Source organism: Elaeis guineensis, chromosome 8, assembly GCF_000442705.2.
Source record: "Elaeis guineensis isolate ETL-2024a chromosome 8, EG11, whole genome shotgun sequence".
Lineage (NCBI taxonomy): Eukaryota > Viridiplantae > Streptophyta > Magnoliopsida > Arecales > Arecaceae > Elaeis > Elaeis guineensis.
The window spans coordinates 12,548,852-12,620,940 of NC_026000.2; the positions used below are offsets into that span (position 1 = coordinate 12,548,852).

At 37.0% G+C, this 72,089-nt stretch overlaps 3 protein-coding genes across 5 annotated transcripts in view; 2 read left to right on the top strand and 1 right to left on the bottom strand.

Moving 5' to 3' along the window:
- Positions 1-15,037: 15,037 nt before the first annotated feature.
- On the bottom strand, positions 15,038-25,007 carry LOC105050132 (signal peptidase complex subunit 3B). The gene is made up of 6 exons (XM_010930027.4): positions 24,753-25,007; positions 24,281-24,328; positions 18,305-18,367; positions 18,071-18,124; positions 15,828-15,914; positions 15,038-15,302 (listed from the first exon to the last, which is right to left on the bottom strand). The coding sequence occupies exons 1-6, from the start codon at positions 24,876-24,878 to the stop codon at positions 15,177-15,179; spliced, it is 504 nt and encodes a 167-aa protein (XP_010928329.1). The 5' UTR covers positions 24,879-25,007; the 3' UTR covers positions 15,038-15,176.
- A 3,968-nt stretch (positions 25,008-28,975) lies between these two features.
- LOC105050133 (PX domain-containing protein EREL1) lies at positions 28,976-47,758 on the top strand. Of its 3 annotated transcripts, XM_010930029.4 has the most exons (10): positions 28,976-29,260; positions 31,835-31,960; positions 32,942-33,040; positions 35,836-35,928; positions 39,971-40,079; positions 40,474-41,273; positions 41,602-41,766; positions 41,871-42,113; positions 44,230-44,448; positions 47,123-47,758. In XM_010930029.4, the coding sequence occupies exons 1-10, from the start codon at positions 29,171-29,173 to the stop codon at positions 47,408-47,410; spliced, it is 2,232 nt and encodes a 743-aa protein (XP_010928331.1). In that variant the 5' UTR covers positions 28,976-29,170; the 3' UTR covers positions 47,411-47,758. The 3 variants fall into 3 exon arrangements, with proteins under 3 accessions (XP_010928331.1, XP_010928332.1, XP_073117967.1); XM_010930030.4 differs by lacking the exons at positions 28,976-29,260; positions 31,835-31,960 and having other exon boundaries at positions 33,025-33,040; positions 39,960-40,079; XM_073261866.1 differs by lacking the exons at positions 28,976-29,260; positions 31,835-31,960; positions 32,942-33,040 and having other exon boundaries at positions 35,844-35,928; positions 39,917-40,079.
- A 12,879-nt stretch (positions 47,759-60,637) lies between these two features.
- The window catches only part of LOC105050134 (uncharacterized), a 14,171-nt gene continuing 2,719 nt past the window's right edge, over positions 60,638-72,089 (top strand). Inside the window, exons 1-2 of the mRNA XM_010930031.3 lie at positions 60,638-61,172; positions 63,081-63,237. Of these exons, the coding sequence (XP_010928333.1) occupies positions 60,903-61,172; positions 63,081-63,237 (427 nt within the window). The 5' untranslated portion in view covers positions 60,638-60,902. The remainder of the gene's footprint in view (positions 61,173-63,080; positions 63,238-72,089) is intronic.

Sequence of the window (72,089 nt, forward strand, 5' to 3'; positions counted from 1 at the left end):
ATGCAGCCTGTCACGGGGCCCTTCAAAGGGCCACCAATTTTTATTTTACCATGAGATCACTTCACCCTCGAGTAACTCAAAGATGAGAGAACTTTATCACTTGGGTGTCGTGGTTTCGGTTCATAGAATGGTCAATTAGAAGAATTGTACAGAAAACTTTGGCTAACAAGGAATTAGAGATTGCATCGGAGGAAATAAGTAGTTTAATGATCAAGAGTGAAAGCCCACTTTATATATATATATATATATAGCAGATTTGGATAAGATCGATTGGATTTAGATTCAGATTTCATCAAATCAAAATTGGATAATAAGAGTCTTATATCAATGATCCAAATCGTTGGATGTGATCTATTACCTCAAGATTGCTTGCACATTAAAAATTATATGATTTGAAAATCCTTAACATGTGCATCAAATGATCAAAAAATACGTCTAATTTAATTTTATTTAGGCAGTCCAATTTTTGACTATTTAATTCATAGGCTAGGGATCTCCAAATCATTTGATTTTTTGTGTACAAGTAGTTTTGAGGTAGTAGATCATATTCAATGGCTTGGATCATTGATGTAGGACTCTTATTATAAAGTTTTAATTTGATCGGATCTGAGTTCAAATCCGATCAATCTAATTTTAGCTTGGCTCTATATATATATATATATATAATGAGAGATTTTTGGAAATGACTTGGTTAGAATTACAAGAACTACATGCCAGATTAGAGCTCTAAGATTTTTGAGAAAGATAATATCAAGCATGTTAGGCATGGCTCTCAACACAACATTTTTTGCATCTTCACTTCCTGAAACAGGGCCTTAGATAGAAATGTTTCGAACTTATGGCTATAATAAATGTTGCAACCCAAATTTGACTCATATATTCTCCATGAAATTTGGAAGAAATATGTATGTATGCATGCAAGTATGTATGTATACATAAGATAGGCATGGTATATGACCATGTGGTATATACAGTGTAGGATATAATCTATCCTATACCAAGGAGAAGTGTAGGATTTAACCTTTTTTTCGTTTTGTTGAAGGTGGCACTTTATAATTGTATCTATCAAAAATAAATCAACAAAAGAGAAAGAAATAGTAGTCCATATTTCATACTTGCCTATAATAGCTGGAAAATGAGATTTAGTGTAAGTAATGTGGTCAATCTTCCTTATAGTGTAAGACTTTAAAAAAATTAATAATAATTAAGGCATAAATGAGATCTGAAAAGATAGACCCTGAGCTCTCTAATTTGCCTATTCAGATTGGCTGGCCAGGGAGAATTATGCAATAGGCCATTCAATTTGAAAATTTTATTTTTTCAAGCAATATGATAGTTTATAATTGTCTTTCATGATTGAATTTAGGACCTCTCCTAGGAGAGCCGAGTGCCAATAAATAACTTTAGAACTGTTGATGACAACTTGTATTATTGATTTGTAATTGGAACCATTTAAAATTTATGCAAACAAATTTTCTCGAAAAGGTATGCATATAAACAAGACTCAATCATTACATATGTCATAAAAAAAATCATCACATATTTCTTCCAAATTTCATGGATATATTAGTTAAATTTGGGTTGCAATATTTATTATAGCCGTAAGTTTGAAACGTATTTAAGGCCTTATTTCTAGCAAGTGGAGATGCAAAAAATATTGTGTTGAGAGCTATGCCTAACATACTTAGTATTATCTTTCAGAGAAATCCTATAGCTCTAATCTGGTATATAGTTTTTCTAATCCTGACCAAGTCATTTACAAAAATCTCTCATTAGCTAAAAAGCCCATAGATTTTATTTTCTCAATCCTCCTCATGCATCGTCTGGGGATGCAATCGAGTCGAGTTGAGTCGAGTAGCTGAAAGCTCAAGCTCGATTCGACTCAAAATACTCAGATTCAAAATTCGGCTCAAGTTCGATCGAGCCTTAATATTCCAAACTCGAGTTCGGCTCGATGAAATATAGGCAAAATTTGAGATTAATTCGACTGGACTTGAATATGAACCGAGTGATACTCGAATTTGAGTTCAAACTTAAAATCAAACTTTAACCTACTAATAATATATATATATATATATATATATATATATATATATATATATATATATATATATATATATATATATATATATATATATTATAAATAAAAATAATATTATTAAATATATATAAATATTTGAATAGATTCATGAGCTTTTGAACCGAATATCATGCTACTCGAGTTTGACTCGAAAAACTATTCGAACTCGACTTCATTATCTGAGCTTGATAATAATAAAATTAAATCAAATATAATTTTGAGTCGAATTTGAATAGTTCGTGAGCATGATTTATTTGCACCTTCATCACATCATGCAAAACCACGTATCATATAGTAGAAAAAGGCTTGTAATTGTTGCCAAAGCAAACCCACGTGCCCCGAAAAATTTCTGGGCAGCGATGGTTAGGAAAGCTGATTAGCCCGACGTCAAAACCTTTATTACTGTCCACTCTCTTTCCCTTGGTTTGACAACAAATCCCACTAAAATGTCAGGCGTGGCTCAATAATAAATTAATAAAAGAATGAAAGTAACTCTCCAAAAAAAAACAAACTCATTATGAGGAAACCAAGATGGTGCATGGTTAACGCTGAGGAATAGTAGCTACTTGCATCAGATAGGTTAAGGATTCTCATATATTCCTGGATCTATCCGTCTAAAAGCTTAGATTATTAGATAGAATCTTAATATGGGAATACGAACGAGTGATTCCTATTTCAGCCATTTGGTTGGAAACGAATTCTTTTCCTAAGAAAAAACTGATTTATGATAAGTTTGAGAGAGTCAGCAGGAGGTATCACCCCAATGGTAAATTTATCGGGTATTAAAGTTGAAGCTGGGGTCCAAGGTATAGCTTCATGGCATCATTTTGTATGTGACTTACATGGAAGCACTTGTCTATCAAATGCTGCCAACTTCCCACTTGACTCCGTTAAGTCATTACCATTAATATAATGACATATATAATAACAGCATACCTTATCAAAATAATGAAGACTTAGATTCTAAATTCTAACCAAGTAAATTGTCCATACAAGACGGAAGGTGATTAATTTTCTACAGTTGCATGTAAGCATACGGTGTTAAGACGATGGAAAAAGCTGAGTTTAGTTGGGGCCTACGTGTATTCTTCTTGGGACTTGGTTATCAGTTTCCTTCGAACCCATCAAGCCTCCTCTCATCTATAAATACCCCTTCTCTCCATACCCTCTCAGGTGTCCAACCTCTCTCTCTCTCTCTCTCCCCCCCCCCCCCTCCCCGCTCCCCTGTGTGTGTGTGTGTGTGCATGTGGAGGGAGGAGGGAATGGATTAATGGCCCTCTCTGTATTCTTCCACAGCTTTCTTGAACTGCAACCATCAACCATCGTTCCATGGTGGCCTGTTCACTGCGGTTCAATAAAGCTGTGGGAAATTACAGAGAGAGACCAATGAATCAAAATTATATCATACTGTAAGTCTCTCTCTCTCTCTCTCTCTCTCTCTCTCTCTCTCTCTCTCTATCTATCTCTGTGTGTGTGTGTGTGTGTGTGTGTGTGTGTGTTAATGTTAATATGTGCAGTTTTACACACAAGCTAGAGTACAGGAATTACACTATTATTATCTTTTTCTGTCTCTTGGCGATAAAGTGGTTCCTTTCTATAAAATAGACAAGGCAAGCCTTGTTGTGTTGCTGTGGTTGTTTAGTTTTGTTTGAAGGCCAGGGTGAGAATTATTGAAGTAGGCACCTGCTCCATCAGGGAAGGAAAGCTGCCAACATGATGGGATATCAAATCAGGTCTTTTCCTTCTTCCTCATTTATATCATTCTTCTAGCTCCTCGATATCATTTGACGTATGATGATCTTTATCTGTGCAATTAGCCCTTTTGGGTAAATTTCCTCCTACCAGCACTCTCCATAAGGTTTTAAAAAGGTATCTAAATGTAGTCACAGAAACTCATGACCACTGTGCATCGATATTTTTCTCTTTTCTTCTTCAGAAGTAAAACAAATCCTCTGACGTAGATTCCTTTTTAACTGCATGCCTCAAGCAGGCCTTTACCATAATTTGTTTTGACTCTGGGGCAAGCTGTTCTCTATCACAGACCCCCGGTATCAAAGATGGGCATTTCCAACTAAGTTACATAAGCTTCTCCTCCTCCACTGAATCCCACGAAATTATTTTGCTCACTCAGTCCTTCCAAGATTTCTCTGATCAACGAGATGGTTGAGTCCATAGGTAGTCACCCAGTCAGCTCATGAGAAGAAACCTTACTTGCACCTTTACTTACGAAACCTATCCACATTAATCTATCATGGGCAAGCCCTTTGTACATGATGGCTGAAGTAAAGTTGTTAGGAAGAGAAAATATTAGAATTGAGGAAAGAAAGCTCAGCAAGTTATTTAAATTAACAAATAATTTTTGTTACTAGGAAATAGCAAAGAATTGCTTGTAAGCAAAGATGGACCGTTCAACAAGCAAATTGACTCCAGCATCCTGAAAGGAATGCAGTCTCTTGTCACTGTCACCTGCTGTAACAGTTCAGCTTCAGAAGTAATTAAAATTCTGCTGGTAAAATAGAATGATGTCGTCCATGCCTACTATCTAAGAATTATACCTGAGCACTAGCTACCCCCCGCCAAAAAAAAAAGAGGGGAAAAAAAAAGGAAAAAGAACGTTGATGTCCTTATAAAAAAATTTTAGGAAAATAATAAATAATCTTACGCCAAAAAAAATAGAAATGGCATGATTAAAAACATTCCCCCATGCTGTAATTAACAGTGATCAGTCGTAAATTGTGAGAACAACAAATGAGCAAACATGTGAATTTTGTCTTCTGATTCTGGTCTTTGTTGATCGTCTAAGAAAGGACTAGGCAAAGGATAAAAAACATTGTTTAACATCCACTTCATTACATGAGCTGGATCGATTGTCCCATAGAGAAAGTGAAGTAAGCTTAGATTCACTGGAGATGCTATGGTACATATATAAACATGTAGCCATGAAGAGATTTGTATGCTTCATTGATGAAGTAAGTTTTACTCCATTGATCAGGTTGCATGGGGAGATCACCCAGTCAATTTTTAGTTCTGTTAACTTCATATAGCACGTTCAGAGCCTTCTCCACCGGATTCCACTTTATGTTACTAGTTTGCTGGTATAGACTGCGTAATTTGATTTTTACTGGGGTTAAATCTTCATTGTGCATCCAAATATAAACATTAATCATCAGCCCTTGTCTCAACAATTGCTGGTTGACTTCATGAATCCTTATTTGCCAATTACTAATGGTCCAAAATCAAGATGTAAAAAAGTGGTTGGTTGATGTTAGCTAGGTCAATCCCCGAAGAGAAGGTCAAACTATGAACTGAACCCTAATTTGTTTGTTCATTTAACTGAATAAGATAGGGAGAAGAAGGAATGTGGTGAGACATGGTTTCACTCATGATGTGGGCAAAATGGTTCCTTGAAGTTTCCTTCTACTTCTTCATCGTTGATTTAAAGGGATCTTGACCATTTAGATTGCTAACTGGGCTAGGTTCTTACAGATGAAGCAGCAGTCTGCTGTGGCATTTGAATACCACCAGTTTATCAGTGCATATTTTTTTGTTTTCTTCCATTGATGTTGCTTTAAATATCGAATTGTCAGTGTTATATTTTTACTAGTTGCAAACTGAAACACAGCACTGAAATATCTACCAACTGAAATGCATCATTATGGCAATTGCCAGAGTTGTGTTATTAGTTGCAAACTAAAGTATCTAATTGCTAGTGTTTGTCAGTGTTGTTTTATTAGTTGCAAACTAATACATAATTGCTAGTGCTGTATGTTTATTATTAGGTGCATCCAATTGAAATGTGTCACTATGGCAATAGATCTAGCCGACCAACTTATGTATCTACTATACTGCTGAAGCTCATTTAATTTTGAGGACATCTGATTGTAGGATTTATCGCTGTCAAGCTTGAAAACTTTAATATTTTGACCACACAATAATCACGAAGATGAAGAGCGTGCCAATAAAAAACATATAACCAGAGCCCTTTTTTCTACTATTACAATATCTACACATGATACCCTTAGAATGGAATTCAGGGAGAAAGAGTAACCTGGCATAATTACCTAATCAATAAAAATATACCACACCCCTGATTGTCACCATGGCGAGGGTTATAAAGGATTTGCACTCTCAAATGTATCCTAGATAAACAACAATAACAATATATTCTAGATTAGCACCAATTTTGGTAGTTAATCCATTGAATAGGTCACTATGTCCTTTAAGACGGCAATAGCATACTTTTATGTAAATCCCATGAATTCTTGTAGTAGGCTTTTCACAACTAAAATCCAAGCTAAATTAATTAAAGAGTCTATAAAACTTGAACCTGAGAAAGAATAAACCAGACCCATCCATTGGGTTTGCAAGTTCGGCAAAGGTAAGTCGAAACCAAGGTTAAATAGTAGATGGGAAATGCTAAACAATTGAATGAACAATTGTCAGCAGCAGAACCATTATAGCCATCATCATCTCATTGTCATAATGATTAATTAAGGAGAGTCAAATCATTGCAACAATCATTGTAATCGTTATTATAATGATTATAAAAATTTGTTCAGTTGTGTTAGATGACGTGATGCTTGTAAGATCAACAACAGGTCAAGTCAGATACATTTATAGGATCAAACTTGGAGCTCTTTTCCAAAATAATATTAAAAAAAAAATATTTACAAAAATAATTCAAAATTTAACTTTTTACCAAAGTAATGCAAAAGGAAAAAATGCCATTTTGAATGACGTTTTTTCCCCTTCCACATCACTCCTTTTTTCCACGATGGCATCGTCTCAAAAAAAAAAAAATAAAACGCCATTTAAAATGACGTTTTTAAAAATGCCATTTTGAATGGCGTTTTTACAAACGCCATTTAAAATGACGTTTTCCATTTTTCCCATCAAAAAAAAAAAGAAAAAAATCGGAAAAGATTGGAAAAAAATAATTCTTAAAATTTTAAATTAATAAATAAATTAAAATTTTAATTTTGATTGAAATTTAAAATATAAAGATTTAAATTTATAATTCAAATAAAAAATAATTTTAGATATTTTTTTTAATTTTTTTTTCAAAAATGTCTAAAAAAATCTTAAGAAATTTAAAAATTAAAAATATCATAGAAAATGAAAAAAAAAGAGAAAGAAATATGAAAGAAATAAAAATTTTAAATTTAATTGAAAAACATCATTTCAAATGCTTGTCAAAAAAATTTTTAAAAAAAATTTAAAAAATAAAAAGTACCATTAAGAAATAAAAATTTTTAAAAAATTAAAAAAAAAGAATTATAATTTAAAATTTAAAAAAAATAAAATTTTAAAGATTAATTGAAATAAAAATATTATTTCAAATTACTTTCTCAAATTAAAATTAATTTATTTAAAAAGAATTCGAATAAAATAAAAAAAATAGCCTAAAAAATTTCATAAAAATAGAAAGAAAAATAAAAAAAATAGAAAAATTATATAATTATAAATGTGACTTAAAAAAAAATTAATTTGAATTAAATTTTGATAAAAAAATAAATGCATAAAAAAGTGAAAAAATGTGGAAAAAAATCTGTAAATTGAACTTTAAAAAAATATATTTTTTTAAATTATTGTAAAAAAATTATCTCAAGAAAAGAAAAAAATATTGTAAAAAAATAAAAAAATACCCTAAAAAAAGAAAAAAATAGAATTGAAAAAAAATAGAAATTATAATTCTAATTGAAAAATAAAATTTTTAATTTTTAATTTTAAAAAATAAAAGTTATAATTATAATTGAAATAAAAAATATCATTTTAAATAATTAAATTAATTTAAACATAATTGTTTAAAAAATATTTTAAGTAAAGGAAAAGAATACGTAATAGAATGCTAAAAAGATAAAAATGGAAGAAAACTGAAATTATAATTTCAAATGATAAAAATTTTAAAATAAATATAAAAAAAATATCATAAAAAAATAAATAAATAATAGTAATAAAATAGGAATTATAATTATAAATTAAAAAAGAAATTTAATTTTAATTTAAATAAAAAATTATCATTTAAATTATTATCCTCATTATTTAATTAAATTTATTTATTAAAATATCATAAAAAAATAATTAAAGAAATTAAAAAAAATTAAAAAAATCAAAAAAAAGGAGAAAATACCAAAGAGAATGGCGTTTTCTCCTCCCCAAACCCCTTCTTCTCTCCTTCTCCCTTCTCCCTCTTCTCCTTCTCCCTTCTCCCTTTTCCATCTTCTCCGGTGTCTCTCCGGCGGCACGGCGGCGAGCTCTCGGCGGTGGTGAGCTCTTTCCGCCTCTATCTCCCTCTTCCTCTCTCTCTCTCCCTCTTTCCCTCTCTCTCTTTTCCCATTTCTCTCATGCCGGCGGCGGGCCGCGCATCCCGATGGTGGGTCGCACGCCCCGATGGCGGGCCTCAGCCCCCTCCTTTCCCTCTTCCTCTCTCTCTCTCTCTTCCTCTCTCTCCCTTTTCCTTGGCCGCCGGCCACAGACAATGAAGATCTCCTAATCTGTCGGAACAGTTAATGCAGAGTAAATATATCTTGGCTCCAATTGATGACGATGAAGATGTCGAAGAAATACTGATCTTTCCTTTGAAATATTCAGAATGTCGATTTTTAGAATTATATATTGAAAAAGAAGATATACCAAGCTTTGGATACTATAGTCGGCTTTTAACTCAAGCGGATAATAATGTTGGGCCTTCCTCATCTTTCGTAACTCCTATGATACAAACCGATAGTGTTGAGGCCGATTTTGCAGAACAACATTCCACTACTGCCGGTCCTAGCTGTCCAATTATTCCAAGTGCTATGGTAATTTCTCCTGTGTCTTTTGCTATGGTGACTTCTCCTTTGTTAGAAGTAGTGGTAAGTGCAGGAGACGACACTCATATAGAAAACGATGACTAGGTAGTCGGTGGAATAAATTCTGATAGTCTGGATTTTGAGTCAGATGAAAATGGAAATGAAGACTGTTGGATGGATGAGGACAGTAGCAGTAATGATGATGATGATGAAGATGAGAATGATGATGAAGATGTTCAAGCTAATATTAACGTGGAAGAACCTCAACCTCGCTTGCACGAACCTCCACAATATTTTAATGATATAAATTTAGATGATGGTGGTTGTGTTAGTGCTAGTCGAAGATTGAATTCTGACAATCAGTTTTGGGACTCTTCGATGACTGAATTTTCTAAAGGTCTAATGTTTGAGAGTAAAGATTATGTAAGGAGAGCTGTTGATCTTTATCACATTATGAAGCATCGGACATACAATGTAGTTCAGTCGCATTCGAAATTATGGTCCGTACGATGCGCATTATCAGATAATGTTTAGCATTGTAAATGGAGGCTTCGTGCTGCATTATTGAAAAAATATGGATATTTTCAAATCATAAAATATGAGGGTCCTCACACTTGTTTGTTTACGGGATTGAGTCGAGACTACAAACATGTCAGTGGAAAGATGATTAGCACATTAGTCCGACATATTGTTGAGAAAGATCCTGATGTTAAATTATTTACGATATCTGGGATTTTACGATATCAGTGGAAAGAGGACATCCCACATAGAGTGTTAGATTATTTACGATATCTGAGATTTTATAGAGTATATCGGATTGGTCGTATACAGATGGACGTTGGTCTTATTACTGCTTTGCTTGAGAGATAGCGTCCAAAGACACACATTTCATCTTTCATTTAGTGAGGTGACCATCACTTTACAGGATGTCAACATCCTTACTAGACTACCAGTTGATGGAGATCCAGTGATCGGAGTTGATCCCATGCTTACCATTCCAGAGTGGCAGGCTTTGTGCTTGCGATTGTTAGGGTTTGAGCCTGACGCATATTTTTTTGATCATTCACGACTCAGGATTGAGTGTTTGGATGATCGTTATCGATATTTTCATATTGCGGATGATGCACCAGAGGAGATGGTGCAGCAGTATGTTAGGGGTTAGGTGCTGCGGTTGTTAGATAGTGTCCTGTTATCCGATACTTCATCGAATAAGATGAAGTTGATGTTTTTGCCGTTATTAGAGGATTTAGACTTCGCTCGTCGACTCAGTTGGGGCAGTGCAGTACTAGCTTGCCTATACAGAGCTATGTGTCGGGGTTCTTATGCTGATCAAAGCGAGATTGATAGTTATCTTGTATTATTACAGGCATGTGAATTAAATTTTTTTTTAAATATTTAATTATATTTTATATTGGATATATCATTTATTTAATTTTTAAAATTTTCAGATTTGGGTATGGGAGCGTATGCCGACTATCAGTCCATTACGACGACAGTTGCTTGAGATGCCATCAGAGCAGCAGGATCCTGATGTTCCATTCAGACTAGACGGACCATTAGGATACAGGTATCGAAATATTATTTTTTTATTTCAAATTTACTATTTTAAATTTATTTAATATTAATACATTGTGAAACAGATGGAACGTTGCATTCAACGTTTATCACGTATCGACGAGAGTGGCACGGGTTTATAGGTGCCAGTTGGATACATTAGTTGATACATCTAGATGGATAAATTTTAAATTTTTTACAAATATCATTTTACAGTATTCATAATCTATTAAAATTTTAACTTACTAATTTTTTTATTTTAACTATATCAGTTTTTGTGGGAGCCATATACAGATGGGATATTGGCTATACTGCCGCAGATGTGTACAATTGGACACGACATATGGACTGCTAGGGTGCCACTTATTTGTTTTGATGTGGTAGAGTGGCATCTTCCCGATCGTGTCCTGCGGCAGTTTGGTCAGACTCAGGGCATCCCAGAGCAATTTGATACCAGCCAGGGACTTCATCGTATTGATCGACGATGGAGAGCTCGTATTGACTGGCGTATCAGACATGCACAGTACATCGATATTTGGGATGCACATCGAGATCACATTGTTCATGGTGATCCTATTTTGAGAGACCATTCATATACTGATTACTACATGGCTTGGTTTTTTAGCATTACGATACGAGTCATTGGACAGTCTCAGTATGCAGTTTCTGAATACGAGGGCGAGAGTTCTACTGTGCGTCTTTTGGTAAGATTACGAAAATTACTTTATGTTATTTGTGTTATATTTTTATTTTATATTTTACACTATACTGACTATTTTATACTGACTGTTTTATTTTTATTTTGTAGACTGATTCTATGTTGAATCTCGTGTTGGACGCTCGTCGTGCTTTATCTACGACTGATGAGGACGAACGGATTCGGATACTGCGGGAGATAGAGAGAACAAGTTTCGGAACATTGATGGCAATTGGTGTTGATCCACATACCTGTGCGTCTTGGTATGGAGCAGCTCCGGTGCCAGATATGAGTTATACGCCGTCACCATATGTTTCACATATGCCATCACCGCATATTCTGCAGATGTCATCATTCGATGCTGCACAGATGCCACCGTCTTTTGATCCACAGATGGCAGCGCCTTCTTCTTCCTACATCCTCCAGATGACATCACCGGATACCAGTTGGCCACACGAGTATGATACTTTCTTTTCAGATCCATCCGTGTATCCAGATAAGAGAGTTGAACGGGTCTCTCAGTCCGTAGATGATCCGACAACATCAGTTATTCCTGAGCAGCATGATCAGCAGATCTCCTCCACTGATATAGGGGAGGAGCCATCACAGCAGGAGCAGCCAGCGAGGACCTTCCTGAGAAGGTCCAAGCGACCACGGGCACCGCGACGTCCTTGTGGGACTTAATCTTTGTTATATTTGTATTTAGTATTTTTTACATTTTTATTGTACTATTTTTTTGTACGTTTGACATTTTTATTCTATTTAATAATATTAAATATTGATTTTATTTTATATTATTTAATTTCAAGTGATCGGATATTATGATTTATGCATATGGATACACATATTCGAACGTGTCTCAGAACATTAGGAGATAAAAAGTTATGCTGAAAGGACTATAAAAATTATAACGTAAAATATCGAATGTTGCTCTTTGAATTGATTTTGATGGTTACAAAACATTTGAGGGGATTACTAATGATTTTGACTTGGAAAAAGATTTATTGTATTTCAGAGATAAAATCATAATTTTATCAGATCTGATTCGGAAGTCTCAAGAGTAAGAACAAAAGATGTGTAATCTATTGGAGGCAATTTCAACATTTTTGGAAGCATATTTTGTAAGAAAAATAAGTTTATATTTTTGAGTCGACCCCATGAATCGACTCATGGCTAAAAGGGCTTAACGGCACGCAAAATTTTTGGCTGCCACACTCTGTGAGTCGATCTCTTCGCTTTCTTTCTGATAATTTTTATTTTTTAAATTTATTTTTTTTGGATATTTTTTTTAAAAATTTTAATTTTAAATGAGAAAAGTAAGTTGAAATAATTTTTTTATTTCATTTAAAATTAGATTTTTTTTAAAATTTAAAATTATTTTTTATATTTTTTTACCGACCTTCTGACGTCGGTGGCCAACGAAAAAGAGGGAGAGAGAGAAAGAGGGAGAGAGGAGGTAGCTCACCGTCGTGCCGCCGGAGAGACGCCGGAGAGGGGAGAAGAGGGAGAAGGGAGAAGAGGGAGAAGGAGAGAAGAAGGGGGGAAAGGAGAAAACGTCATTCCCTTCAGCGTTTTCTTTTTTTTTCTTTTTTTTAATTTTTTTAATTTTTTTTCATAATTTGTTTAATTATTTTTTTTGATTTTTTTCTGATTTATTAAATTTTTTAATGAGGATAGTAATTTGAATGATAATTTTTAATTTAAATTAAAGTTAAAATTTTTTTAAATTTATAATTATAATTTTTATTTTATTACCATTTTTTCTCTTTTATTTACTTCTTTTATGATATTTTTTTAAAATTTAATTTATAATTTTTATAATTTAAAATTATAATTTTAGTTTTCTTCCATTTTTATCTTTTTGACATTCTATTACGTATTTTTTTTCTTTATTTAAAATATTTTTTAAAAATTTATATTTAAATTAATTTAGTTATTTAAAATATTATTTTTTATTTCAATTATAATTATAATTTTTATTTCTTAAAATTAAAAATTAAAAATTTTATTTTTCAATTAGAATTATAATTTCTATTTTTTTCAATTCTATTTTTTCCTTTTTTTCTTTTTTAGGGTATTTTTGATTTTTTTACAATATTTTTTTTCTTTTCTTGAGATAATTTTTTTAAAAATATTTTGAATTTTTTTAAAAATTTAATTTATAAATTTCTTTTTTTCACATTTTTTCCTCATTTTTTTAGTTTTTTTTGCATTTATTTTTTTATCAAATTTTACTTCAAATTAAAATTTTAATTTTTTTATTCAGAGTTACAATTATATTATTTTTTTCTTTTTTTCATTTCTTTCTGTTTTTATGAAATTTTTTTAGGCTATTTTTTTATTTATTTCGAATATTTCTTAAATAAATTAATTTTAATTTGAGAAAGTAATTTGAAATGATATTTTTATTTTAATTAATTTTAAAAAAATTATTTCTTTTAAATTTCAAATTATAATTCTTATTTTTGTTGATTTTTTAAAAATTTTAATTTTTAGTGGCACTTTTTATTTTTTAAAAATTTTTTTAGACATTCTTTTAAAAAAAATAATTCAAAAAAAAAATCATCTAAATTTTTTTTTATTTGAATTACAAATTCAAATTTTTATATTTTAAATTTCAATCAAAATTAAAATTTTAATTTATTTATTAATTTAAAATTTTAAAAATTATTTTTTCCATTCTTTCTCGATTTTTTCACTTTCTTTTTGTGGGAAAAATAGAAAACGCCATTTTGAATGGCGTTTTTAAAAACGTCAGTCAAAATGGCGTTTGTAAAAATGTCATTCAAAATGGCGTTTTTAAAAACGCCATTTTAAATGACATTTCATTTTTTTTTTTTTTTTGATACGATGCCATCGTGAAAAAAAGGGGTGACGTGGAGGAAAAAAAATGCCATTCAAAATGATATTTTTCCCTTTTGCATTATTTTAGTAAAAAAGTTAGATTTTAAATTATTTTTGTAAATAATTTTTTCTTTTGTATTATTTTGGAAAAGAGCTGGTCAAACTTGGCATGCATTTGATCAAGATCAATCATATCAGACATAAGTTTATTACTTCAAGAGAAAATCGCTATAGGTTACCAGTCAAATCACCTAAAAAGTTTCTTAATTCACAGCGGCATTCATATGTTGCTTCTTCATTCAGCAAACTCTCCTTTATTGCATCAATTCGCATGAATCACATCAATCACACAACTGCATAAATTTTAGAGGCCCAAAGGTAACATGGCTGTGATTTGGAACCAACCAACCCTTACTCGCATAAAACTAGGTTGACGCTATTGTTCCACGGGAGAAATTATAGATCATGTCTCAGTTCACCATCTCCGTACTGTGCTAGTCTCCGACTGCCATGTCAATATGGTGAACTCTAAATTGGTTTTTACGATATATCCAGCTCCTTGAAACCATGACCGAGTCACTGATTCGAATCCCAGCCTGTTCAACTGATACATAGGCATAGCAATGAATTGAAAATAAATTGGGCAGACCATCACCCCTATCCATCACATACTTGTCTCGAGATATGGCGGGGCAGATTGAATGAAGCATGCTAGGTAACGTTATAATTTTTTTTTGAAAAAAATGGCCTCGTGAAGAGAGAGAGAGAGAGAGATTCAGATTAGGTTCAAAATGATTTTTACCATTATCTATACCCATCTTGGATCAACCCATCCACTCCGGATCGGGTATCCAATGGAATGAAATAATTGCCATCTTTATGCAGAAGTAACAGCCATGCAAGATTTGTCACTAAGTGAACAGTATTTTGACGGCTTTCTGCGCAGAAAAGCCGGGACGATGGCTCGACAAGGAGCATGTGAATTGGAGCCACCAGCTATCGTTCCAATGGTACCTACTTGCGTGTCCACTATGACCGTAAAAGGATGATACAAGAGACTGAAACCAGATCTAGAGTACGAAAAGTTCATTAAATTCCAATCTCTATCCTCCCTGAAACTTCAATAACTAGTCATTTCGATCATAGTCACATATCACTCTGCCTTTCCCTTGAAATTGGGGAAAAAATGGGGAGGAAGTTACACATGCTTCTATCTGTACTCCTCGGGGAGGCGATATCCGGTCATAACTATTTTATCAGCAAACATCTTTCCAGTCTTGGGCATGACATGCCAGTGCAGCGTCAAGTTGAAGTCCTTGCCTCTGAGATTGCTTCCCTACACCAAATAATCGTATAAGTTAAAATGCATTCATTTGACAAAGGTATTGACAGATTGCTACAGAGATCACATGCTTGTTTGGTCTCTCCACAAGTCTACACTAAACAATCACAAAATTTTACTGACGAGCTGGAAAGACACACACACACACAGAGAAGGGGGGGGGGGGGGTAAATGCCAGAGATTTTAAGTAAAAGATTATTCTACAGAAAAAAGCAAAGGATTATGAGTAAAGGGAAAAAAAAAATCAAATATGAACATGATTTTCTCAGAAGATAAAATCTTTCCAGACTTGGTTCGGGTTTTGAATTTTAGAATTTTTGTGAATTATTAGACACGAATCACAGGATAAACTTGCTTGATTATATAATTGTGCATGTATTTATGCAGGAGAATGCATGTGTTAGTAGTGGATGATGTCCAATGAAACTGGAGAAAGGAACCTTCGGTGAGGCAAGAAAATAAGGTGATAAGTGCAGTAGGCAGTAGGCAGGAGTCATACGGAAGGCTCGAGTGGCTTACCTGGTCAATAAAACGGTACTTGTTTGTGGTGTGAATCCAAAACTTAGCATGCTCTTTTGATGGTATTATTCCATCCCAAAGTGAAACCTGCCACATTAACACAAGCTGAAAAAATAGTTTCTAGCAAGAGTAGTCTGCTGATCTATGTGCCGATAACTAATAAAGCATGGACATCAGAAATATTATATAACTACACGCCTGGCATATCTATATTGACGTCCGTGCATTTGCGATAACAAAGACAGATAAACCACAGGCTCTTTCAAGCTGCCAGTGGCAAATCAAGCAGTCTCCTTTTAGAAAGTTCTGGCATCTATTGGCACTAACCAAGCCGGGAAAGCCAATAATGAATTAAATAATCAAAACTCTGGGCACATTGCTTGACCTATGTCCAGACGCAAACTTCAAGCTTGTTCAGATGATAAGCCACCTCAGGTTCCCTACCATCAACTAGTTTAAGATTCTTATGCAGCTCGAACAAAACTCATACCCATCCTGCTTCAGAATCTTAGAATACCCATATCAATATTATCCAAATTGGTTATCATTATTTTCCAATAACCAAAGCCATCCGGAGCTCTCAGTTCATCATGAGGCTTCTACCATTTACCAAAAAGTTGATGAGTTTCAAGCACCGATACTAATCATTCTGTCCCTCCTAGCTAAGAAGGTTCCTTTCTAATGCCAACAAGTCATAAGATCATCTCATCAAGATGGTGCGATTAAACTGTATATAATTTAGGGTGTATTTGGTTAGTCATTAAAAAAATACTTTTTTTGCTTTTTGATTTTTAAAAAGCAAAAATCAAAAAGCAATGTTTGGTAACACTATGAAAAGCAAAAAGCAAAAATCAAAATAATCAAAATAATTGCTTTATCTGCAAAGCAAAAAATTTTTACTTTCCAAAACTTGATTTTCTGCTTTTTTTTTGCTTCCCTACATCTAAAACTCCAAACCAAAAAGTAAAGAGCTCGAACCCTTCTCCCTTGTCGAGCTCTTCACCTCCCCACCCCCTTCTCCCTCCCTTTCCGAACCCTTCTCCCTCGTCGAGCTCTTCACCTGCCATCCCCAAATGTTGCTTTTTGCTTTATAGTAACGTAGTTATCAAACATACTTTTTGCTTTTTTGCTTTTACTCTAGCAAAAATTTAAAAAAAAAAGTACTTTTTGAAAATCAAAAAGTGTAACCAAACGCATCCTTAGGGTACGTTTGGTTAGCCATTAAAAAAAATATTTTTTTGCTTTTTGATTTTTAAAAAGCAAAAATCAAAAAGCAATATTTGATAACGATAACATCATGAAAAGCAAAAATCAAAAATCAAAACAATTACTTTATATGCAAAGCAAAAATTTTTTACTTTCCAAAACTTGCTTTTCTGCTTTTTTTGCTTCCGCACATCTAAAACGCCAAACCAAAAAATAAAGAGCTCGTACCCTTCTCTCTTATCGAACTCTTTACCTCTCCACCCCCTTCTCCCTCCCTTCCTGAACCCTTCTCCCTCGTCGAGCTCTTCACCTGCCATCCCCAAATATTGCTTTTTGCTTCGTAGAAACATACTTACCAAACATATTTTTTACTTTTTTGCTTTTACTCAATAGCAAAAATCAAAAAAAATAAAAAATACTTTTTAAAAATCAAAAATCAAAAAGTATAACCAAACGCACCCTTAATTAATGGCCTATGGGCAGTTTGTAGCATTGAGAACAGTATTTATGCTTTCTCTTTGCATTGACTTCCCTCTGGAATTTAGTTTACAAACTTATCCGTGAAGTCCAACATTAGTTAACACTTCCCAGTATTGCTCCAAAAATTCTCAATATACAAATACCATGCTTTACCCCATATGGAAGTCAGATTTGATAAAGTTTGAATAGAGCCTTTACTATTGTTTCTGTGTCTGTCATATGTCATGCAATATATTCACCAAAATGGTGACCATAATGTCTTCTCTCTCTCTCTCTATATATATATATTTAGAGTTGATGTCACATAAAACGAAAACTCACTTATCCATTTGATAATCTACATAAAATCTACTCAGTGCACCATTAGTAAGAAAAGAAATCATATTGTATAACAGTAACATGTGATGAAAAGCATGTGATTAAATTTGAGTGCAGATGTACAGGCATAGGTCTACTTGTATACATTAAAAAGCAAAAGACACCATATTCTACAAAATTCATAATGAGTGACGATTCTGCATTACTGAAAGTGATAAAGTAATACATGATAAACTTACCTGATTCAAGGCATTTTGTGCGGTCTCATACTCGGCTGCTACAAAAACAAATACCTGCATCATAGAAAAATATTAGACAAAAAATAATGCTTGAATCAGTGTTGAACTCCTGAATACAAAGCATAGATATCATAAGCCACTACAAGAGAGAAAAATTGATGTCTATTAATGATGATATTAAATACTATAACAGTAGATGACTAGATAACAATAAGTATTTTATACAACAAATACCTGTTTAGTGTTCCAGGTGAACATAGATGAAAGATCGGCTGAGATGTTCAACGTCAAGCTGACCTGGGTAAGAGAGAAAAGAAGTAATAAGAATAAAGAACAAAGAATAAAAAGGCAATGGTCTTTCCACCATGCTATAAAGTGTGCTTCAGCACTGTTATAGAATTGCATTTAACAATACAACCACCATATGTATGTACCCTAAGCCTTAACCAGCAAGCCTTATCCTGTTTACATTGGATGAAAAATTTAATCCAGATTGCAATTTAATAATGCAATATTCATATTATCATAAGATATATGAAAGCGTAAAGTTGTCGATAGTGCACAATTAGGTCCAGGTAGAATAAAGACACTTCATTAGAACGTCAAAAGGAAGATGATTCCAAAATCATCAGTGCAGACAAGAACTGATGAGGATGGGATCACGCAGAAGTCTGACAACAAACATGTGATAGAAAACATTCTTTTTCTGATTTAAAAAAAAATAGGACTGCTTTATTATCATTGATATTATTGCATAGAGGGTTCTAAGATGGATAAAACATGCTAGTCATGTCTCGTATTCCTCTGCCAGACCTGAGGGACTGGCCTATCACAATTGTACATATTAGGTCATTGACCCAGTTTAGTAAATCAAACTTGTTCACAACCTTCAACATTTGCTCCTCAAACTCATGACATCAAAGAGCCAAATTCATCTTCCTGGCCTAAGGATATTTCTACAAAATTATTTACATCATGGGTGGGTCATTGCAAAATTAAGGTCCACAATTTGATATTTAGCCTCAATAGCCCTGTCGCAGAGGTACCCCATCACAGCACAAATTGACTAGACTGTCACCGAAATCCAGCAAATTGACTAAGGCAGTCAAAAACTATAGATAAGTATACAGGCAATGGTAGTTTTAATAATCCAACCTCATGGATGCATAGCATGTAAGAACATTATGATGGTTTCTCTAGGCTACCCTGCAAGCAAAGCCAACTATTTGCTTTTTGGTGACAGGCTGTGGTACACCTACTTTACTTGAATGTTATCTATAATGCATCTTCTTTTGATAAAACAGATCTTGTGAAACAAAATTTTATTCACTCCTCGTCTAAACCTATAATTTTTTGCTACCATTAATACTATTCAATAATCTAATATGCCTGAATCTGTTTTTCTGAAATCATTTGTTCTTTGAAACATTAGTAATAAAAATAGCAATAAGTCTTCTAAATTTAATCACAGCAATGAAAATCCCCATAACATCCTCTTCAAGAACGGGTCAAATTTTCTATTAGAACATTAAGAAAATCCATCAAATCCTATCTTCTTCCAATTTTAACATCATTCTTCTTATTTCACCTGAGTTGTTTTTTTCACCAATATCCATCACAGCATTATCTACCTTCTATCCTACTGTTGCATCTCTTAGGCTCTGCATTTGGTTTGGGTTGATGCAGAATAACCCTTCTTGTCCGGCTTATCCTGCCAAACAATCACTTTTGCTCCAGTTTATAGCACTTTAAAGGAGAGGTAAAACAGGGACAACAGCCACCTTCTGCTTTGCCTAACCTATTTAATCCAAACTAACAAGCTAGAGTTACTCTGCCAAAATGGCGGAACAGCTCTAAACTAGTTGACCCCTTGCATTCTTTCCCCAAAAAATACTGGCTAACACATTTAACCTAGCTGTTTCACTAACCCTGAACTGGACATGGCCTAAATATTTAAAAGCCATAATGTTCTTCTTGATTTTCCTTTTCTTCTAAGTTATTCTATCTACTTCAACCTCATCCTTGAAGATAGTTCTCCCATTTGCTGTTACGTGATAAAACAAAATATCTCTTTCCCCATAACAAAATCTGTCATATGATATTAAGCACTAGATCTACCTCTTCGTAGAGCCTTACACAAAACCTTAAGCACTGCTTTCTTGGATCTTCATTCCTGCACCTAATTTTTATTCCAGCATTCCTCAGTTTTTCCATTCATTTTAAGATGAAAAAACCATAGCATCCAAGTCATAAACACCACAAGCCAGAGTCCCTCCCTCTCCATTCAAGTCTAACATAGTAGGGATATTGTGAAAGGATAGGTCCAAAAGCCCCATTTATATGGTTGTCTAACTTTTTTCGCAACTCAATGCTCATTAAACCCCTTTGTGTTGGTCAGCATAGCAACCTCCAAACCAAGAGCACTTGTTTATAAGAAGGTTTACAAGACCGCTTCTGAAAAAGCAAATGCAGAACAAGCATAATCAAGTTCAAATTTACAATCCAAAACTTTCCCAGATAAAAGCAAATCAAATGACATTAAATCCCCAAACCTTCCAAACACCACAAGTTGTTCCACAATGATTTGACCTAACCAACTCTTCCTAAAGATTTGATCTAGCTTTAGATGTCATTATGACCAAGCACAATAGCTAACAGCCATTGAAATGTCAACCCACTTTTCATTTGAACTCTCTTTACTAAATAACTCTCCACTAATCCTTGTCAATGTGTACTCCTATCTCATAAGAAAACCAAAACACCATATTCCTTATCCCCTTTCACTAGATACACCTTAAATTTAGTATCCACAAAAAGATCTCCAAATCAGGTCCATCCATCCACAACCTATGTTTTTAAAATGTAAAACCTACTGGATTTTTCTTCTTTTCTATCCTTCCCTGAACTCAAAGAGTTCTAAAAGGGATCTTTCTTATGAATACATGATGCCCCTCATACTATTAATCTCTTAAATTCCTTGTCCAAATTCATCTATACATGGTGCAATGCTTTTTCCATTATTGTACTGCTTCTCCTTGAAGGTTACATCAATTTTTCAATTTTTTGCCTTCCTTGCAGCTGTTTAGGGAATCTCCTAGCTTTTTCTGACATATCTGTAAAGAAGGATTGCAACCTAATACCAATATTAGGAGCTTATGAGCGTGCATACATACATACAAATATATGTAAATATATGTGTGTATGTGCATTGAAAATTACACACACACACACACACACACACACCCCACATACATATCAGTCATGCAAAGCACTTCTTAAAATGATTGCTTTAACATCCTCTGATGCCTCAGTAGTTGTCATAAACCAATCTAAGAAGACCTCACAGTTTGCATAACCTATCCAATCTTTCATCCTTTGCAAGCACAACACATGTATGATAAAATCATATGATATTTACTGTGGAAATATTACAACTACTCTTGAAACTAAAATCCTTTATTTCTTTGTTATAGCTTCCTTCACTGCTGTTTTAGTTCCCTTCTTCCCTCACCAAGGCTACCTAGATGTCTAAACCAAAGCATCTAAGCCCCTGATCCTCCAAAGGGCCTTCTTATATAAGAGTATCACCTCCCATGATAATGTGCAGCAGATTAAATTTTTAGTCTCAGCAAACTTTTATCCAGGGTCCATGTTAGCTTTAAAATCTCTTAGGAAAATCGTTCTTGCACTCTCTTCCTAGGTGCTTCCTGTTCTGTTCCTTTTTCAGAGTTCCACATCCCCAAACCCACTCCTGCTTCTCATAATTTAAATCATGTGATATCTAATTTGGAATCTATACAGCCTTTAATTCAACATGATCTGCCAAGCCATGTTGCAAGATCTGCCTAGCAGCTACCCATTTATTTGAGAAAATACATCCTCCCACATATAACTGAAATTCAAATCAAAGCACTTGGTGTCGCTCTGAAGCCCTTTAAACAAAAAATGTGATGCTCGATCAATCTCAAAATAGATCAACTCATCGCTACTATGAATTTCCTGCACAGGGCACCAATAGCAGAACTAATCCTTCTTTGGTTCCACAGCATAGCCTTCTTCAGTTCAACAATTGAAGGCAACAATGTGTAAAAAAAATAATAAGTTAATGGACTGACTCAGCTTCCACATCAGGTCAATCTTCCCTAGCCTTCCATCTGTAAGCCTCCTCCACATGTTCTCCAAAAAGGCATGTGCCGTTCCCTCATTGGGGAAATTGAAACAAGGCCATGATTTGAATACCCTCCCACTTCATTCACTCCAACATATGGAATGCTAGAGACCACAACTAGAGACTTCATCTGGAATTAAAAGACCAATAACAAGAACTAAAACACTTCCATGATGCCCTCATCCCCTAAGACATGCTGTATGAAGAGATGGGAATGAAAGCTTCCTATTGAGTAAACAAATATGGCAACTCAAACTTTCTTGAAACATACTGATGAGACCCCTTTGTCCTCATAAATGTGAATCCTTCCACTCTAATGCAATTTCAAATCATTCACTCCATCATAGCCATCTCCAGCATGAGCAAGAATCTAGTCAAAGAATATTGCAATTAGCAAAAGATCAACATGATCAAACTTTTATTGATTATTGCCTTCCTCCAATTAAACACCATAGCGACTAAGGCTCTCTTTTGAAACTCAAATGAGCAAATGTAAGGTATCCTTTAGAATCCACTTTTCTTACCATGACCAAGGATTCAAGTTCCAGTAGAATGTCCCATAGGACATCGGGATGGGGCATCATTCCATGTGTCAGGATAGGGCCTTCCCACCATCATCCCAATGTCCCGATCAACATGTCTTGGGACATCCCCTGTCCAAGTATCGGGTGGGCACGACGACTGCGTATCCCCTTCCATGAAAAATCGGGACAGCTCTGTTCCATGGGATTTAAAACCTTGACTATAATCCAATAGAATTATCCTCTTCTCCTTTTTCTTAGAAATGATCACCCTAACATCATAAGTGATACATAAACCACTAGCTTGACTATGCTTCCAATGTCACCTACAATGCATGCAATTTAACATGTCGACAACACACGTTAGCAATGTCAGTAAACATATGCTAACACTAACAACAAAGCTCTACAACCAAATCACCGATGGCTAAGTTCAATTATCTAGCAGTTTGCAACTAGAATCTGATGATGTGCATCATAGCAATTCATCCTTTGAATGCCTCTAATATGGCAACACTATCATTCTTTAAAAAATCCACATTGCAAATAACTTCAAATGACCCAATAAGGAATTTCATTTTTGCACTCACATTTCAGATGAACATAACTTCACCACAATATTGGTGGATTTGTTAATTGTAATCATTGCCAAGTTTTTTTTTTTTTTTTTGAAAAAAAAAAGTCTTAAGTTTTGATTGTGGATGATCATCATTTTGATAATTAGGCTCAACTTAGTTACCTCAAGTGAAAAAAATTTAAGTACCAGGATGTAGTGGATAGTGTTGCACACTTTGACAGCTATGGGGATTGTTGAATCCCCTGATTCCCTGGAGGAAACACAGATACCATACACAAAGAATCATCTGCCTTGACCAATACCGACATTAACCATGATCTCAGTTTATCTCAACTAAAATGGAAGGTGGGCAAATTTCGGAAAGAATCAAGATTTCCAAGACCTCAACTGATATATAGCAACCATATATCAAAATCTCAAATAATACAGCAAAATTGATACTAGCAAGTATTTTATGAATTAATTATGAGATTTATCAATTTAGTAAACCTACTCAAGGTAGTAAAAAGTAATTAGAAATCCTTGAAAAGTATTCCAAATTCTGATATTGTATCTGTCAATATCTCAGAATATATCAGATTATATCAATTGAAATAGTAAGGGATGAGATTCTACATATATGTAATAGATGACTGCTCAATACCGACAAAATGAAGATCTTGCTGTGATGGAAACTTTGGTCTACCCTATGAAATTAGAGGCACTGATAATAAAACAGGATCATGTTTGCAACACTTGTCAGCAACAATGAGTTAGCACATAACTACGAACAAGTAGAGAGCCAAAGGACCTCAAAATTGATGGCTGTAATGCACTATGACAATTTCATCTCTATCCATGTTTAATGGGGGCAGAGAAAGAAGGGAGATAATATTATGTTATTAAGCAAACCTATTATTGCATCAAAAATGTATTATGATAGTGCTATAAGAATGGAGAATCACCTCGTCATTTCCGTTTGGTTGCTTTTGAAACCAGTTTATGTTCAAGACCTGAAAAATAGATGGTTAATAAAGTAAAAAAAGACCAAACAAAGGGCGTTTAAAGGAAAAAGGCAGATTTACCATCAAATTTTCAGTTTTTTTTTTTTAATGAAAAAACTACCTTTTAAAGAGCTCATCGATGTCTACTTCCAAGTCTTTAAAGATCCGTCATCTTAAATCAGATACCCTTAAACATTTACCAAAGCAAAAGCAAAAGCCATATCTCAAAATAGTGAAGATGATATTTCTACCATCGATATCGGTTTAATCTTTCTTGAAAATATCATCTTCAAATCCACATCAGCGTCCAGACGAATCATGCTTTGAGATAAAAAGAAGACCAAATTTCTAGGGTTTTAGGGGTCTAGGATCTTTTTTTAAAAAAAAGAGATTCCGCTTCTGAGTCCGGGGACGGGGTGGGAGATGTTGATACCTTGACGTCGGCGGTGGGGGTGGGGACGTTGAAGTTGTCGGAGAGGGAGGCGAGAGAGCACATCACCGCCAAGATCGTGACAGCGAACGTCACGAGGGCGTTCGCGCGGTAGCCGAAAGAATGCATCGCTGCCGCCTCCTCTTCTCCTCCCTGTCGTCTTCGTCTCCCTCGCCGCGGCCACCGCTCTCGTGCCCCAGAGATCGAAGTCAGAGGTAACCGTCTTTCGTGGCTCGGCGTGGTCGAAGACGGCTTGTCTGAGCCTATAGATTGGAGGACTACGTGTACGTGGCAGATGCCGATTGGTTGGAATACGTGGGACGGTGGTGTAAAGAAATTATTGCCTGGACCACGCCCAGCTAGACCGGCGCACATCTCGGAGCCGTGCACGGTGGATAACGCGCAATCGGGAATTCGTGACATACAAGGGTTGATGTGGCATGTTATCCACCGTGGGATCTCGATGGTCTACCTAGACCACCCCCAGGCAGTAATTTTTCAGGGGGTGTGAGCCCACAAAAAATACGGCACCCACAATGCCGATTATGACTAGCGAATGCAGATCTTGAACAGTAATTTAAAAAAAAAAAAAAACGTAGAAAAACAGTAGTTGTTTATAGTTGATGGTTAAGTTATCATGATCTGATTATTTTTGGACTGTCGGTATGATGAAAACATGTGGTACTGGAGAAATCAGTAATTAATTAAAAAAAGAAAGAAACAAAAGAAATCTCCTTTAAACCCGCTACAATGCAATGAACGGCAAGTGCCGGGCAAATGCTTGGTATCAGAAGATTTTTAAAAAAAATCTCATTTACAACTTAATCTAATGTCAAATATATAATACATGTGAGTGATTTCACATGAGAAATATTTCGTAAGCGGCAATAATTCCATTATTTGATAATTTGCCCTGGAAACGCATTTAGTGCAAGTTGAGAGAATATTTGCTTAGTGCAAAATGGTGCCAGGCCAATAAAAAATGACGATAGACCAATGGCAAGAGCAGAATTGTGCCGGATCCAGACAAACAATGTTGTAGACCAAAGAAAGAAAATAATAATATGGGTTAATTGGACAATAGCAGAGCAATAATGTCTTGGCTATAGCCACAAATTAATAATAGTGAAGGTAGCAGGATAGTAGCTTGGTGATGCAGTGGTGCCATTACGGCAAAGATAGATGTTGTTAGTGCGCAAAGTAGTGGAGGCGCTATGAAGAGGGGATGGTGGTAAAATATAGATGATGGTGATATTACAAATAAGATAGGAAAGGTAAGTGTTAGGGCATTATCATTGTTTGTCCATTATAAGACTAAGGGTACAGATTGAGGGTATGTAAAATTAGCAAAGTGTGGAATAATATTTTTCTTCTGTCAACTTGAAAGCAATTTCTAGTACAACTTCACATGTTCATTTAATTTAAAGAAGCATTATTTGATGAATGACTGAAATCGCTAATAATAATCCTTAGGATATTATAAGTAGCCGGGGCATGTTTGGATGACCTATGTTTATAGTTATTCTATTGTTTGATCAATGGTGGTTATAGTAGATTCAAACGAAAGGAGGTGGGTGGTTGCAATAATATCCAACATGTGCAGCACACAGGACCGATGCAATTAAGGATTGTTACATTAAGTTATTTGGAAATAGAAATAAATGGTTGAAACGGGCCAGCTAATGATAGTGTCGTGTAATATAAAAAATAGATATAAAACATGATGAACTATAAGTCGTTTAAATACGAGAAATTTTCAAAAAGTATTCAAAAAGATGGGATCATCATGACACCTATGATAATACAAGGAACAATACAAAGGCGCTGCAACAAGTGGAAAGGGAAACACATTTTTGACTCCCCACTCTCTCTCTTTTTTTTTTGATTTTTATCCATTGATAAAATTGACCAAGATTTTCTTTATAAAGAAAGAATAAAATTAAAAATCCATGCCTGATCATAAGTAAATCTGCCATTTATAATTATCAATATTAGACAACCTTCTACTCCAAATATGAAATGTTCCTTGCCACGATGAAAATTCCACTATCATCTCAACACAAAGATATATATTATTTTGCAAAATTTTATCAAAATTTTACAAAAATATTATTTCAAGCCTCATAATAATAAAATTTATTTAGTACTTATTATAGCTTGTAATCAAAATTGGATGCTTTATACATAAGGACAAATTATCTATCTGAACACTATCAAGCTTCATATAAAAATAAATTCAAATGTAAGAAATTATTGCACGATGCACATGTCCATCATAGTTCTCTCTAAACATGACAAATTGACAAAAGAGAAATTAATGCTTGAGTATTTTTTTACTAACATAATTTAAAAGCAAATAATAGATTTACGAGCTTCTATCTTCTTAGCTGCCTTCTTCTCTCCTGCAAGAAAATATTTTAGCAATCGTTAGCTTTTTTAACCGATTCTATCTATATTTGAGGGCTTAACTACCCAGACACTTCAACATCGACAAGATCTTTCTCATCGATAAAACCCATGCCCTTGCATGAATGATGATGCTTTTAACATAACTCTTTAATGCACCAACCTTTTCTATACATAATCAAAGCACGTCTATTTTTCTATACAATATTTTAGAGAAAATTATTTTTGAATTTTTTAAATCTCTCTAAGTTTCACTCTCCTCTCTTCTTGTTTAAAATTTTTAAATTACCTCCTTCAAGTTCATTAAGTGATCTAATATGGTTTCAAGCCTTATCCGCCATAAATATTGTTAAAACATCATCTAAAATGACAAAATTTTCTTACTATTTTTTTGAATTTCTATTTTAGGATAATTTCTAATGTAGCTATCAAACTTCAAGGCCTTCACCATATGGTTCAAAGGAAGTCCCATCCATGTATAGTATGGATGCTTTGAGGGAATTGATTATATTATAGGTGACGATCCATCTCCCATATATTGAAAAAATTCTTCTTGACAATAGCAATATTCACCCTTTAGGTCTCCATCTAACAACAACCTCTTCTTTGACACTGAAATAGTATCGACCATGAAAATAGAAACAAGAAAGTGAGAAGATCAATTAATATTGCCTTAAATAGAGAAAAACAAAAAGAACATAATGCCCCTCCTTTGTTCATCAATCCCTTTCTTCTTCTCCACTCTTCTTTTACTCAAAGAGATTTATCAATATTCCTATGTGGCTTATAGCAATGGTTGCAAAATAAAGTCAATGAATAAAGATTTGCTTTATGAGCCCTTTGATTGTGAGATTATCCTCCAGAGATTAAGATTTACTAGCTGGCTATCACTGACAACCTTCTCATATCAAATGCCAACTCACCCCATCCTATAGGATCCCACATTAGAAATCGGATGATTTCTCTTGCTCGCCCACACCTTTATTGTTTACTTTGAAAAATCTCCACTCTTTAGCTTCCAAAAAAGAAACTAAAAGTGTTGAGAAGGCAAGGAATAAATGGAGATAATTTGAAGGCTATTATAGAACTTGTATGAAGGATTTAAAATAAATTTTCAAAATTAGGACTTCATTTCAATTTTGATATTGATGATTTGACTATCTTAGAGGTGCTTAGGAGGCAGATTTGCAATCGATAAGAGATTTGGAGGTCAGGAAGATTTTTAATAGTACTATTGGAGGTATTAATGGTGAATGGAAATAAGGAGTTTATCATCTGAGTGAAATTTGCAAAATGAAGAATAGCAGAGGTAAGTTGAGTGGTCAAGAAAAATGAGATTTAGTTAGATTTTAAAGATGTTTAGAAAAATCTGAGAATTATCAGATCTAAACTCTCTGCATATATCTTCAACTCTGTTGTGCTTTTCTATTTTAAGCTATTACGTGAGTTCGTATGTCTCCATATTTCTTTTAAAGATTTGTTATGTTTGCTCTCTTGCTTTACAAAAAGTGTAAGAAATTGTTGCTAAATAAAAAAAATTTTAATTATAAAATTATTTTATGGCTATCATATGATATAATTCATTGAACTTAGATAAATAAAAATAGATGACAGGACTATATTGCATTAGACGAAGAACTTAAAGGATTTATTTAAATTTTTAAATAAAAGGAGAAGCAAAATTTGAAAAAACTGGAGAGGTCAAAAGGTAGTTTTTTTTAACACTTAATTTCTAACCGACGAAGTGCCCGTCCATTCCTGGAGTTCTCCTCCCCACTCCTCTGCACGTGCCCGCCTCCAGTAAAATTTGCTAGCATAGGAGAGTTCTTGGAAGACTGTGCGAGGACGGACGGTTAGGTGGGGGCTTTGGAGACTTCCCTCGAAGGGGGACGCCGATCGATTCGCCTCGCTCCCAAGTCACCCTCCCCCCCGGATCGGATCCCAGTCTTCTCTCCCTCTACACTCACAGCTCGATCCTTCTCGCGCTCCGTTATCTCCTTTCTGCGAGGAGGGAGATGCCCAAGAACAGCCCCCCGAAGCACCGCCACGATGGCACTTCGCCGCTGCCCTTGGGCATGGACTGGAGCCGTCCTCCCAAGAAATGGGTAAGCCCTCCTCCTCCGATCTCCATTTCTAAATTCATATCAGATTCTATTTTTCGTGGCAATTCTAGTTTCTTTTTGCTATTGTTCGACTGATCAAAGGAGTCTGATCCGGAATTTAATATTTTATGATGGATTTTGGATTTCTTTTCTTTAGTTTTTTTGCGTAAAATCTCGATCCTGAACATTCGCATGGGTTGCTCTAGGGTTTTCGATTGGGATTATTCGTCATGTGCCATTGATATTCCAGCTTTTTCTGTTTTGGATGGGGTTTACGACAATAATGGAAATATGATTATAATCTTAAGGCTATTGTTTTGTTTGGCTTGAAGTTATAGGATTGCTTGATTTGAATGCGTTAATTAAATTTAATATGCAAGCAATGAAAACAGCAAAATAAATGGCAAATTTATTAATTTTAATATGCGAGCTATTTACCCTTATGAGGATGAAAAAACACCAACTTACAGTTCGGCCCATTGGCTTTCTTCTGATGGACTTCATCATAAATGTTTCCTTTCTCAATTTTGTAATTTACAATTATTATCATGAAATTTACCTTTGGATAAACTGAGTAAAATCTGGCCTCTACTCCATCATCTCAAAGCTGTAACCATCTTAACCATCAACTATTATTCGTTCCAATTGTCCAATGCCTCTTTGTAGTTTTCCATTGAAGAAAGGAAGTATGAGAAAGATGGCAAGAACAGTTTGACGAAGTGATTAGGAATATGGTGGTCATAACTGCTGTAAAGGGAAAAAAGAGGGAAAGAAGGAGAAGATGCAGCAAAAATGAAAACTAGTTCAAATGCTTCGAGCAGAGTAATAAGGAAGAAAGATAAAGATGGTGCCAGGACGAATCACCATCTAGACAATGTGATAAGGAAAACCACAGGTCAAAACTGTGGGTCAAGAAAAGTGAAAAAAAAAAAACCCGAACAACAAGAACAGCGTAACACCCTCCATAATATGAAAACTGTCACGTCCGCCCATGAGTACCAGTTATAGCTGGTATTCATCCACAAACCATGGTCATCACAAGCATTTGCAGAATACATCATTTCTTGATCCCCCCTCCCCCAACATTTTCATGTTATTTGCTCATACGAGCAAAAAACTGCAAGGAAAGTGTCAACTAAATTTGTAACAACATAAATCATTGAGTTAATAACCTAATAGTGTAGTAAGATTACAAAATTGCAATTTGTTAAATTGTTATATATCTGAAAGCTGCATAGTTTACATTGTGATTCGCTTCACTCGGAGGGCATTTACTGTCCATGGTATGTGCTTGATCTCACTGGCTATATATATTGTCTGCATTTAGTCATCTAAGTGGATGACTGCATTTTGCTTCTTCAGTCTGGGCATATATAATGGTGACTAATTCATGATTCATCCAGAGTTGCCATTCAAGGCCTCCTCACCATTTTTCTTGTACTAAATAACTGAGCTAGAAATTATGGACATTTACATTTGAACATGTGACATTTGGCCATTGCATATCATTGACATTCTGTCATTTGAGATGCTCCAGCATGTCCTGAATAGTAGTTTTAGCTTTCAAGAAATGATTGAATTCCATATTTTACTGATTCTTTATTTCAATAAGAAAGACCAACTTAGTGCACTAGGTGATGTGCACCCTCCCCTCCTCCTGAAGTTTGTTTATTTGGGAAAGCAACAAGTAATAACCATGACATAGTTACCTGTTATAATCTCATCATTTGGCTGGGGGTTCCTATTATGGGCCTAATCCTTATTTGAGGCTGTCTCCCTTCTCTTTTAGACCCTTGCATTTATTAAAGCCACATTAAAGAATATCAGTTATGTGGATCTCATATAAAATAGAGCAGACAGTTTTGCATTGAATGTCATATTACCCTTCTAGTTGTTGCCATGTGTGATGCATGCGAGAAGTGGCATGGGTGATTGTGATTTACAATATGATTTTTTTTAAAAAAAAAATTTCATGTACTTTGATTAGTATCTCTCTTTTTTGGAAGGTGCATTTCTCTTGCTTTTCTTCCTGAAAATAAAAAACTAAACCGCACAGGGTTTGTTTATTTGATACATGAGTAATTATTAGCAGAGATGAAGTGGCATGGAGATGGATTACATGGACCCTCATGCATAGAGTGGGAATTTGGGACTAATAATGCAGTAGATTGCTACTCTTTTATTCCTCCTCCTTTCTTGTATTTTTTTTCTGATAATTGTTGCTCTTAAGATACTTCAAATCACATGTGAAGTTGCATTCTTCATTTGCAATGTTTCCTTTTGCAAGAATGTTGTAACATTTGATTAATGAGGAAAACTCTCAACTACCATTTTAATTGGAACTTCTTTTTGGAGTTGCTGTTTCAAATTACATTCAACGAGTTACTATTTTTTTTCTTTTTTTTTTTTGTCCATTATCCCATATGATTGCTTTTGAAAAACATATAAGATATCTTTTAGTTCTTTGTCATCATTATTCAAACTAGAATAATTATATTTTAAAGTGCACAATCATCATATGGTTCTTGCATTCGTATTTTTGCTATTTGCTCATATAGTATACATGTGTGGATGTAGGATGGGAGAAACACGGTATGGCCTCACAATTCTCACACCGGCTGGAGTTACTGTGTCATGATTCCTTCCTGGATAGTTCAAACTGATCCTGGAGCATCCCATGACAGCTTCTTGAATCCTATAGTTGTAATTTTTTCATTTCCCTCATTATAATTCTTGGATACATATAAAGCACTATGTTAACCATTTAATATTCACCATCTGGGACAAGATGAAGTAAGCATATCATGAGTTGATAAGAGACATAAATTCATTCTCTTCATCCAAATGACAAGAATAGGTCAGATTCAACAGTTGGTTGTTGGATTCTTCATCAGATTTTTATTTTTATTTTTTTTGCTTCACTAAATTTGCTCGACTATCGATGTGGTTTTAGCTCTCTATAAAAATATATATATGGTTTTGTTTGCAGTTATGGAAAATAAGTAGTTCATGGTCATTAAAATGTAATGATTTGTTCAACTTTCTTTAATTAAGAGCTTTAAATTTGTGTTTGAGAAGAATTGTGCTAAGGGACTATCCTATGTGTCATCATAATCAGAGTTTCAAAATTTCATATTTGTTGCCATGTTAAATTAGTTTCTAACTGAAGGAAACATCATCAAATTAATGCTGACGTCAAAGGGAAGTGAATGGTTCGTGATATGAAGGTGGTGATTTTGATCTGGTTCACAAGGACTATATGATCATGATGGATACACTATTACATATTATAAGAGCTTTACCCCCATAAACTATTGACATTGAGGATTGCAAATTATTTATAATCATTGAGCAACCTAGAATTTGATATCAACAAACTGCCCACTATGATTTTGTATGCTAAAAGAACCATGGGTTTTATATTTCAGTTATTTGATGTTCTATCTATTTATCTTCAGGAGATATTATTGTTATACGGGAATCATATTGTCTTTAATAGGTGGATCTTTTTGTTAAATGTTCAATACAATAGCAAAAATATGACGTAATACCTGTACATTTCAACTTTTCTCAAGCATCAGTCTTTAAAATATTCGCTTAATAGACATCTTAAAATAATGGATCTAAGAGTTTGTGCTTTAGTTTTTGTTCTTTTATCTTTATTTTAACAACCTTAAAGGACAGTTTTACAGGATTCATATTGGTATACAATCTCCAGAAGGGGTCAGCACAAGTCATGGAATACTTAGAAGATTCAGTGACTTCTTGCAGTTATATTCTGCTGTAAGTATAAAATTCATTTGGCCATTGATGTCAAGCATGATTGTCCCTTTGTAATATGTTTCATTGATCCTTTTTCTCAAACATGCACCTAGTTTCATTTGTAATGGTTAAAAGAGATTTTACTGTGAGTCAATTTGACATATCTGATAGAAAAAGATAACAGGCCAAGGTGTTATTGCAATAGCATTTGACCTTCAAATATAGATGGGAAGGTACAAAGTAGCAAATTCATAACCTTCTAGTTTAAGAGATTCTTTTGGTTAAGTTTATATATCCTTAGATCACTTGGCACCTTGCCATTTGAAAGACAAACAAAGGGGCAAATATAAGAATGCATATTGTATTCCTGTTGCATGATCATCCAAACAGCTCAGGCTTATGCTTGCTGAAACCTTTCTTGAACTGCATGATTGAGGTGGTTTGATACAGGACTATACTTATTCTCCTATTTAAACATGCTGCCAGAACTGCAGCATCCTGTTTTCAGAATTAGATTTGTTTCAAAGTTCCCAAGTAAACTCAAAATGGAACATTATATTCGCTACCATCTGTGTCATGCTGGCAAAACCTACTTTTGTTTGTTAAAACCATCAAAACCTGCACCTGCAGTTGTTCCTTGGCAAGACAGCCTGGTCCTAAAACCTTGGACTTCAACGTCTCGAAAAATGCTTCTGAGAGTGTGTAACACCATCACCCTCATGTTCCAACAGTAAAAAATACCTTGATCTTGAATACGAGCATATACTATTTAATATCAGTGACTGTTAACTTGTATCTTCCTGTTGGGAATAGTCTTCCTATGCAAGGGGCGAGAATAGCATCACTGAGTTAGTGTTGACAAGAATATGGAATCCTGGTTTTGGCCTTAAATGTTCACAAGATGCATGCAACTAGCTTACTTATCTACCACCTTCGGAGTCCTCAGTCTCGAGCCACTTGCTTTAAAGAAGGACAAGATCTATCCTAAAGCCTCTTTCAGTATCTGCTTTTTGAGCAAAATGCTTCACTATAATCTTATAGCATTAACTTCTGAATGAAGGGCCTGGACTTTTCTAGTTGTATGGGTTGCCCTACGCCCATTGCTGTATGCTTTGAGAGGTAATGTGGGCATCACTGTATCAATTAGTTCAAATGAACAATAGGTGGGACATTACATGGTGAGAAACACTGTTCAAACCCATCAAGGATTTAAAGTTTGCCAATCTCTTTTTGTTCCTTCTCTTGCTTAGACCTAGAATAGTAATATGAAACTTTTCTCTAGGCTATGAGCATGCACATTATCTGAAGCATTGGCCTAGGCAACTGTGATAGTAGTTATTGCTTTAGTGGAAGCATGTTTTTTGGTGTCTTCCTCTAGTAGCCTTCTTTATAAGGGAATATATCCCATGCCTAAAATATGCATATGACCCATCTCCAATGATTTCTCTAATCTGCCTACTAAATTGTCATCCTTTCCATTTGGGGCATACCATCAGAGCAAGTAGGATGATTTGCATCTTTTGAGATGCCAAAATGGCCTCTCTCTTCTTTTTTTTTTTTACTTTTTCTTTTTAGGAATCACTCGTGCAATTGGATGTGAAAGGTAAGCCCTCGATCAACACTTGGCTTGTGAAGTCTGAATGGGGCCATAGAGCTAATTACCACATTGGTGATTTATATGGCTAGATGTCCTAGCTCAAAATTCTTTTATCATGATCCTTGCTGGAGCTATTGTACAAGTAGATGTGTTGTCATATGACTCATAAGAATTCCAAAGCCCACATCCTAGCATCAGTTCCTAATGTTTCAAGCCTTCCCCCTTGTTATCCTATACTAACCTTATGCTAGATGTGCCTGCAAATAGAATGAGAATGCTCATTTGTCTGTCAGGATCGCTTGAATCCGAAGAATAACCATACTTATTGGGTGTACCTTTCCTTCTTTCATTGAAGTGGACACATCTAACAACATTTAATAGGCTGTTTCCGGCATCAAATCCACAGAGGACTTGTACTGGTGATGCCATTTGCTATGACAGGGATACTGTGAAGCATGCCGACCTTAACTTGCCATTTTGCATTTGGCAAGATTGCCGGGGCTTAGTCAATTATGACAGACAGCTCTTAGATTATTCAATCATATTAAGTCAGGGGGAAGTAAACTTATTAACTTTCTGAACAGTTGAAAATCAATCTGCATAATTTAAGGCGGCAACTTATATGCTTTTCTAAAGATCCTTCCAATATCTCTTTGCATAACTCTGAGAAAATTTAGATTATGTGAACCGTGCCTTAACTCTTGACTTTCTGTTATGCGAACCGTGGACGTTCATTTTAAATTTTTGACTGTTGTCTTCACCCTAATTTTGTTGCATGGTTTGCTACAGGATTCTTAAGACGTGCATTGATGGCTCTCTGTATTAGTTTATGCATCTCACAATTACTATTCTGTTTTTAAAAGTCTGCTTTACAAATTAAGCTTTGTCCACGAATAGCTAAACTTAAAATTTGTCTTAATTATTTGATGTGATAAGATGCAGAACTTGATAAATTTAGAGTTTCACATATGCTTGTGCTTCAGCAGCTACTGTCATTTATAAATTTCATGTATGCTTTTGTTTTTTAATAGTTTCTACTGGTTTCATGGTTTTCTTAATGAAGTCCTTGTACTTGGAAAAACATCACTTATTTAACTTAATCGCATAATGATCAAGTTTACTGCAACATTTTTGGGAATATGATAAAGTAAGCTGTCTATACATTCAGATCCAAGTTTATTCACTTCAGTTCCTTTAAACTGTTCCCATTCTTTTGTAGCTTAAGAAGGCATTTCCGAAAAAGGATATTCCTCCAGCCCCACCGAAGCATGCTCTTTTGAGAATAAATTCCAGTCGGATTCTCTTAGAAGAGGTCAGTGTAGCCTTTCATTCTAAGTTTATAGATCCTGTTGTGTAGATCTGATTGTGTTTAGATCTGATTTATATTTGATAGTCATGTAAGTTGTATTTTATAGGGTCTTGCATTTTTTATTAGAAGCTCGTTGCCATAACATATGTTGGTTTCTTAAGATATTGTGCTTGTGACATTAGATATACTAGAAATTGATTGGAGTATCAAGTTTCTTGTATCTTTGTAATGCATTATGTTAAATATTTATTTGATGTAATCAAGATTATAAATCCTATGGGATGGGGATGTTCCGATTTTTCCATGGAACGGAACAGTCTACTGTTCCACCCGTCTTGATGGTGGTCCCAATCATGCATCCCAATAGATATTCTCCATCTATCTCCCATTCTTCTTTCTTGCCTTTCTTGCTTTCTTTCTTTTGTCCGTTTCTTTCTTTTTCTTCTACCTCTTTTCTTTTCCTTCCTTTTTCTTTCTAGTTTGTATCCCTTTTTTATCTTTTTCTTTTCTTTCTCCTTCCTTTCTTCTTTCCTTTTTCTTCTTCTTTTCTTTCACTTTTTTCCCTTTTCTTCATCTCTCCTTCCTTTATTTCCTCCTCCTCTCTCCACATAAATGGATTTTAGAGTCCTGACCTTATCCTGGTTGCGTTTTCTCATAGGGATTGCATGGGATAGCTAGGATGCCCCCTATCCCGCCAGAACTTAAAAACCTTGGATGCAGTCAACTTGTTATAAATATTAACAATAATGCCAAAATAATTGGATTAACTACTTATTTAGACCATTCTTTGCATATACATTTAAGGACTCAACTATATTATATCACTAATAAGAAATCTAACAACGAATTGATCAAATGAGGCTTCATTAAGACTTCACCTTAGGTTGGGGGGGGGGAGTTTTTATGTTCTGGTTCATGGTTTCTCTTGGCTATATGGTTTATCTGAGAGGGAGATTGAGTTTCAAGAAATAGTAAATGGTCTTATCAATATGCAAATATGTAGTTTCTGGCCTCATTTCATACCCATAGGCTCATGGATCAGGTACGGGTCTGGATATAGACCCATTTAACTTTGTTGCCTCCTTAGCTAGATGTTTACTTTATCTAGACATAACTAGTTCAAATCCATAAATTATGTTAGGGTTTGGTTTGAATTTTACAAACCCAACATGACCTGAATCGGAACCTGATTGGGGACCATAGTTTACTTAGTATGTATATTGTCTAGTTTTACCCTTGCATCCCTCACATTTCATATAAAACTTGTTAATTGTACTCTGAGGCTATGCCATTAGTGAATAGTTTAAGGACACAAAGGATGGTGCCTGACTTGAACTGGACCTAAATACATACTTGACCTAGCCAAGACCTAGACTTGATCTATACTTGACCTAACTTAGAGCCAATCATTACTTGATGCTACTTGGACTGAGGCTTGATCCAATTCTTGGATGGATAGGGTTTGGGTTAAAACAAAGACTCCAACTCTTGACAAGTTTGGACTTTGGTTAGGAGTTATTCAGACCTCATCCAACTTGATACCACCTCTATTTGCAAGTTGAATTGTTATTCAGACCTCATCCAACTTGATACCACCTCTATTTGCAAGTTGAATTGCAAAGGTTAAAACAAGTATTTAACACCTGGTCAACTAGTGTTTGTTGACCCATCATCCATCAGCAAATTGGGTCGGATCACAACTCATTTGATTTGAAGGTTCAGATGGTAAAACCAATTTGAACTGTTTGATTGATCCGGATTCACCTTGTCTTGGTAAGTTGTCCAATAATAGATCATTCTTCACCCTCTACATCCTTTCAGGTGAAGCAAAAGGAAGCATTCTCTTACCATGGTGGTGGTAGTTGTGCTTATGTTGCTCTGCATTTGATTGGGTCATCAAAGGTAGTCAATTAGTTTCAACAGGAGATTTGGGACAATGGAGAGGTAGTCTCGTTGTTTGAGGCGACATGGCTGAATCTTATGGGAATGGGAGCAAGATTGATGGATTTCATGGTGGGGAAGGTGGCATGGCCGGATCCTATGGTAAGGACGCGGTAGGAGGTGATAGGATTGAATCTTATGGGAATGAAGGTCATTGGATTAGATCTTGTGAGAAGGAGGCGGCCTGGCAGGATCATGTGGCAGTGGAGGCAGGGTTGTTGAATCTTATGTTTATAAAAATGGGACAACCAAATTTCTTGGGAATCAGTGTAGCCACCTATTGGAAGGAGGCAATCTTGTTTTCTTCATCATGCCCTTTTAGGAGATATGCTAGAGCTAGTGCCTCTTTTTTTCTGTTGGGAGGGTTGGGTGGGGAGGAGAGACTTGGAGTGGGAGTTGGTTTAGTATGTGAAGATGAAAGAGAAAAGAATGCAAAATTATTGCAAGGTCGGTTTGGTGCTTTAGAGAAAGAGGGGAACATAGAATTAGTGAAGGATTTGGGTTGGCCTATCAATCATTAGCTGACCCACAATCAAACAAGGTGCTTGTGACTTGGCAGTTAGGTTTGGCTCAGTGGGTCTAGAAACACTAGTTAAAACTACATCAACTCACTAGTTGCCCTTAATTATCTGTTGGTAACCAAAATGACATGTATTCATTTTGAGGTTACACTTTTGTCATGTTCTAATATATCGCCTTCAAGCTCTAGGGCTTGTTTGGATGCTTAGCTGGCTTAACTATATGATATTATCTCTCAAATGAGTCGAAAAGCTTGAAGTTATAAGGATAGATGTGAAGAAGCCAAAGGGATCAAGAATCTTGTAGATTTTGCAATTAAAAAATTTGTGGATGCCATGACAATGTACATATACATACATATATACATACACACACAGAGAGAGAGAGAGACACACACATGCATATATATGTATGTGTGTGTGTATATATTATTTTGTTTAGGGCGGTGCGGCTAGCAATCAAGTCTTAATTTCATTATTTGGGCCTCGAAATGAGCCATTCTTTTCGGAAAAGATTTTGACTGGATATATCTCTCAGTCTAGAAAGAGTTAGGTGGAGTGATTGTAAGCAAATTTGATGTAGGAGTTGAGATCTACCTTACATTGGATTTTAGCTTTTTCATGTTTATTTTTACTAGTCATGTCTATTTTGGGAAAGCTGGTCCTGTTCGAATTAGAAGAGCAATCCAACCTAATTTATACAAGGGCGGACCTTACTATTATAAATGGAGGCGATGTATCTCAGTTTAGGATCAATGATCAATGAAAGAAAAGGGGACCTAAACATTACTTTCACCAAATTTTCTACTTTTTCCTAAATCTTGTTGAGAGATTTGAGTTAAGTGGGTTGAAGGAATTTTTTCTTCTTTTCGATTGGATGAGAATGGCATGATGGTTTTTAAATTCGTTTGTTTTGAGGTATAGTGCTGATTCCTTAAAGAACAAGGGAACTTCACTTCAGTGAATTATTGAAATTGAACATTGAATAAGAGTTTTCTCTTTCATATTGATGTGATTTAGATGTCTTGTTTATGGCATAGCTCTGCATTGCTTGACGTATTCCTCCGAAAAAAATGCTTTCTTGTCAAAAAGAGAGTTGAGATAGTTTTAGTTATCTCTCTAGCAATCCTTTCCATATTTTATCCAAATAAACATTTAATATCTTAATCAAGAAAATTTTTGAATAATTTTCTATTTTAAGTTTTCCATTTGTTCTTGTCTGATATGTAGGAAATACTTGATATGCTACCTATCCTAACTTATATTTTTCTGAGATAATTTAACATCAAACATATATATTTTTTACTTTCTTTGTATTTTTTTCCTTTATCATCATCATGCTGTCATTGTTATTGTTTGCTGCTCCAAGGATAGTGGATTTCTGCACTCTTGTACAACAGCACAAGATAAAACAATTTTTACCAAAAAATGTCTAAAATTATTTCAAACATAAATATCACTTTTCATTTTAATTATTGAACATATCAGGAGATTCCCAATTTTAAAGTCTTTTTTCTTTTGGTGTCCTGTAGTGCATTTCCTTGCTAGGTGATTAATAATTCTCAAACTGGATAGCTATGTTGCAGAGGAGGCATGATTTGGAGGAATGGATGGGAAAGCTACTTTCTGACATTGACCTATCTAGAAGTGCTCCTGTGGCAAATTTTCTTGATCTAGAAGCTGCTGCAAGGTCATGTAGGTGTTATCATGCATATATGTATATATACATATTTACGTATCATGTATGTATCGTTGTGTTTCTTTGCCTGTGAGCATGCATGCATTTGTGCTGTGCTTGCATGCATGTGTTGTGCGTGTCCTGTGTGTGTTTTTGTTATGCTGCATCTGTCAGTTTCTTAATTGTCAATCATTTTTATGTATCTTCTGGCCATGCTTTACATAGAATGTTTTTGGCTATAGATTCCCAATGACATGTTCTGATATAGAATGCTTTTTTATGCATCCTGAATATCTAATTTAACATTTCATACACATTAGTTGGCTTTTAATCTTTTCTTTTTATTATGGTCAAGCTAATTTTCTTTCTTTGATATGTGATTGCATTTTACTTACACACCTTGTTCTTCAGCATTTAGGGATGCAAATCATGATCATTTGGAAACTAGCTCTTCAAGTGATGCTATTGCCGTGGCCTCTTCAGTTCCACTCAGACCTAGCTCAAGTGTTTCTATTGCTGATGGTTCAAAAGTCATATCTAAGTCCCACTTTGTTGCTTCAGACATTGGTAGTGATGTATATGAAGCATCAGACTCAGGAACTCCCAGGCAAGGGAAGGTCCAAATTTCTGAAACTAGTCCAGAAGATCTAGCAATGACTTATGAAATAACTGCTCCAAGAGGGGCAGTTGCTAATGGAATCCTGGGAGAATCAATCCTGGATCAGCCAGAAGAGTTTCTTAGAAGTAGGTTGCACCACAGAAGAGAGAACCTTGTTTCGGAGAGGGATAGTTTCGATGTGACTTCAAAGGAGACATTTCTTTCCAGGGACAGACTAGAGTCAACTTCAGAACAGAATCATGATAAGCTTTCTGGTCATAGTCGAAAACTCTCTGCCGAAAGTATTGGGAGTGACATAAGTTCCATTCGAGGCAGTGAATTATCAGTTCCTGGGATGACTAATTCGATTTGGGATGGCTCTATTGATCTTCCTAGTGGTTCTGAAGCTCAAAATGCAGTTGAAGCTCTATCTAGCTTGGAGACACATGTTCTCAATGATGCACAAATTGTCCTTCCATTTGATCAACGACATAAATTGAATAGAGTTCTTGTCACCATGAAAAGAAGATTAGGGACAGTAAAAACAGATATGGAGGATCTTATAGCTCGACTGAATCAAGAAATGGCCGTGAAAGAATACCTTACAACAAAGGTGCATCTTGGACAATTGTTTTTGTGATCTGCTTGGCATGGCTAATCAAAATTGCATGTCTTTTATGCTTCTAAAATTTAATGTGAGAGGTGTTTTATGAAATATGAACTTCTTTCTTATTATCAAATTGGTTTTTTGAATTTTATTTTCTCATTTATTAAACCTTGATAAAGGTGCTGCATTTAGATATGAAAAGAAAAAAAAAACAGTGACAAATATATGATATGTCAAATCTATTTGAGTCCTCTTATAACTTGAGAACTGTTTGGTAACCTTGCTGTATCTCCATAAGGTGTCTCCTTACTGTAATTTATATTTGTGGTTCTAGGTCAAGGATTTAGAGGTGGAACTGGAAGTCACTAAGCAGAAAAGTAAAGAAAACTTGCAACAAGCCATTTTAGTTGAAAGAGAAAGAGTGACACAAATGCAATGGGATATGGATGAACATCACCGGAAGTATGCAGAGATGGAGTCAAGGCTGAAGATTGAGCAAGTTTGTTTTTTCCTCTATCTTATTACTTATTTGTTCAATATAGGGTATGCTCACAAGAACTGGTTTTTCTCCATTTTCTTTTTTTTTTTCCTTGAATGTTGCAGAATGAAAAAACTCGTGCAGAGTCAGAAAAAATAACTGCCAGTGGTGAGAAAGAATTATTGCTGCGGGAGTTAGATACTAAACAAGAAGAATTAGAGATCATGCAGAAACGTCTAGAAGAATTAGAAATGAAGTCAAAAGCAGATATCAAAGTTCTTGTCAAAGAGGTGAAATTTCTCAGGAGTTCTCAAGCGGAGCTGAGGGAATTGCTAAATCAGTCTCTCAAAGAAAAGACTGAATTAGAGGTATGCATTTAATTATACCTGAAGAATGCAAGTAAACGGGAGACAGCTTTAGCTCATGAAGGAAATTGCCAAATGTGCTCAAAATGAGTAGTAATGTCCAGCTATATATCATATTTCTTTTTTAATTATCTTTTATCTTTGAGTAATACAATAAAAATGGGAATGAACCAAAAGATCAAACAAATTATCAAGGTGGAATTAGGCACTTGCTGTTTAAAAACATATGGGAAAAATGGAAAGGCTGCAATAATCTCAGAACTTTTGCATATGATATGCTATATCAGGACATTGTGTTACGTGCATCTCTTCAAATCATGGATTAGAGTGCCAGTTGGCACACTAAATGTTTATGCCAGTGCCTTACTGTTATCTAGCATTGGAGTGGCAGCAACTGCATGCTAGTACTCGGCATGTTCTGATGCCAGTGCATGCCAAGTCTGCAAAGTGCTGGCGTGCAATGAATTATATGGTATGTATGGAGCTAGTTCTTGGTCCGTACATGATACCTTGCTCTAAATCATGGCTATTATATGTTTTGCCTGAGCTGTAAGGATTGGAACATGTCCCTAGCTCAAATAAATGCACTTGGTTATATGATCATTTATTTTGCAACCATCATATGAGCTGCATTTTGTATCAAAATCATGAATATAATGATTGGAAAGTTTCGGAGTCCAGCATGCACATGGTGGACTCTAGGCTCTCCTGTCCTACGCCGAACTTAATAAAGAAGGTCATGAATCCAGCACATTCTGGATTCTGCAGCCTCTAATGGCACTTCAAAAAAAAAAAAAAAACAAAAAAAAAGAAAAAAAAAGAAAAAAAGAAGAGAGAGAAAAAGAAAAAGAAAAAAGGAACAAGAGTCCAGCATGTGCCTGGACTGTTTCGCTTAAAACTCCTCATTTGTTTCTGTTTTTCTTAAATACAGTCTTGCGAAATCAAAAATATGCTCTCCGCTGAGAAAGATTATCTGCACATGCATCACACATGTTAAGCTCTATTATTATAGAAAAACTATAGATCATGTTCCACTTTTGAGTTTTGTTTGGTAATTTGTCTCAGAGGTGGTGGCAGTTCTATAGAGATCTTTATTTTTTCCTTGCCAGGTCATTTAATCAGGGATTTTTTTTTTTAAACAAATCCAATGTCCATTGGGGTCATTGACAATCGATGTTGTTTTTGTTGTCCTTGTGTAATTTGAGCCATATGTAAAACTTTATTGGAAACTGTGAAAATTTTAGTTGGATTAATTTAGTAAGCTCAATATTATCTAGCCTTTTCAATTGATAAGATTGTAAAATTTACTTTATTGTATTGATTTACTTTTTAGTAGTTTTGGATTATGATAAGCTTCAGTTCTAGAAATGGTTTCAAGTAAGATTTGTTGTACCAGTTGGTATTATACCATACTTGATATACTGTAACATATTGGTATTTCATACCTTACCAACACTTGGTACAATAAATCTTACCATACCATATCATGTATCAGCACTATAATAGGATGGTACCAGTACAGGTTTAGTACTGAAATGGTGAATTTTGATTTTAAATAATTGTTTTATAACCATTAAACCAACTGTTATAATGGTATTGGCCACTCCTATTGGTGTTATTGAGGGTAAATAATGAGGAAAAAGATAATGGCTGTTATTTATCATTATTTCCCATTATTTCTGGTTACAGTGGACTGTTATAACTTAGACAACTACTATTATTTTAATTTATACCTTCTTTTAAATAAAACAATATTTTCCAAAATTCAAATGTATTGCCTCAAAATTCCAGAGTCAGAAAAAAATTATTTTATTGAATGAAAAGTGAAGCAAAAGATAACACCTTTATCCTTCTGTTATTTCCTGTTATCCCATTATAAATCGATATAACAGCTATTACTTCAGTGGTTATTTTAATATTTAAAAATTTATAAAATTTCTTTTTGCGACAAATAAGAGCCATAATGACCATTATAATAGTAAATAATGGTTTCGGTGGGGGTCCATTATAATGGGATAATGCATTGTTTAAAATCTTGGTCCTAGGTTGTTATGACTTCATATTTTTGGAATGACCTGCTTGCTAATTTAGCCCTCTTTCTTCAAATTTTATATACCAGAGGGTTGCTCATAAGGAAAAGCAAAGATGGGCACATGCAAAATCAGCAAGGAAGAAGCTTCTTGATGAATGTAGGGTTCTTCGCAATCGACTTCAAGAATGCAGTGTTAATTTTCTTTCAGAATCAGAAGACAGGTTCAGTATTAATCCATCATCACTATCTGATGCTCTGGATCTTCTGGCAACTTCAGATAATAGAATTGGCCTTCTTCTTGCAGAGGTGAATTTATGATTCTTCAGTGGTTATCTATTCAGATAATTAATGGTTTTTTAACTTTCATGGTGATTCCAATTTCTGTTTGTAGTTTCTATATTTGAAGTAATTATTTCATACTGGTGAGTGGTGATCCTGTTCAATTTTCTCCTCTCTCTCTCTCTCTCTCTCTCTTTCTCTCTCTCTATCTCTTCATGTGGTCTTGGTTCCTTTGGATTTAATAAATTAACTTTGTGAGGGAAGTGTCTCTTGCTTTTATGTCTACCTTTATGATCAAATTATTCAGTTAATTAAGCTAGATTGTTCAAATGAACTTAAGCATCTATGGAAACTGATACTAATCACTTCTGATCAAATTAGAGAAGTTTCTACTTGTTAGAGCATCCATTAATAATGGAAAGCACTAAGATGATTCTATAAATAAGCATGATTTTCTATTCCATTATCTTTAATGAAGCCACCTGATACTGAGAAGCAAAGGCTGGATCTTTGTTATGTCAGGAGGATACATAGACTCCATGGGAATGGGAAAGCAAACTCTCTAAAAACTCGGGCACTTTAAGAAAAGTGCGTAGGAAGCATCTCTACAAAATTATATGTAGTATTATAAGATAATAGAAACTTACTTATATGATTATTTCTTTTTATTAAAAAGATGCAGAAGGATTCAAAATGGAATTATATAATGAATGATACATTTATTATTAGATTACGATTTTGATTATTTTAGGATAGCCATAGAAGATACCAAGTTCTAGGGGTGGATGTGTGAGAAGGTGGTGGGTTACAGGAACAAGATTATAGAGAGATTTCAAAGCAACTGGGGCACTCTTAGAAGAAGATTCCAGCTACTTTATTGATGGAATATTATGATATTTTTAGGGAAATATTAATGGATGTCCTGTGGGTACTCATTAAGGTGATCACGTCTATTAATCAACAAGGACATGTCTTATTCTTGTTGGTTATATAATTATTGTTAAGCACAATATCAACTATTTCAATTTGCTCGCAGTTCCTATTGCTCATTCCTTTTTGTCACCAAATGAGTCGTTAAGATTTATTTAATGAAGCGTAAATGATAGACTTGAAGATGTTAATATTAGGAAGTAAGATTATGAGTAAATTATACTAGGAATTGCAGGTTGTTATAGAAAGTTTATAATGTTTAATCCTCTTGAATTCAATTAGATTTTGACATTTCATGATTCATTGTTCTTAACATATGCCTTGGGACCATTAATTAACTGGACACTGAGTTTTACATTGTCATCTGGAACTGCATCTATTTTGGCTTTTTGGCATATTTGTGCCTCTGAGATGATCACAGCTTCCTATATCAAAGTTGTTACCCTACCATTTCACCTAGATTCTTTGTCAAGATTTGAACAGACGCATGCTTCTCAACCAATTCCTCCTTGAAATGGACCTTTTATTGTTTTTTTAGAGGGAAATAACCCAATTCCAGTCAGAAATAAGATGAAAAACCACATAGTTTGCCATATTCAGCAGAACTTGTGATTGAAACTTGCCTCAAACTCATTTTGAGTGCCTGCCACCCTAATATAAATTCATTAGTTGTTAACTTTATCAATCTTGTCAGATGTGTGAATTAGAAGTTACAAATAATATAAACATGGGATGATGGTTGTGAGTTTTTATTTAGGGAAATGTTTTGAAGAAAATGTATAATTGTCAACGTCATTGTATTGCTCTCTGGTTCTTGCTTTCTTCAGTACAGATGGACTTTCAATATTGAAACTTGTCTTTGCCCCTTTCTTTTGCTCTTTTTCATCTAGACTCCTTCCAAGTCCCAGTAACCTTGGATGGTTTCTTCTTGGCTGCATGAGCTTATACAACCCACCTACAGGATATGTATGTTGCCTATTACAGATCTGGCCCTTTAAATCACGTCAAGCTCCTATTTGGTCCAATGATTCCTTGGCCAAGAGCTAACAGCCAAATCACATGGTTCTGCAGAGAGCTGGTCATATACATTTCTTGAACTTTGATGGATCAAACCTTGATCTTTACAGCCCCAAATAAGTGGAACAAGGCATATTAGTCGAGGTTGAGTTATAGTCATCAGCATGTATGCCATGCACATATGCATTTACATGTCTTTGTATGACATGAGTTGGCTTCTGAATTTAGGGCTATGTTATAAGATTTCTGTCAGAAATATTTTATTTTCTTTCAGTTTAATTAACTCAGGTCAACCATGTCTGTGGCATCTCTGGATACATCAAAACTAGGCATGCAAGTAAAGCTTATCAAAATTATTGAAAGGAAGGCCATCATGAAGATTCACATTGAAACAGCCGCCAAGGCCAATATGGAAAGCATGAGAATTCATATATAATTCTCACTTTCTTCCAACTGGAGCAAAATGTCAGCAACTTGGCATATTCTGCCTTACTGTGCCCTATATAATGCTGTTGATTGATGCACCTTCTGAGTCCTATCTTGTGCAATACTACATTTTTCCTATAAAAAAGTTTTGATCTGCATTTCCTGCTATAAACAAATTAATATCATCTTTAGTACTTAAAATGCACAACAGTGAGCTAAAGTTTAGATTGTTATGATTTTCTTTCTCACAGACTTATAGGTGGTTGCATAAGTTCATCTAAAAATTTGATTTTACATTAATAAGTGATTGAATGCTGATTCTCTATAGGCACAACTCCTTGCACGGTATGAGGAACAGACCATCTCAGATGTGGATGCAGCTCGAAGTAGTGAATCCTCTGAAAATCTAATTGCTACAAATGGCGAAAATCCAATTAATGCAGATGATGAGATAAGAAAAATGCTGACAGATATATTTATAGATAATGCAAGACTGAGGAAACAAGTCAATTCTGTTATTCGTTGTGCTCTCAATACAGTTGTTAAACCAGAGAAGGAAGATAGCGATGAAGTTCCCTCTAGAAGGACTGTTCTTAACCGGTTCTTAGAGAGGTAATGAGGCTACCGTAAATTCCATTGAATGCTTGTTTTATGATTCGGTTATCCGCATTCACATTCTGCTGAGGGTTCTCTTGAGTGTTAACTCCATGCATTATCCATGCAAGGGCGAGTGGTCGTCTGCATCCTGAGAACAATATCTTCATTTTGCGCTGTTGTAATTATATTTTTGTCTATAGAAAAAATAAATTCATGAGAATGATTTGGCTTCTCAAATTGCTCAGCATGGACTTGGTCTCCCTTAGTTTTTTCTATGGGAGAGAATGTAATTCAAAGACAAAAGAATCAAGAGTTACTGGACTGCCTCTGGCTAAAATATGGAATAGAAAAGAGGGCTTTTTCAGAAGTTTTGGCGCCATACTATTTCTTGATGTGGGGCACACGAGAAATAAGGTTTATATTTTGTTGCAATCCTGGTTGAGAAGTGCTAATTTGTACATTTGTCCTTTAGAAAACTGCAAGGAAAATATGTGGTGGGATGGTAAAATAATAGTCAAGGATTCTGATAGTTCCAAAGATGGTGTAGAATAATTACCTTGCGTCTCACCATTTGTCGATTCGGTTACTTAATTGTTCTCCTTTACCATTGTATCTGGAAGCTTACCATAAAATGGCTACGGCACCCGCACTGTCATAGTGTTTCAGTGGTGCCCTGATGAACCTGAAATGCTCCAGGATCTTCATATCATAAAATTCTTCATGAATTAAGTCGGAAAAGAGTTTGTGACGTTCGGTGTTTTGTGTGTGTGTGTGTGTGTGTTTTTTTTGTTTGTTTGTTTTGCGGCAGTGTTCAGTTTATGTTATTTTTTCCTCTTTCTTTTTGTGTTTGAAATCTATCTGGTAAGAATATAACGTTTGATGATACAATCCATACAATTAGTCAAGCTCTAGAATTTTGTTATGCCCTTTTTCTCAGGAAGGGGACAAGAACTCATTGTTCCCGTCGTCGTGTGTTCAGCAATCAATAGTTTTCTATACTGATTTGCTCTCTCTTCGTATTCCTTGTTTCTTGTTACTGCATGGAATTGGAGGTCCGGTTCATGGATGTGCATCAAGGAAATTAGTAGACTGTTGTAGCTTGGCTGCTTATGTTTGTCAAGTGTCATGGGTTGAATGTCGAGATGATGCAGAATTCTAATAAAAAGCCCCTAAAAGAAAGCCTTATTTAGCATATGAAAATTAGTAGGTAGAGGCTCATCCCTGCCTAACAGCATTGTCAGCAATGTTAGGATTTGACGTTTCGAGATTCAGTCCACATTGAGCCCACAGCGAGGTTCGCGGCAAAAAATGGAGTCCAACGAGATCAAGATCATCCAAAACGGAGCTCGGATGGAGGAGATACGAGCTTTTGAAGTCGGCACGAGATTCGAGGCGGTGGAGGACGGCGGGCGGTGGCGGCACCGCCGCAGGCGGCGGCGTGCGGGACGCACGACCCAGGCGTGCGGGACGCGCGGCCCAAGCCCGCGGCCCAGGCGTGCGCAGGCCCGCACGCGGGAGTGGGCCGGCCCAGGCCCATGCAGCCTGCTGGCCCTTTGCCCCGGTCCACTGTGGACCGGGCGGTCCACGGTTGGGTCTGTGGACCGCGTGGGCGTTTCCCATGCATTTCACGTGGTCCATGGCACTATTCCGTGGATCAGTCGCGATCGGATGGCCAAGAGAGTTTCCGGTGACGATCCGACGGTTCAGGAGGTTGATTTGGCTTGTTTAGGACTCTGAAACCTAATCTAATTAGGTTTTAAACCCTGCTTAAGCCTTTAAAAAGGCCTGTGACAACAGAGAGAGGTGTGGTTCGGATTTTCTCGCCGTACAGAGCCGTACGAACCCGAGAGGAGAGAGAGAGGTGAAAGTGTTGAGAGAGAAGAGCAGGAGGCTTCTGGACAGCGATCGCCAGGCACTTCAGGGGTTCAGAGGGTCTTCCAAGAGAGAGAGAGAGCTTTTGTGAGGGAAACTTCTAGCGAGAGAGAATTGGGTATACAAGGGTTGAGGGTGAGGTCTCCTCTTATAAATTTTTTTTTTTCATAGTGAAGTTTGCATGCTCCATGGAGGCGAGCCCTTTTGTGGCTGATCTACGTATTTTGATTGTTTTTTTTTTTTTGTTTTATTTCTTCTTTCTTCCTGCTGCATCGTGTGGTACTGAAAGGATCTTAGAAGGTGGTGTCCTGGCCAGACATCCACCCAACAAGCAAACCTTGGGTGCCTACATAATATGCAACTACATTGAAACTGGAGCATTTTACTTCCTCCTATCTCTATCCTGATGGAAACTGCATTCTTGAAGACATTAGTAATGCTACAGCGCTCCCATCGCATGCGTGTGAATAATTTTCTCGCCACATCGCACATGAGAATTGGAAAAACTCTTGCAAATGTTGCTATGGATGATTATAAAATTACTAAATCTGCATTTATGGGTCTGTGATGAACTTGCCTTGTGCACATAACATGCGCCCCCAAGCATTTTCCTTGATACATAATGAAAAAAAAATCCATTTTGAGAATATTTTAATTTAAGCTTTTTTTTTTAATCTTCTTGAGTAAAATTTCATAAATACCGTTACGAAGAAATTTAAAATAAACATGAAGTACAGCTACAATATGAGTGCTACATGTTTTTGTGCCTCTTTGATTACCAATCATGAAATATAAGTCTTCCTAGGTTCCTTTAAGGTTCCTTATTTGACCTACAACTTTGATAGCACTTAAGAGGTGTTTGGTTTGCAACTAGAATTAAAATGGGAATGGGAATCGGAATGGCTTAGAATCGAAATCGGAATAGCCTAATCTCCCGAAGTGTTTGGTTCATGATCGGAATAGAAATCGGAATTGAAATGAAAAATTGAATCTATAGAGGAGAGTTGGGATTGAGTTCTATATAGATTGAGCCATTCCCATTCCATTCCAGAATCAGAATCAGAATGGAACTCTTCCCAATCAAACGGTTGGAATGGAAGTTACTCATTCCAATTCTGGACCTTCACTCCTCCCAACCAAACACCTCCTTATTCTCTCCTCTAGTTGGGACCTAAAAGATTTTGAAAATTCTTACCACATATGGAGAAAATCATCAAGTTTTAGTATCTCCTTAACAATACAGATATTTTTTCCTTATGGAAGAAAAAAATAATTCAGTACACAATAGATCAATTAAAATAATTGATACATCTAACAACGAAACATTCAACATATTTTCAGAAGGCTGCTTCCAACATTAATATAGAAATTCTCTATTTCCTTTTGCTTTCACACATATGATCAAGCCATACAAAAAAAGCCAACAAGAATCAACAATTCAATCATCTTTGTTGGCCATGGCTACAATTCAGCAACTCGATATATCATTGTTTGAATGTTTGATGAGTTGTCATTGGATTTCTCATGCTTAAATTTATATATAGGTTACCATATAAGGTGCTTATAAGTTTCTATCATATTATAAGTACTTGAAATATAAAATTTTTGCCCTAGAGATTCCTTTTTGAGCAATATACTAGGTAATATGCCGTCACTAGGTTTTCAACTTAGATGTCCACCCAAAATGCCTTTGGATGGGGGAATGCCAATTAGCTGAGCTAATAGTTGTTGGTTGTTAATCTATCAATACTATGATGATGCTATTACTTGACATAATTAGAAGAGTGGTAATCTTTTTTATTTTTAATATGGTATGTGTTGGGAGAAATTTTATCTAGACCAAAGATAAGAAGAGATCGGAGGCCTAGTATGGTAATAATTTAACCAGCCCACTGTCAGTGCTACAAGGCCTCCATTAGCTATGCTGCCCTGTGTATTTTATTAATTGTCATTATGCATTGTCTACTATGCATATGCTATTAGAATTGCCCTGGGTCATCTAAACCTAGGAAAGGCATTAATTGCCTCCCTCCCTCTCGTCCCATCCTCCCAAGGGGATCACAACAAGACAAAAGGAAGAGAGGAAGAGATGGAGGACAGAAAAAATATGGTAGGAGAGGAAGAGGAGTGGGAGGATGCGCTCACATGTCTGACTTTGGCCCGCGGATGCTCGCACCCTCCGCGTGCATTCGAACCCACCTCGACAGCTGACTTCAGTTTTCAGACAAACAGGTTTCCTACTTTGGCCGCCTGGATTCATCCATCAATCGGCACTTCGATAGATGATCCCAACTCCGACGGCTGATGTTTACCTCAGTTGAGTCCTTAGCTACCGACCTGATGTGATGTCCGAATATTGGGCATCGAGCCAAGAGAAGCTCTAGCTTTGGCGTCTTCTCCGAAGATTTTTGGTCGATCTTTACTCCTAATTGGCCTCACAGTCATTCACTATTACAACTTATTACTTTAGGGAGGTCGGCTTTCGCACGGTCCCATTAGGCCGTGTTATCCTGCGTGCGATTGAGCCACTTTGGCATCTAATCTGAAAACTTGGAAAAACCCTCAATGGGTTGATTTTGGCTGACACCCCCGACTCCAGCATTTACTAAGCTTGCCGCATCCTGACGTGTGACCAACCTGAGGCCTACCTTCTCTGATTCTTGGATCGACTGAAGCACCCAATGATCTCAATCCAAAATCTCTAAACAGCTGTCACATCGGACCATTAAAGATAGCGGCTTGCTATGATGACTATGTGGATATTCATGAATAAAGCCACACCACCCTCTAAGTTTTCAACTGTCAACTCATGACATTAATAGGGATGCCCCCCACTTGCTATGATGTGACGTCGCTCACCAACTCTAAAAGGCAAAAGGACCAGGCATAGTGCTTAAGAACATGATGAGGAGCAAAAATGTCTTTTCCAACCTCTCTTTTTTTCAAAGCTCTAACCTTACTTATATAAAGAGGTAAACAGGGACCCTTCAGGTACGCCTCCACTCTCTCTCATAAATGCTCACTTTTTTTCATATGCTACGAAAAATCTGACTGGAGCATTAGAGGGTCTCCGCTAGAGCCACCTCTGACGAAGGTTTTTCTTGGCAGGTCCAATCGCTGTCGATCCGTCGGACAATGTCCTGCTCCAGCACCTCCGACTCAAGATAGATTCCAGCCGTAACAGATTGGTGCTAGAAGAAGGATACTTGCTCACTTTTAGGAACGAGCATGCGATCCATTGTTGCACTACTACGCGTTAGTTATCGAAGGCATCCCCACAATCCCTTCTATCGACTTTCAAAAGAAACAAAGTAGTCCATGCCATGCAACTATCGAGCTCTATCTCATTAAATGAGAGGCGTCCCTCCTTTTAAGCTCTTCTGGTTAGGCTTAAGAATGGGGGGCAAATAATTTAAATCAGGAGGATGCAAGCCTATTCATGGGAAGAAGTGACCGTCTTATCAAGGAAACTTCATCGCCCTACCTCAGCCATTATCCCATTACTCCCTGCTTATGTCTCGACCGCCTACTTTGACTTCGACCGTCAGTCTCAGCTTCGATCGTTGGCCCCGATTCAGGCATCCATGTTGACTTTGTTGCCTGCTGGAACATGACCAGCCATTGGAGTGCATCCCTCCTTGGATCAATTAATGCCCCCAGTGGCTTGCCATGATGACCCCAAAGGGGCTCTTTATAGTCCCATCACATCATCCTATTAGTATAAGTAGATGGTCAGGAGTGAAGGCTGTGCCATGCTTAAATTTTTGATTGACAGCTCATGCTATTAATAGGCGTGGCCCCCTACATGCCATGAAGTGACAATATTTATCTAACTTGAGAAAGTTGAAAAGCCAAGTGTGGCTCTCAAGGACGTTCAACAGGGGCAGAAAATCTCTGGCGGGACAAGATGGGATGGTACAGTCAAAGGGGATAGGGATGGCCTCCCCTAGTTGGTGGATCCTTCATCAGACATTCTTTCAGCCTTACGGCCAACTCGTGATTGATTAACTATGGCTTCCTGAGTGCCACAATCTAAAATCAATAGCCTATCTAGCAACAGCTGGTGCACGAAAGTCCCATCTTTGGTGGTCTGATGCACCTTTGATTCCAGCCACTCCAATGCCAGACAGAGGCTAGCTGCAACATGGGGCATACCAACCAGATCAGAAGAAAAAACAAGCTTCAAAAGATCTACATAAAACTTTCTGATAAGGAATTCTTAAGCCTTAATTTTTTATTTCTTTTGAAAAAGATCACAGGCCAGATACGCCCATGAAGGTAGAAGCCAAAATCCATTGGCCGAAGACCCTACTCTTCAAGTGGGGGAGGAGAAGACTAGATTGGAGTAGGCCAGAGTATATCCATGAAAGTGGAAGTCGAAACCCACCGACCGAAGATCCCACTCTTCAAGTGGGGGAGGAGAAGACTGGGTTGGAGTAGGCCAGAGTACGTCCATGAAGATGGAAGTCGAAACCCATCAGTTGAAGATCCAACTTTTCAAGTGGTGGAGGAGAAGACGAGGTCGAAGTAGATCAGAATATGTCCATGAAGGTGGAAGTCGAAACCCATCAGTCGAAGATCCCACTCTTTAAGTGGGGGAGGAGAAGATCGAGTCAGAGTAGGTCAGAGTAAGTCCATGAAGGTGGAAGTCGAAATCCATTGGTTAAAGACCCCACTCCTTAAGTGGGGGAAGAGAAGACTGGGTTGGAGTAGGTCAGAGTATGTCCATGAAGACAGAAGTCAAAATCCATCGGTCGAAGATCCCACTCTTCAAGTGGAGAAGAAAAAGATCGGATCGGAGTAGGCCAGAGTATGTCCATGAAGATGAAAGTCGAAATCCATCGGCTGAAGATCCCACTCTTCAAATGGGGGAGGAGAAGACTGGGTCGGAGTAGGCCAGAATATGCCCATAAAGATGGAAGCCGAAACCCATCAGTCGAAGACCCAACTCTTCAAGTGGGAGAGGAGAAGACTGGATTGGAGTAGGTCAGAGTATGTCTATGAAGGTGGAAGTCGAAACCCATCGATCAAAGACCCCACTCTTCAAATTGGGGAGAAGAAGATTGGGTTGGACTCTTCAAGTGGGGGAGGAGAAGATCAAGTCAGAGTAGGCTAGAGTACGCCCATAAAGGTGAAAATCGAAACCCATCCACCGAAGACCCCACTCTTCAAGTGGGGGAGGAGAAGATTGGGTCAGAGTAGGTCAGAATATGTCCATGAAAGCGGAAGTCAAAATCCATCGATCGAAGATCCTACTCTTCAAGTGGGGGAGGAGAAGACTGGATCGGAGTAGGTCAGATTATGTCTATGAAGGCGGAAGCCAAAATCCATTGGTTGAAGATCCCACTCTTCAAGTGGAGGAGGAGAAGACTGGGTCGAAGTAGATCAGAGTACGCACATGAAGGTGAAAGTCAAAATCCACTAGTCGAAGATCCCATTCTTCAATGTAGTAGATCTCTCTCTAGTGAGGGATCGAAGATCGCCAGCTACCACCAAAGCAGAGAAGTTTCTCATGCGCATATCCCCGGTTGGCACCGAAGTCGTCTGCGACAACGACCAATGGCTGAAATAAAATAAAAAATATTCGAGAGAATTAGTCATAATAGTGGAGCCTCGAATACATGATATGGCAATGTCCCACCTATTGCCTATGTATCCCATCTGCAATCGTTACTGCCATAGCCTCATGTTAGGGGCCATTGGGGGTGTTAATAAAGTAGTGATGGGGCTAAAGCCCACTTAGACCTACACTTCAATGGCCTAAGCCCACCTACCTCCATACGCCACATAGTGAACAAAGTTTCTACGTGTGTGTCGTACTTCGAGTAGCTCTAAGATCGATCTCCGTAGGCCTGAACCTTCTCCGGCATGCCCACAAGATTGAAGCACCTCCCGCTCCTCTTGTTTATCCAACTAAGGCACGCGGTTCCGATTGAAGGAGCTTCCTATGCACCTTCTATGCATCTCACGGTGTCGATCCATGCCTCACAGCATCGACCTACTTCACAAGCAGGCAAACGGATGAGGGGGTGACGCAACAGATAGGAACTGTGCTCCCAGAGAGGGCTTCATGAAAACTAGGGAGTTTGGTTGCAAGCGGTTCCGAAGCCTACTATAGTGGCCTCCTATGGATGATATTGGAGTTTACGATATTGATCTCCTCCCTTACACCCGGCCTCCAGCGATGCCGAAGCACGCCGGCCAACTCACTCTCGAGTGATGCCGAAGCACCTGCTATAGGTGGTCCTAGAGCAACTTGATGAACGATTTGCTTTCGAGCAATGCTTAAGCCTCCATCGACAAAATCAGTCAACAGCTGTGAGGCTACTAGTAAGTAATTCAAAGTTTTTCGAAGCTCCCTGCATGCATCTCCACATTTATCCGCGAGCAGGATCGAGGCTATTAACTAGTGGATAAAGCCCCGAACGACCCCAAGATCGGCGACCGACCCTATCTTAAGCGGCATCGACGATCCGATCTCAAGCAGTACTGGAGCCGTCTACTACGGACCTGAGCCTTATAGAGACCTCTAGATCTTTGATCGAGCCCCCTCCCAATATCTCCTAACAGGAGACGGCACCTCGCACTATCCTGACTAAGCCTGAAATTAAAGAGCAAGCAATCCAAGCTAGAGAGAACAGGCTCTAAAATACTCACAATTCTCATGGACAAAGCCGAAGCTGAGGTTAATGATAAATTGAAGCAAGGATCAAGACTCATTTGAAGTTGGACTGAGGTTGAACCAAAGCCTAAACCGAGTTGATCCTTAAGGATCGAATTGAGGTCACTGAACTTTATAAAGCTGATTTCTATGATCTAATTCTCCCTGAAGCTGGGCGTCAGAAGGACCAACAGAACCGAATCGACAAATCCTCTCATTTCATGTGCGCAGGGTTGACACCAAAGGCTCCACTTTTCATCGAGAGCCCGAAGACCTAGAGATTCTACCTTTCGAAAGGCTAAGGGCTCCTCCTTTTGGTAGGAGGGTTCAGGGCAGACGGTGTTCCTAGTAATTCTGTCTAATCAATGTGAAATTGCTAAAGTTAGGAGGTAGAATTGTAAAGGATCAAATGAACACGAAGCAAGTCCAATTCCAAATGAAGTATTTTATTTATAGTAATTACAGAAAAAGGATCGCAACAAATGTGATCATACAAAAAAAAGAGAAAAAGAAAAAAAGAAACAATGGATGCTAGCATCGACTCTGCGCCTTGCCCAAAGAAAAGCTCCCTTTTCCTTCGCCAAGGAGGAAATCGAAACTTGGGCGTGCCATCATCTTCCCTACATAGGCCCTCCAATCTCCGAAGCGGTGGAAGTGTCTACACTGGCAACCTTCTCTCCGTGCATGGCAGAGGCATTGAACTTTCCGACTCCGTGTTCCCAACCTACGAAAAGGAGAAAGAGGCACCCACACACCCGATAACTGATGGTAATTACTGTCCTCACCGATCCAATCGGGAAGCAGATGGGGCGCCAGTGGCGGCAGGTGAAGGCCGCACCAGTAGACCACTAAGGGCCCTGAGGAGGGGATCTCCCAATGGTGAGGACTGCAGTCCCCACTAAGAGCAATTACGCGGTCTGGTAGCTATCCCTTTTGGAAGCACGTACTTCATAGAAATATCATGAGAAACTGTCATTGAAGCCATACTCGCTCTGAATATGACGTCAGAATAATCCCTTAAGACTGTGGATCTGCATTCTCCTCGAGCAAGACGGCTGTTTCCAATACCTTCTAAGCCAAGGTAGAATCTATAAGACAACTTTCTTCCCTCGAACGACTGACGACGGCCTCGACCAGAAAGGTGGGCTCCTTTGCTCATGAAGAAAACATCCACTACACACCCATGGCAAAAAGAGCCATCTTCTTGCCATAGCGTGCAAGGAGTGAGCCTCCACTGTGAGATGGAGGTGGGAGAGAGATTTTTTCTTATAAAAAGAAGAACCAAATTCAAGCACCTAGTAACCACCCCTATTAACTGATGATACATATTGACTGGGGATTGATCGCGGGCACCGTCTTTGCTAATGCATACTTAATTTAAGTACAAGTGGAGTAGTCGTGCTGCTTCACCTCTCCTCTCTCAAGCTTCTAGGCGACATACATTCAATGAGGGCATAGAGACGCAGACATGCCTCGAAAGTCACATGCATGACCTATAGTCAAGATGGTGCCTCACATTCTCGGTCAGCACATGTGGGATTACTCCCTTTGCCCAACACCCAGAGACAGAGGAGTATATATTGGGAGAGGGTATCACACCTGGATTGAAGTATGTCCCCGTCGATGTCAGGTTCTAATGAAGGCCACAACGTCGATCCCCGCCCCAGCCATCAACCCCAGTTTCCTATCGGTCCAGGCATCGGTCGACAAACCTTATTCTATTCAAAGATTGAGGTTTGAATAATTGATTTTAGCTTCGGCCGATCTTTCAATCACCGACCCCAAGGCAATACCCGAGCATCAGGCGTAGGGTCAAGGGAAACCTCGACTTCGGCATCTTCCTCAAAAATTCTGAGTCAATCCATACTCCTAACCAGTCTTTGGGTCATTCATTATTACAACCCATCGCTCTGGGATGATCGACCCTCACCACCCTGAACCTCGTTAGGTCCGAACGATGTGCCCGTCTAACCAGAATTTTTTCATCCACGATTACTTTGGATAGAGGAGAAAGATCGAAGGGAGGGGCTCCTCGTGCTCGCTTGCATTTTTGATGGAATCGAGGCCTTCCTCCCAAAGGCCGCTCAACGAAGTTTCTGACGTCGCCCCCTTTAAAAAAATCTGCTTTGGATTCTCCAGCGCCTAGTTTAAGTATGCATGAATTTGGATTTTGGTCATCCCAACCTCGATCGTATTTCTCAGCAACGATTAAGCATCGTGCACGAGTTGCACGCACATCTCTATTAACAGACAAGGTCCCTGTATCTTCAGCCCATTTTGCCTACTATATTCCCTTCGCCTAAGCCAAGGTTCAAGCTCGGAAGTAGGGAGGCATGTGTTGGAAGAAATTTTATCTGGATCGAAGATAAGAAGAGACTGGAGGTCCAGCATAGTAACAATTTAACCAGCCCACAATTAGTGCTACAAGACCTCCAATGGCCATACTACCCCATATATTTTATTAATTGCCACTGTGCATCATCCACTGTGCATATGCTACGAGGATTGCCCTGGGTCATCTAAACCTGAGAAAGGCATTAATTGCCTCTCTCTCTCTCGTCCCATCCTCCTAGGAGGATCACAATAAGATAAAAGGAAGAGATGGAGGACAGAGAAATGGTGGCAGGACAGAAAGAGGAGCGGGAGGATGCACTCGCATGTTCGACTTCAGCTCGTGGATCCCCACGCCCTCCGCGTGCATCCGACCCCACCTCGACAGCTGACTTCAATTCTCAGACAAATGGATTTTCTACTTTGATCGTCTAGCTTCGTCTACCAATCGGGACTTCGACAAATGATCTCAGCTCGGACGATTGATGTTTACCTCGACTGAGTCTTTAGCTATCAGTCCAGATGTGACGCCCGAACATTGGGCATCGAGCCAAGAGAAGCTCCAGCTTTGGCATCTCCTCCGAAGATCTTTAGTTGATCTTTACTCTTAATAGGCCTCGCAACCATTCACTATTACAATTTATTACTTTTAGGAGGTCGGCTTCCGTGCGGTCCCATCAGGCTGTGTTATCCTGCATGCAACTGAGCCACTTTGGCATTTGATCTGGAAACCCAGATAGACTCTCAATGGGTTGACTTCGGTCGATACCCCTGACTCCAGCATTTACTAAGCTCACCACATCCTGATATGTGACTAACCCGAGGCCTACTCTCTCTGATTCTTGATTCGATCGAAGCATCCAATGATCTCAGTCCAAAGTCTCCAAACGACTGCCACGTCAAACTATTAAAGATAGTGGCTTGCTATGATGACTATGAGAATATTCATGAACAAAGCCACACCATCCTCTAAGCTTCAAACTGTCAACTCATGACATTAATAGGGATGCCCCCCACTTGCTATGATGTGACATCGCTCACAAACTCTAAAGAGCAAAAGGACCAGGTATAGTGCTCAAGAACATGATGAGGGACAAAAAGATCCTTTCTAACCTATCTTTTTCTCAGGACTCCAACCTCACCAATATAAAGAGGTAAACAAGGATCCTCCAAGTATGCCTTCGCTCCCTCATATAAGCGTTCGCTCTTTTCCACCTACTGCGAAAAATTTGATTTGAGCATCGGAGGGTCTTCGTCGGAACAACCTCCGATGGGGATTTTTTTTTGCAGGTCTGATCGCCGCCAATTCATCGGACGTCATCCCGCTTCAACACCTCCGGCTCAGGACGGATTCCAGCCACAACAATATGAAAAATATAGTGGTTTATTTATCGAATTTTAGGACAATCTTCAATCTTACAACCCTTGATTCTTTTCTTATGATGGGTTTATAGTCCTTGCTCAAAGAACAAATCAAATTAGTTTCTTTGCGCATCTAGTTTGTATTTTCCTGAGAGGCTGCCTTTCTCCAGTTTCAAAAGATGGTTTCAGACTACCATACTCCACTTGATAAGTTCGCATTCCATCTCATCCTGAAAGCCTACATTCTAAAGCCATCTGTGCCCGCCGATGATGTCTACGCCTTAACTTCAATTCAAAAAGTTTGGACAATATGACGATATTAATTAGATAACACTTGCCACCCCTTTCCTTCCTTCCCCTCCTGGATGTCACACTTGCATCTCTATTCAGAAGAGGAATGGTTCCATATATAGAGGGTTGGTTTATTTGCATCGCTTTCCATATTTGTTTATATAGAGATTGTAATCATTATGAGGATCGAAATCTTCTTCTGTTCAATAACTAAAAAATATCAAAACTAATATACGATGACCTTTCTGGATCTAATACGATTCTCTATCCATCCTTCTCCTTACTCATGGCTACAAAGACAGACATTCATAGTTTCATGCACCCAAGGTTGGAAAAATGTTGGCTCCATCTCCCAACTCTACCCAAACCACAATGGCTGGAGAAATTATTGTCTGGACCACGCCCAGTTAGACCAGCACACATCTCGGAGCCGTGCACGGTGGATAACGCCCAATCGGGAATTCGTGAAATACAAGGATTGATGTAGCGTGTTATCCACCATGGGATCTGGGTGGTCTACCTAGACCACCCCCAGGCAATAATTAGCCCAATGGCTGCCTCACTCCACCACAAGCCCTTCTTAGGCTGTCATTAACCGTGCGTGTTTAGTGGGTAAGATAAGATAAACTCGCCACGCATACAAAGGAAACACTACTTTTTCCATGTGCTCACCCATTTGAACGGCATCCGGCCCTCTCCCTCGCTGGTCCATATAAATGCTCATGTGACGTCCCTTCACCCCAAGCAAAGTACCCTGTCCGAACCATCGCAGAAGAAACCAAACCCTACCCCTCTCCCGCTCTCCTTCTCATCTCCCCCTCGCCGCCCCCAACGTGGATCGATCCGCAGAGGCTCGCAGAAGGGTTACGACCGAGATCGCCGCCGCTGGATGGGAGGAGCGGCATAGGGACGAGCAGGAGGAGGCGGCGGCCGCGGCGAGCAAAGGGATCGGCCCCAAGGAGGACTGCAAGGCCGAGGCCAGGAGGAGACCATCATGTCTGCCCTAGTCTGTGGGAAGAGGTCTTCTTCCGTCTTCGAGGAGCTTCTCCACACCCCTCCCCCCGCCTCCAAGAGGGCCCGCTGCTCCGCCGGCGCCTCCTCTCCCACCGCCGTCCTTCTCTCCCCGGCCCGGCCCTCCTCCGCCTCCACCTCCCCGGCGTTCGATCGGAACGACGACGAGAACAACAACAGCGGCGGCAGCGGTAATCACTATTCGCCTCATCTTGCCCACCTGCGGTCCCTCTTCCCCGACATGGACCCACAGGTTCGAAGCCCCTTCTCGCCTTTCTTTCTTCTGGTGTTCGTTTTTCTGAAGACGATCTCTTCTGTGGCTGTTGCGTTCTAGACGTTTTTGTTATATATGTGATATGGTCACTTCTCTGTGATTCATGTGAAAAAAACGAAATCTTTTATCTTTTGATGGAATTGAGAATGATTCGATGCTGATAAGCTCATCCTGCATTCTAGTTCTGGTAAATTTGATTCACCACTCTAGTTCTAGTATGTTTGATTCGTGAAATAATCATCCATGCATGAAATATATTGACTAATTTAAATAAATAAATAAATAAATAAATAAATATATATATATATATATATATATATATATATATATATTATTTAACGAACTGATTGAGTCATTATGCTTATGCTTCCATGGGCTCGTGCACTGCTGCTATTTGCTGACTGGTTTTGGTTGGCTTAGTTTATTTTATTGTTTTGAGTTGCTAGTTGCTATTTGCTGTTGGAAAAATTGAAACAAAGGGTACAGATTGAGGGAATTCAGGAGGAAGAAAAGAAAAAAAAAGGAAAAAGAATAATTTGCAGACCCTTTGCCAGAGATTTTATGTCTTTTATCATCTGCTGTTGTGATTATTTGTTTTATTTCATTTGGTTGCTGACCCATTTTCAAGTGGCACATGCTGATTGCTGATTCATAAACTATATCGAATAATTTGCACTTTAGATTGTAAAATAGAATAATTGTAATGTATTATTTGGATATACACATTACAGAAAGGGCAGTTGTATTATATTCCAAGTTTGGTAGATGTTGGTCTTGTTGAAAATGGAGAGATTAATATATTTAATTATATAGCCAGCAAGAGTGGCAAGGCATATTCATTTCTGGTCTGTTCGCCGCTGTATGACCTCTATGTTTACATGAAACATTTGTATTCTTTTCCCTTTTCTTGTCTACTTTTAGTTTAAATGGAACAATGTGAAGGCATGATCAATAATTTTATAGAAATGATGAAGTATCCATGGGAAACACCTCCCAAGGTTCGAACGTGGAATGTCCTCTCAATGAAAGAAGGGTGCATTTGCCAAGCTATAGCCTTCTTTGTCCTATCTGTTTTTCAGTAAATATTAACTTCTCATGATTATGGTTCAGGGAAGTGGAAGATTTGTATTTGATTGTTGGAATCAATGGAACATTTAATTGGTGATGGGAACACGACATCTTTTATTTCCCTTTTTTCCCTTTTTCTTTTTTTTTTTCCTGTTTTCTTTTAAAGAAGTTGTTTTGTCGTTAGGTCAGAGAACAATGATGGTCGGTTAATGAAACACTACCACCTGTTTAGTGGATTTAATACGCGTGTACACTCACATGGGATTCATTGAATTTTTTTGTGTAAACAATCGTTAGTGAATTCCTGTTCCTCCCTCTCCTCACCACTTCCCCCACCGCCCACCTGGCTCCCCCCCCCACACAACCAAAAACAACCCCCCCTTCTCCCCCCCTTTTAGAAGCAGCTAGAAATTAGCATGCTTTCAAACAGTCATATTGCGTATTCTATCTATCTTATCAAGGAAAATGTTCAAGCATGAAATCCAGGTCTGTTGGCTGCGAATTTTAGTCGTTCTTTATTTATAAGATTAGTTTTGTGAAGATAGATCTGAAATACATCCTATGAAGCAGCTTGTGGTAGTTCTTTTCTTTTTTGGTGATTTAAACACTTGATTTTGGTAGCATACAGATGGTATGTGTGTGATTTCGTTGCACATGGTTTTTTCCTATTAAGGCTGGAACACTTTTTTGACAATTTTAGATGCTTTTTAATGTGAATCAGATCAACTTTCTTTCTGATTCGTTAGACAAGTCATAAAATTAGATTAATGGCTTATGATGTCTATGTTTAGCTAATAAGCGGTGATGAAATTATTACAGTTTCTTGGAAGGGCACTTGAAGCATCTGGAAATGATCTGGCTTCTGCCATAAAGAGTTTAAATGATCTCCATCTGGAGTCAGCAGATATCAACTTTGATTCTGCTGGGAGCAAACCTGAAAGTGGAATGGAAACAAATGTTCATGTTTTAACTGAAGGTATGCATGCATTCAGATACTCAGGCTCTCATGTGGCATAGCTTTCTTTGGTCAATTAAATGTATATGGTTGAAATTGATTTTTCTTATGGAATACCCTATTGGTCTTTTTTTCCCCTTCACATATTTTGATTGTTGCAGGTCATGACTTTCACCTTTAGGATCTATCTGAATTTTAGAAGTGATACAATCTTCCTTCCCCTTGTATTGATCATGTCTTATTTTTATATAGTAGTATCTTGTCTAAAGTAGTGCAATAGTCGAACTGTTTGAAAATTCTTTTGAGTCTACCTGCTTCTGTTTTTTTTATCAGAGATCTTTTTCAATGACTTATCACTTGTAGCAGTGATATTGAGTTAGAACTTAAACATGCATAATGTGGTGGATGCGCTTGTTTATGTATTTTATTTTTTATATGGACCTTGTTCTCTGTAAGAGATAAGGATTATTGAATATTTTCTTGAAGTTTTTGTTTTTAATTTTGACCTCAATCTCAATTTTTAAAGGATCTTAACTGTGAGTTGGAACCCAAACTTCAACTAGATCAACTTCCTTCCCGATCTGTTTCTCAGCTCTAATCTGAATCCAATCTTGAAAATCAGCATACAATTTTTAGTTCATTCATAATTTTGATGCTAACATTTCTGTCTCAATATTGAAATAATCAACTCTCGTGTACTATAAATTTCTCGGTTGAGGTATAGGGCTAAGAATTACCTTATTTTCTTTTGGCTTGATGTTTGTTTTTTGTCAACTGATTTCATGGATTATGAAATTTAGTAATATTGGTTTTATCAACGAACAAAATCAAGATCATTCCACGTCATGTTAGCATGGTATCTTTCTTCAGTTTGGAGTCTGAAAATTTACTTTTCTTTAGGTAGATAAGGGGTGCTTCAGGTGAGATCCATTGGGGATCCAACTTTCCATATTCTTGTTGAACCCAGGCGGTTTAGGGCTGAGAACCATAGCTTAGAACTTTAATCCTAGTGATGGCCCCAGTCATGACTTTAGCACTTGTTAAGACCTTCATCCTAATCTTTATCCATTTCTACTGCTAGCAAAATCTCAATGTTAAATGTACCCTTTATGATTAGATCCAAGCCATCTCATGGGAGACGAGATCTGATTGGAAACATAAATTGCTGCTCTGGTCTTGATTTCTACTTTATAATAATTAACTGTTATCCAAGATCACCTTGATCTGGACTTTTTATTTCTTTGATTTCAATCATTATTTAACATGGCTCACAAAAGCCCAAACAATCTCTGCCATTCTTTGCCTTCAACGCTAAGCTAGGGAGAGGGGATAATACAGAAGAATCTGAACTTGTAGACAGATCATATAAGAAAAAGTGTTATATGCTATGAATAGAAGAACTGGTGGCTCTTCTGACATGCAGTCTGTTGTTCTTGGAAAGATATGCATTGGAGTCTGGCAATCCTACTATGTATTTTGGAATACCAACAGCTTGGTTGGTGAACAATGGCAAGAAATACAGCTTTTGTGGCAAATAATTGATGCCTAAATCTCATCTAGGAAGATGATGGAGTGTGATATCTTAGTCTGGCCAAATGGTTCGTCCTGTTTGTGATTTAGTTAGTGAAGGCTCTAGGTGATGAAGTTCGTGTTGCTCTGGGAAGGAAATAGAAACTTTGGTCTTAATGTTGCTTCTGAATTATATTCATATGCTCTTAGTTTGCTCCATATATTTGGCCATTTACATGAGATCTGAATTCAGCAATCTTAAGAGTCCATCGTGCAAATTTGCCATAGCTATGCTACTGTTCCTCTTGAGGCATGCGCTTTTCCATCTGGCCAACCTTATTCTTAATTGTGTGTGTATATGTTTTATTTATGCCTTGTTGTGTATTATCCTCCTTAGTGATCTTAAGTCCCATCATGTGCAATCTGTATCAAGGCTGCAAACTTGCAATCCTTCTTCATCCATGGTTGTATTTACATGTGTTGAAACCTTAATCTGGTTGTCTATTCTTAATGCAGTTCTAGTCATCAATGAAAGAGAGCTGTCATCACATTATATTTGTAACTTAAAATACTAAAATTTTTAGTAAATCTACAGAATCTGTCTGCTGTGCTTAATGTGTCTGGCTTCTTTTCATGTCTTATTAAACAAGGCTCATAATTAAATCTATTTGGATGTTGAATTATAAAATTGCATAATGATTGCTCAGCCTTCTGCTGAAAGGCAAATTTTGAGCACGTTCATGTTCTAGTTTGTTGTTTAGAGAGCATCTTCCTTGTGAAAGGAAGCTGACATCTTTACTATCAAGTTTTGTTAGTTGAAACCAACTTTAGTATTTATCTTATTTTTTCAGTGGCTGTTTCTTGAGTTCTATTAAAACAGAGGATGAGAAACATGAAACTGTTTTGAATTTTATGGTGCGTTAGTTTTTCCAAAAAAGTATTTCTGAGAGGCTATCAAACTGATGTATTTCATCAGTTTTAATTATGAAGATCAGAAGTATGAGATCCTTTTTACATAAAACTTTTTTTTTTTTGGAATTTTTATGACGTGTTAGTTTTTCCAAAACAATTTTTCTGAAAGGCAACACTCGCGTTTTGTATATGTCATCTATTTTAGGCTTCGTGGAAACATGTTCTAGTAATGCTTCACAACCAGACCGCTCAGTTTTTATAAGGCTAACATGACTTATCAAGAAAAGTTTTTTTGTATACATAGACATTCTCTGTGATACGAGGGAAAGGAAAGCATAAGCAAAAATCTGAATAAAGCTAAGCAAATATTGAGAATATGAGGAATTTTGGAGAAACTTCATTTTTGGAATAATGTAATAACTCGAGATTGCATTGACAGCACCAAGTCCAAGTCCTAATATTTTTTATTATTGTTCTTTGTTAAAAACAATTTATGGTCACAAACCATTCATTTTAAAAGAATATGTTGCTATTGTTTTTCATGTTACAAAAAGTAGTAGGGGCAATCTGATTCCAAATAAGTCCTTGCCCTAGCTTTTCTTGTCACCATATTAGCTACCAGTATCATTTACCTCTAGATGCTAGTGGTGCTACAAAAATACATCCTTCCAAGTTCTCAGCGGCAATAAATATAAAATTTAATGTTATGAGGTGGTGGACATACAATTGATGTACTCTCAAAATCTGCTTGCTTGCACCACTTGAAGGCCTCGTAAGACTGACCAATTATCCCATTAAATACAGGTTTTCCAGCTACAGACCTCTCAGGATGAACAGATGTTTGCAGTTATAACAATCTTCTCCTCCTATCGATAGATGCTGCAAGAGACCATCCACATAAACCCACTGGGTCACTGAATTAGATAGTAATCCAGCCAATATCAGGTTGTCAGGTCCAGAGAATCCATTAGTTTATCTCCTTGTCTTTGCCATAGTAAAGTGACTTAAATCTATTAATCCAAATATACCCAGCGACAATTGGGACAAATATCCTTTTTCTTGATGCCCTTTATAATATTTGGTCTATAAAAGTTTTACTATAGAATGAAGGAATGCCCATTGAAATTGGTTAAAATACTCATTGAGGATAACACATTAGATAATTAGTCTTAGGGCCTTTCTCTTATTCAGTATAACTTAGTGCTTTTGTAGGGGGCAATTTGATATTCTAAATGCCTCTCAATTTCGAGAGGGTATAACTTTGGTCAGATGGAGTCATGGAGATGCTAGGAAGAAATGCAGACTCAGCAGCAAATCCAACATTTTAATCCATTAGAAGTAAGTGACCACCCAAGGGGGTCATCTTCTTTCTGATTGCTTACATACACTAAATTATTGGCCTTGATAAATGTCCAAAGACCAGGTCAGACTTTTGCGGACATGGTAAGCCTGTTGACTGATCCATGCCTGTTGCATGTTAAAAGGCCTAAAATCCTTTCGTTAGCCAACAAGGCTCCTAACTAATTTGGTGCAAGCTCTATTATCTTTTTTCAACAGATAAATCTCCTGTCATCTTTCTCTAAATTATCACTACAGACCAGGCATCTACGTAGCTTTTAAACAATAAAACAGCGATGACTGGACAACAAATTTTTGAAGGGAAGCCTCCCAGCTAATATAGCATGTTTTGTTTCCAAACAGTAGGATTCTTGTGAAGATTATCTATAAGGAGATTAAAGGCTTTTGGCTTTGAGCTTTACATATATGGATTCCCCTAAATGATGCTTACATTAGCTGGGACGGTACAGGGTGTGCACCTGATAATCATTTTCCTAGAGGTTGCTTATGCAACTACAAAGGGATAGTTGATTGGGTTTTGGGTGCATTGAGAGATTGCTCCACTCATCCTTCATACTCGAGAGCCTCCTTAAGTTTCAAAAAGTCCTGTAGAAGAGCTCTGAAGAAAATTGTAAGATCGTTAGCAGTAGCTACCAAAAGACTGCCTTCTAAGCACTAGTAGATTCTGCCTCCATAAGCGTGCCCTATCCCTCTGATGTTTGCATATTTGACTTTTGAAAGAAAAAAGGGAAGAAAGCTTTTATTTTAAGTACTCTTCAATTACCTTCTTAACCAAAAGCATAATAGTAGTGCAGACTGAAGGAGAAGAAATCTGAATATAATCAATCAATCAATATTTTCTACTTATTTATGAAAGAAACTTACCTTCTTAACCAAAAGCATAATAGTAGTGCAGACTGAAGGAGAAGAAATCTGAATATAATCAATCAATCAATATTTTCTACTTATTTATGAATGAAATATTCTAGTGTCTAAAAACGAACACAAAAACTTGGATAACAATAAACTGCAATAGGGTTTGCAGTAAGGAAAACCCTACTCTGACCCCATTTTGAGGGAAGTAGAAGAGGAGTCAGATGATGGATAAATATCAAGGGCTTCATAGGGATATACAAGTGGAGGGTCAATAAAACCAAAAGATGGAGGAGGTTGCTGCAGGTCAATTAAGAGTTGTTTTCAGCTGTTTTCTTTAATGAGCTTAGTGGCAATTTTTCTAAAATCTCAAGTATGTTTTATGAACTGCATGAGGTTTCTGTCTGACGTCTATAAATAGTTGTTTCCATCTGAAATCTACGAGAACTTGGCTAGAGTTTAAGTTTTCTCATTGTTTGGTCTTTTCTGAATTCACGTGACTTCAGAAACTTGTCTTGCTTTGAAGCATTTTAAAGTTTTTGTCCAGCCTCTTTTAATTGCTTTGACATCAGTACATGATTTGGTTAATTCTATTTGAGCCTATTCTCTTGATGGAAATGTGCAACAATAGAATAGCAAGCATAATTTATTTAGCAATATGAGACTTTAATATGTATATCATTTTCGTATAGATAAGTGTAAATTATGTATATTTTAAGTAGGTCTAGAAAATCTCATTTGCTAATGTATTTGGGTGATTACTATGCTGTTTGTATTTTCCACAAAACTAAAACAAACAATTTCAGGGACCTTTTTGGCTTTTACCTTTTCTCTGTACTGTGGTGCTCATGCCTTTATCTATACTCTTCATTTTGTGAATTTTTGTACCATCTTTTTAAAATTAAAAGATATTAGGAGAACAAAACCAGATACGATCTGGAAAACACCATGAAATTCTTGTGCGCATATACACATAAGGAGAAAAAATGAAAGTTTAGATGCTCATGGGATGTAGAAGGATATATTAAATGTCAAATATGTATTAAGGCCCTGCTCTGGATGCTGATGCACATTCATGAATTTTAAGTTCCCTAGTTGTTTGTGGATTGAGGAGGTGGCCTGTTTGTTTGAAGCAACAACCTTCTTCTTGTTGTTGTTGTATTTGTATTCTTTGTTGTCTGTAGTTGTTCTTCATGTTCTTAGTTTAAACACCAGGCTGTGGTGTCTATTTCCTAAATCACCTTTCAAAGAAAATTTGATTCAGATCAATACTTATCCTGTGTACTTTGTTGGTTTTCCTCGCATGGAATTTGTATTGAGGTAAGGCATAAAGAAAAATGATGCCTGTGATCTGCAAAACAATGGCAGTTGAAAAAAGAAACCGTGAACTCCCTAAACTGTGTACAAGAACCTTGCTGGTTTCTGTTGCAGATATGTCGTACAATGGAAGCTTTTTTGCCATGCTTACATGCTGTAACATTCCCCTAACTTATGCCATCTATGCCTGGGTGTCTGGCCATGTGAAATAAAGGAAAATGATGCCCAAATTGATATGAAATAGATAAAACACGGTTTATAGAAAAATGATACCTGGAAGAATCTGGAAATTAGTGGCAGCAGGAAAAAATTGAGAAATCCCCAAAATATGTAAGCATACGTTGCTAGCTTCTGATGCAGATGTGTTGTGCAGTAGTAGCTTTCTTTGACATGCTTTCATATCCCTACCTTTTAACCAAGGTTCTTGTAACTGATACTTGGACCGATAGGCATGGTATGATGTGGGTCTGCACTGTGCTGCAGACATTTTGGCCTCTTTTTTTTTTTCTCCGTTTCAGATTTTAATAAAGCTGGCAAAGGATGTGCTGACTTTAATTTAAAATTAGAAAATAAAAACCACTCTCCTGTTCTGAAACAAAGAGTTGTTGGTGGGGGGGGGGTGGGAAGAGGGGGGGACAAGGAGAGGAAGAGAGAGAGAGAGGGGTAGGGAGGGAGGGGGGAGAGAGAGAGAGAGAGAAGGAGAGCGCTTGAAAGCCCTCGTCGTTGGGGGTGGGGGCTCGAAACCCTAACCCCATGTATGAGAGAGAGAGAGAGAGAGAGAGAGAGGGGGGGGGGGGGAAGGTGAGAGGATGCCTCCCTTTGATGCCTCTCGCCATCGAGGTCCAAGCATGGGGGGAGGTGTGGAATCGATCGAAACAACAGGATTTTTTCTTTTTTTCTTTTTTTGTTTTTTTGTGGGGGTGGGGCGGGGGGGGAGCAGTTATATTGAACCGAATTTATGGTTTGAACCGTGTCGGTAGTTGACTGGGCCAGTTCGGCATGGTTTGGCCTTCTCTGCTTTTAACAGCAGTAGCTTTCTTTGACATGCTTGCACATCCCTTCCTTTTAACCGCCACTCCAAATCTGGGTGTTCTAGCTGTATGGAAGTCTTGCATATCATTCATGATTAGAGACCAAGGATTCATGGCCCAGTGTCGTACCATTCTATCAAGATAATGGTACCTGGAATGTCCCTAGGACACTAATTACCAGGATGACTGTAGTGTCCTAGGTGGTACTAGGAAGGATGGACCATGATGGATTGGGGCAGTTGCATCCCAACACTTGGGACAGCCTATCATTCCAGGTTACAATTTATTTCTTCTTCATTCGTGTTGCAAATGGTTGCATCTGTTTGTGCCAACCTGTCCTAGAACCATACAGGCCTTGGACTAGATGGGGCTGCCTACCAGTACTGAGGCTAATCCTTGCTTGAGACATATGCCATGTATTCTTGCAGGTACTCTAGATACTTTTTTGTGAATATCCATCAATTTTCACCCTATTTGGTGTTCAGGATTGTTGAGGAGAGCACCTAATGTAGGTGTTGGTCCATTTGATGATTAGGAGGCCGAGTGGATTCTATTGTGTTTGTCATTCAAAGTTTCTATCCCAACCCATCCTGATATTCTCCTCTCCTTTTTTTTTTGTTTATATTTAAAGCATTGGAAGGTCCAGGCTTTATGAATGAAGATAACAAGATTCATTCATTGCTTATTATAGAAGCTTGTTTTGGAGGTTAATCTACCAAAATTATCATGTTATTGTGCAGAGATGCTTATCAAAGCTAAATCTTAGTGCTTTTTTTGAGTAGGCAAAACACTTTTTACATTTTCGACACACAGTAAAAGAGAAATATTAGAATTAGGATAAACCCAAAACAAGAGCCAGACCAGTGCATGATCAATCTAGGGGAAACAGCAGAGATCAAAGTGACAAGCTAAATGCTGACTTAAACTAACTTTAAGAAATGATACTTTTCTGACATTGTGTGCTACTGGTGTAGTGCTGAAGCATAAGCTACTGTTTCTGCTCTTGTTTTTGAAGTGGCGTGTTTTACAAATCTGGCCAGCTGTCTGCAGCATGAGAGATCACTATTGGATGGTTGAATATTCAACATTGAACTTTTGATAGTATGATCATTCTGCTCAATGTTTTTTAATTGGTGCATTTTACAAAGTTTGCCAGCTAAATTTGCGGCATACAAGATCATTTTGGATGAGTGAGTTCTGGAATTTGATTTTTCAGTAGTATGATCTCTACTCACGAGTGCAGACATCGAAGTAACAGGTTAATTATGAGAAACTGCAATTAGTGACATTTTGTTTGGTGCAAGCCAACCATTATGGTTTTTCTTAGTATGGGCGGCTGCCTGAAGTTTTCCCTTAATACTAAAAGTAGCATGTAGAAGAACAGCAATTTAATCGTATTTTCCTTTTGCTTCATTTAGTTATGGGACAATTCTCTTTCAGTTATTGATATATTTTATATGCATGTATATATGGGTGACCTGTGTTTCACATCTTGTTTTGTTTGGTTGATAAACTCTAAATGCTCTAGATGTTTGAATATTTTACTGTTTATGCTTGAATATTTAGTTGCAAATAAGCAAAATAGAATTAATTGCTGGATTGCTGCATTTTGGTGCACTTAATAGTATAAAGCTAATATGCTTCCTTTTTCATTTATTTGAGGTTTATTTTTTGCATTTCTAGAAATTGTGATAATGAAAATGATGGTTTGTTGCAGAATATACCTGTTTTTTTTAACCTTTGGAATCTCTTAATTTTTCATGATTTTAAAACATTTTTAAAGAAAATATAATTAACATGAAATAGTTGTATCTAGAAATTCATGTAGGCACACATTCTTATGTTCGTTCTTATATTTATCAATAAAAAACTAGAATATGGCGTCAAACTGTC

Coding starts and splice junctions, on each gene's coding strand:
- LOC105050132 (XM_010930027.4), bottom strand. CDS start 24,878: ATGCATTCTTTCGGCTACCGCGCGAACGCCCTCGTGACGTTCGCTGTC. Junction 24,329..24,752: donor CCCCCACCGCCGACGTCAAG/GTATCAACATCT, acceptor TCTATTTTTCAG/GTCTTGAACATAAACTGGTT. Junction 18,125..18,304: donor TCACCTGGAACACTAAACAG/GTATTTGTTGTA, acceptor TCTATGATGCAG/GTATTTGTTTTTGTAGCAGC.
- LOC105050133 (XM_010930029.4), top strand. CDS start 29,171: ATGCCCAAGAACAGCCCCCCGAAGCACCGCCACGATGGCACTTCGCCG. Junction 33,041..35,835: donor TCTTGCAGTTATATTCTGCT/GTAAGTATAAAA, acceptor ATTCTTTTGTAG/CTTAAGAAGGCATTTCCGAA. Junction 41,767..41,870: donor CAAGGCTGAAGATTGAGCAA/GTTTGTTTTTTC, acceptor TGAATGTTGCAG/AATGAAAAAACTCGTGCAGA.